General features: G+C 39.4%; 2 protein-coding genes across 2 annotated transcripts; both read left to right on the top strand.

The window, feature by feature from the left end:
• Nucleotides 1-40,720: 40,720 nt before the first annotated feature.
• LOC120522099 (transmembrane protein 26-like) lies at nucleotides 40,721-42,265 on the top strand (the record flags this gene model as incomplete). Its single annotated transcript, XM_039743266.1, has 1 exon — nucleotides 40,721-42,265. A coding segment is annotated over one exon (639 nt), but the record flags the coding sequence as incomplete, so codon positions are not given.
• A 1,988-nt stretch (nucleotides 42,266-44,253) lies between these two features.
• On the top strand, nucleotides 44,254-48,170 carry LOC120522098 (transmembrane protein 26-like). Its single transcript, XM_039743265.1, has 2 exons — nucleotides 44,254-44,424; nucleotides 46,995-48,170. The coding sequence occupies exons 1-2, from the start codon at nucleotides 44,254-44,256 to the stop codon at nucleotides 47,631-47,633; spliced, it is 810 nt and encodes a 269-aa protein (XP_039599199.1). The 3' UTR covers nucleotides 47,634-48,170.
• The last annotated feature ends 23,919 nt before the right edge of the window (nucleotides 48,171-72,089 follow it).

Here is a 72,089-nt window from a genome sequence, read left to right as displayed (position 1 = left end):
CTATATATTCCCTGTTAAATCTTTCAATATGCTATTTACAGAAGCCATTTTGGTTCTCTGTGGTCTTTATAAGACCATGTAACTAGCCTGTCATTCTTGGGCAAAACATGTAAAATGGTGAATTCACTAGTAGAGGTTTTTTCTTAATGTGCTTTACAGGTGTATAAAAGTACATTAAACTTTAATGTTTGTGTTTGTTCATAAACTCTAGTGTTGTTAAAAGCAGCTATAGAAAATGAAGAGGTAGATGTTTACTTTTTTGCTCACCTATAGGAATATTGTTTCTGAATGTATTTTCTTTGGCCTCCTGAGGAAATATACGTAGTCTTCATTGCTCTTGTAGGCAACATGTTTGCTCAGATCTGTTTCTGTTTGACTAAAAGAGTTAAAAAAGATTAAAGCCTTTAAAAAACTTGGGCAATTTCTGAAAACTAAAGGTTTAATCTTAACAGCTATTTGCCGAGCTCTTTTCATTCTTTTTTCCGTGGGAAACATCTGGCATGAACCTCATTGTATTGTCTGCAAACATTTATCTTAAAGGACACTTTGGGTGGACCATATTCTACTTGGTAAAGAGAAGGAACTGATTACTGCAGCCAGACCAGAGGCGGCATGTTATTTTCTTTTCTTTTTTTTAACTGCAAGATATCATTGTTATTTGGGGCTCCAGAGATGGCACAATAACAGCTGGATTACACATTGCTGAGAGTTACATTTTACTTTCCTTCTCACATAAACCTCATTGATCCTCAACTGTTACACTTGTCAAACAGCCTTACCGGTGAGTACATCTTGACTTCTGTCTTTATTTCTTTTGCTTGTCTTTTGTGAACATTGCACTTTTGGATTACATAGAATTGGAAGTGCTTTAGCTATAATTAACATGTAATCCAGTGGCGATAACCTGGGAGAAAACAGCAAATGGTGACTTTAGACTTGATCAGTGATAAATTCAAGCAGCCTGTCTTGGTCTTACTTGCAACTGAATTCAAAGAAGAACTGACCATAGTTTCTTTTCATCACCTGGAGAAAAACCACAGAGATCCAGCCCTGAATTTTAAATCAGGTAATGTAGTACAAAATTGTCACTTTTCCTAAATAGAGGTTGTTGTTTACCCACACTCACATTCTCTATTAAGTGCATAACTCCCATGGTCAAAACACACACTTTATGTGTGACTTTTTGGAAATTTAACATAGCTTCCATTGCAAGTTGGTCCTTCCTGAACTCAAACCTTTTGGCAACAAATCTACCCTTGCAGAAAAATAATAGCAGCTTCTGAAATCCCACCAGTTCTGGGAAACAACAGAGAGAAAAAAGAGAAATGTATAAAATTACTGAGATAATTTCTGCAAAATAAAATTTTAATCTCAAAATCACAAACTGATTATTACAAACTGGCCTGCCAGGGGTGAGTGTGTTTCATGCATTGCGGGAATATCATCCAAAACTGCTGTCTGTTTTGTACCAAGTGCTGCTAGAAAGGCACAGGTCTCTTGCAAAGAAATAAATAAATTATATGAGTTTAAAAATGGATGTTTAAATAGCTACCCAGATAGCTGTTATTGCACCGGGAAAGACACTCCTCATTGACAAGAAAGGGATATATTTAAATAGATTTAAATCTGCTGAAAAAGATCAAATGGGATTACATGAAATATCCATTCAATAATTAATTTTCACAATCTATACATGTTTGTTCAAGATTCTAGAGTTGGAATAATGTTACTGATTCATTCAATATAAATTGTTTATCTCTTAACTTTGCTACTATATTCAGAGAGTTGAGAATGAAAGTGAGAGAAAAAAATCACAAATAGAACATTTCCATATTGAGCTTGTGGCAAAATATTAAGTATAATAAACAAAGCTAAGAAAATATTACGTTTTCCACCATGAGTTTCCTTAACGGGAGATATCGGGAACAGAACACAGTGTAAAGGCATATTTATTTAAAATAATTTGTTCATCAAGAGGTGACATTCTTCTATAAAATGTACTTACAGTGTTTAATGTAATGTAATGTGTAAATATATTGCTTATTTGCTACTAACACGTGTATATCACCCATTCTCTTCAGTGTTTGCATGCCAAATGCAAGTTCTTTAAACAATAAGGCTCCTGGTTACTATTAGCCCAGTTTTTCTGTGATCACTTTGAGCGGTGGCATGGATTATTGTTTCAAGAGCTATCACTCAATTAGTATAACTTAAATTATAGTGACCTGCTAAAAGGCAGTGAACAAATACCATCTGAGCACTTCATTTTAAAGTTTCATTTGATGTAGTCTTACAAGACATTCATGTGCTTGGAAAATGTTGACAATGATAGATATTATGCATTATACTATAATATTTCAATTTGTTTTATAGCTTATTTACAATTACAAAACATATCATGTTAAGATGTAGTTTGGTTAAATTCATTTGGGAAATAGACAATACATATGATGATGAATCAAACCTGCCATGCAACATATACAGTGGTGTGAAAACTATTTGCCCCTTCCTGATTTCTTATTCTTTGCATGTTTGTCACACAAAATGTTTCTGATCATCAAACACATTTAACCATTAGTCAAATATAACACAAGTAAACACAAAATACAGTTTTTAAATGATGGTTTTTATTATTTAGGAGAAAAAAAAATCCAAACCTACATGGCCCTGTGTGAAAAGTAATTGCCCCTGAACCTAATAACTGGTTGGGCCACCTTAGCAGCAATAACTGCAATCAAGCATTTGCGTATAACTTGCAATGAGTCTTTTACAGCGCTCTGGAGGAATTTTGGCCCACTCATCTTTGCAGAATTGTTGTAATTCAGCTTTATTTGAGGGTTTTCTAGCATGAACCGCCTTTTAAGGTCATGCCATAGCATCTCAATTGGATTCAGGTCAGGACTTTGACTAGGCCACCCAAAAAGTCTTCTTTTTGTTTTTCTTCAGCCATTCAGAGGTGGATTTGCTGGTGTGTTTTGGGTCATTGTCCTGTTGCAGCACCCAAGATCGCTTCAGCTTGAGTTGACGAACAAAATGGCCGGACATTCTCCTTCAGGATTTTTTGGTAGACAGTAGAATTCATGGTTCCATCTATCACAGCAAGCCTTCCAGGTCCTGAAGCAGCAAACAACCCAGAACATCACACTACCACCACCATATTTTACTGTATGATGTTCTTTTCTGAAATGCTGTGTTCCTTTACGCCAGATGTAACGGACATTTGCCTTCCAAAAGTTCAACTTTTGTCTCATCAGTCTTAGCAATCATCGAGATGTTTCTTAGCAAAATTGAGACGAGCCTTAATGTTCTGTTTGCTTAACAGTGGTTTGCGCTCTTGAAAACTGCCATGCAGGCCGCTTTTGCCCAGTCTCTTTCTTTATGGTGGAGTCGTGAACACTGGACCTTAATTGAGGCAAGTGAGGCCTGCAGTTCTTTAGACCTGTCCTGGGGTCTTTTGTGACCTCTCGGATGAGTCGCCTCTGCGCCTGGAGTTATTTTGGTCGGCCAGCCACTCCTGGAAGGTTCACCACTGTTCCATGTTTTTCCATTTGTGGATAATGCCCCTCACTGTGGTTCACTGAGTCCCAAAGCTTTAGAAATGGCTTTATAACCTTTACCAGACTGATAGATCTCACCTTACTTCTGTTCTCATTTGTTCCTGAATTTCTTTGGATCTTGGCATGATGTCTAGCTTTTGAGGTGCTTTTGGTCTACTTCTCTGTGTCAGGCAGCTCTTATTTAAGTGATTTCTTGATTGAAAAAGGTGTGGTAGTAATCAGGCCTGGGGGTGGCTACGGAAATTGAACTCAGGTGTGATACATCACAGTTAGGTTATTTTTAACAAAGGGCAATTTTTTTCACACAGGGCCATGTAGGTTTGGATTTTTTTCTCCCAAAATAATAAAACCATCATTTAAAACTGCATTTTGTGTTTATTTGTGTTATATTGACTAATGGTTAAATGTGTTTGATGATCAGAAACATTTTGTGACAAACATGCAAAATAGAAATCAGGAAGGGCAAATAGTTTTCACACCACTGTACAGTACCTATAAGCTTGTTTTATTACTGTTTAGGTGGGTTTCAAGTATGATATTATGTTTAAAAATGTTTTAGAATGATGTACATTCAAATGTGCACTGGCATGCATTTAATATACTTGTTTGTGGTCTTATTTGAGTGCATATACTTTATAATTTTTACTTATTTTTTTTCAAAAGGTGACAGTAGCTTTATAGAAGTTTACTTAAATAGTGCTTAAGGAGTAGTTAATAATTAAATTATCAAATCTCTGGTCCTTCCAGTGGGTTTGTATGATCTCTCCATGTCTGTATTGAGTTTCTTTCCTTTGTCCAGTGACATGCAGTGTTATAATGGGCAGCACTTAATTTGGCCCTGATGTTGCTTGATGTAGGTGTGAGTGTTTGCCCTGTGTTAACTGGTGCCATGTCCAGGTTTTGTTCCACCCTCCAAACCCTTGTCTGGATTAAGGGTTGGAAATGACATGACGCTTTTGTGTGAAAATGCTGACATGCTGTGCATTGAGGCGCTTAAGGTCAAGCTAATGGTAGTTTATCCCTTGAATACAAGAGGGTGCTGTTGTTTAATATTTTGTCTTTTTCCTCCCTCTACAGACCGAAACTGACAGCCTTAAACTTGATGTCACTTCCGTGTCCAACTGCTGGACTCAGGTCTTTCCTGTCGGAATCCTTTTCAATGAGAGCTCTGTATCTGAAATAGTCTATTTTTGGCAACTCAATGGTGTTTTACTTTATTTCAACTGTTTATAAACCTTTTCTTTTGTTTATTTAATGGGGATTACTTCAGGTGCCCAATCTTCACATTGCCTGTTTATTCTTTCAGTGCTTATAGACAATGGGGCAATAAGTTAACCATCATTAGCTGTAGCAGTCAAGAAGCATTAAACAGTAGTTTAACAGTCAAAAAGTAGATTTTGATGGATATATTCAATGTTTGTTAATAAGATAACTCTTTTCATTCACATTCATCTCTAAGGAGTATTTAAAAAGTACTTTTCTCTGTTTTCGAATTGTTCTTTGTCCTTCAGCTCAGAGACCATGAATAAGGTTTAATTGGCAGTTGCCATTCTCAGCGATCTTGTTTACTGTTATGGGATTCTAACTGTCTGCTTAGTTGTTGCAGTAAAGAGAAACCCAATTTTCTGGCTCTTACTGGCTGGTGTAGCACTTGATGGTGGAGATGGTGCCACTCTTAAGTTCACTCACAAGGGAATGGAAATGTTTTTATATTGCTTTTAAAAATTTTTACACATGTATTTATAAAAGTGGTGTGTAGGTGGATACATCACAATTATAAAGCACAATGAATGGTATTAATAATGTTTAAGAAACTGAAAGCATAGGAAAACTGTTACACATTTAATAGATCTGTTGTTAATTTAGAGTTAAAAGTAAATGTAATTAATTTTCATATGCTTTAATTTGTTGCCTTTAAACAGTTAATTACAGGTTATAATTTGCTTTTCTCAATGACTCACTTTTTAGTTCTTACTTTGTATTGCATTATTACTGTTTCAACTAAACATCCTTGTTTTAGTAATAAATGTTTTTTCAACTCTACACAGGTTTTCCAATGGTATTTCTTCACTGAGCACTGTCATCCATCTATCTGGTTTCTGAAATCCATGTTGCAATCAAAAACCTGCTAATGCTTCTGATAGTAATGCCACAGGCTTGTCCAGTGGTTTACCAATCCCGAGTATTTACCATCTAACATGTCTTGTTACAGAATTACATACTATTTTTTTGTGAGTATAATTAATATTGCTGCTCAAAGTGCTCCTCTGACAACTATAAAAAATAAATGTTTGATTGGATTAAACGTGAAGAATTTTTCAGGAGCAAATAATACTTCTAAACTGTTACACAATAATCTGGGGGTCTTTGCCATCAGTTTATGATAATAGTAAACTTAATCTAAATATATACAGTATGCTTCACTTTTATACTATTCAACCTAGTATATCAGAGCAATAGGGTTAAAAACTATTGAAAATCTAATGCGATATGATATACTGGTATGATGTGGCCCATGCATTTTAATGTACTGTGCAGTATATAAAATACATGTATAATGTAAAAGAATGTTTAATGATAGAAGGTAAAAATGAGATATACTTCATGTAGGCTCATCACTTGAAAGATTGATAGGTGAAACCTGGGTGCAAGTCGAATGACAAGACTTATTTCACTCATGAGTATACAAAGACTTGCTAGTTGCCTCATTGGCAAAGTCCACCTACTTTTTGTTCCAGCCAACCTCCCTGTATTACCTGCTAGAAAAGGGAATGTGAACAAAGGGAGAGTGGTGTTAACCAAACCAGGAGATATGTGTGCATTCGAGAAAATGCATGACAGGCAAGACACACAGACGAAGCTATGAAAACTGAAGAGAAAAACTGAAGTGAAATTGAAAACACTAGTCGCTAACTAGAAAATGTGTTGTTGCCCAAACTGAAACACTAAAATAATAAACAACGTCCAGAAGTAGAATGCTATGAGCCTTGAACCAGAACACATAAACTACTAAGAGCACAAGACTAAAGTTGTCTGGGGGATGAATCTGTAATTTTGGATGTTATGTTGAATATTTAATTAGGTTATAAAGCCGATTGGATACATAGTGCTGAAATTACAAAATGGCAACTATGAAAATAATAAAATAAATAAATAAAAGATAAAATTATATTAGCTTGATATTAAATAATTAACACAAAACATCCATATATTAATATTTCCTGACACATGAAACCTCCAAGATCCCAGAATATGGTATCAAGAAAATGTAATTAAGACAGCAAAAAACTTTTAACAGACTGTCCCAATGTAACTACAGTAGAATGGACAAAATACCTTGGTAATGGAGACTGGCTTTGGGATGCAGAATCTACTGTCACTTTTCTATGCTTTATGCACCAAACAACTATTCAGAATTTTTGGAATATTTGTACACATTGATATAGTATTCAAAATAGCAGATCTAATGATTTTCAGTCCTATTGGAAGACTTTAATGCACACAAGGGATAACGGGGATACTTGAAGAGATGTGATTGGTAGGAATGATCTGCATGATCTGAATTCTGGAACTGAGTTATTATGATTTCTGTAAATTTCCTATCATCAACTCAATGTTTGAACAAAAGGTTGCTCATAAATGTACCTAGTACCAGATTCCCTTTGGGCCTAAAGTCAATAAACAAATTTGTAGTTTTAATCTGTGGCTGTATGTTCTGAACACTAGGGAAAAGAGGTGCTGAAACCCAAATGGCTACCGAGGGTATCGGGGAGAATGACTAGCAGATGGACATTTTTAGCATGAGTTAAACTCCCACTTGCAGAAGACCTTATTCTTCATCTCAGAAGATGTCAGCATGGAGTCTGAATAGACCCTGTTTAGAACCTCATTTTGGAGTCAGCTGCAAATATGACCTGCAGACCAAAAATAATTACATTGGTGCCTGTCATAGTGACACCCAAAAAAACATATTTCATTGGTAGCAGGAAAGGTTTTCCATATAAGTTTAGCAAGAAGGTCGCCAGATTTGGCTTTTGAAACATCTGCATCTAAAGTCCTTTTTGGGTAGGTTTTGTGAGGTCATAGATAAAATGTTTTAGATAACTTCAAAGTGGTAAACCATTCAAACATTCAGTAACTAAAAGCATTACATATATTGACTTGGGAAAGAAGACAGCAAATATGTGGTGCTGATATGCTAACTAACACTCCCTTTGCTGTTGCACATACTATTGTGATAGTGAAGCCTATCAAAGTAAAAACTGGTACAAAACATCTTGTAATAAGAACACAAACAACATGCACTAGTAATAGGCTCATAACATCAATATTATCACACACAGGGTACAGTGAAATTCTCACTTGTTGTGCTAAACAACATGCAACATGTTGTCATTCTACAGAGCCATGATTAATGAGTACAGTATTCATACCTTACCTGAAAACCTTTCTTTCTTCACCTCATATAAATATATATATATACAAATATCTGGACACCTGGCCATTTACTCATTTTTAAAACTGCTCAATCCAGCTATAAGGGCGGAGTGGTGGCTCAGGCTAGGATCTGTGTTGCCAATAGGAAGGTTGCCGTTACACCCAGAAGTGACTCTACTCCTTTGGGCCCTGAGCAAGGCCCTTAACCTGCAATTACTTGTTCCTTGGTATGCGCGTTAATCTACATCCTGCCCTGCAAGCAGGTCCTCCAACTTGCAAGAAAAAATTGGGGTTTGTGCAGGATTGACACTCCAGCCACAATGAATACCCCCACACTGTTCCAGTGTGGTGGCTGAGGTGTCAACGTTGCACTTGGGCCCCAATCCAGGTGGTGCGCTGATGGTGGGTGCGAAATGCACTATAAGTGTATGCCCCAACCTCAATCCAGCTATGTGTTAGTTAGAAGCCATACAGCTCTTAAAGTAACAGAGCTCACTCTTCATTCCACCACTTTATTTGCCAAAGTCCTTTATTGTACAATTCAGACAGAGGGTAGTAAAGAACACTATATAGGTATTTTTTTATTAAACTGAAGTTTTTTTAGCAAAATGAATGACAAAATAACTGCACAAATTATGCCATTAATCAAAATTGTAATAATTAATTCAACTACAGCTGGAAAATAAAATTGAATAATATGTAGAAAAACACAATTAATAAGATCATTAAGGTATTTGAACATAAATTAACATTAGATTAAATTTAAAAGCAATTTTTTCCATAGAAATCAAAAATGAATATAAGAAAAGGGTAGTGTACTATGTTAAATTAAAAAGAAAGATCACATACAATACAATACAATACAGTTTATTTTGTTATAGCCCAAAATCACACAGGAAGTGCCACAATGGGCTTTAACAGGCCCTGCCTTTGACAGCCCCCAGCCTTGACTCTTGAGAAGACAAGGAAAAACTCCCAATAAAAACCTTGTAGGAAAATGGAAGAAACCTCGGAAAGGCAGTTCAAAGAGAGACCCTTTCCAGGTAGGTTGGGCGCAGTGGTGTCAAAAGTAGGGTCAATACAATACAATACACAAAACAGAACAATTCCTTAATACAGCATAATATAAAAATTTTAGAAGTACAGTTTAACAGTAGATGATATGACATAATTGGGGTTTGGATATTTTTACAGTCCTGGAGACCTCATCCATCTAGTTGCCTCCCCATTTGGCCATGCCATGAAAGGACCCTCTTTCCCATGATTCCTGTGATCCTCCATCACGGATGACTTTACCATAGGCAGGCAAACAACTTGGCAGGTGGGCAGTGGCCCCAAATTTGGGACACATTTGGGTACTGAGAAAGAAACAGAATAGATGAGGTTAGTATTCAAATATAATTATCATGTTACTTATGTTTTAGTGCTAATGACTAACAACAGAGATGCAGTATGTACAGTTAATCAGCAGCTCTAGTCTGGATATGCTAAACTGAAGTAGTGAGTCTTCAGCAGGGATTTAAAGGCTGAGACTGAAGGGCACTCTTATGGAAGCATGAAGACCATTCCACAGTTTAGGGGCCCTGTAACTAAAGCTCGACCTCCCACTGTTATTTTATTAATCCTTGAATCCTAAGCAGACCGGCATCTTGATATCTTAAGGGCCAGGTTTGTAAGTCATGATAAGTTCAGACAAGTAAGCGGACCTTGGCCATTTAATGCTTTATATGTTAAAAGGAGGATTTTGAAATCTGCCTCTAAACTTAACTGGGAGCCAGTGTAAAGATTAAGAACTGAGTTATGTGTTCATATTTTCTTGTTCTTGTAATAATTTGCAGCCGCATTTTGGATTAACTGGAGGCTGTATAGAGAACAGTTTAAACAGCCAGTGAACCGCATTGCAGTAGTCAATCCTACTAGAGATAAATGCATGAATTAATTTCTCACAATCCTGTTTATTTAGAAAGTGCCATAATTTCCCAACATTTTTAAGATGGAAAAAAACATGTTCTGGACGACTTTGTAATATGCGCTTTTAAATGACATGCTAGAATCAAAGATAACTCCTAGATTGGGCTGATTCAGTAAAATTAATTGGGATTCCAACTGAGTTAAATGACGACAAAATATTGCTGTGATCAGGTCATTCCTCCAACAATTAACATCTCTGTTTTATCTGTATTTAAAGACAAGGATAGAAACCTGTCTTAAACTGAATGCAAATATTAGTAGTGGAGCTTCTTGGTGTTTAGTTTATTTGGAAGTTGCCAATTAAAAAGACAAAGACAAACAAATGATAAAAATATTGCTTTTATAATTACAAAAAAAAACAGCTTTAACCAAACACAAGCTATCAAGTAAGGCTAAAAGCAAAAAAATATATAACTATCAACTAATAGTGTCAGAACAATGAGAAACAGAGAGAACAAATTAGAAAATATGAGCATAGTGTAACATTCAGGTGCATTTGATGACTCAGTTAACTGATTTGAGCATTTTACTTTTATTAGTAACTTCATAGGGTCAGGTATCATGTCTTTTTATTAAATATTGTGTTAACAGTGAGTCCTATTTAAATATAACAAAAATAAGAAAACACAATAAGATATGCTAAAGATTACATTGAATATGCTTGTTTAGGTAGCTGTATACAATATCAAGTAGTTAAAATGTGGCCCAGATAGGCTTATCATTGTTTAATGGCTTTTATAAACAGCATATTTCAATTCAAATTATGTAAAAATTACATTGAGTGATGTCCTGTTGTTAGTTGTTGGTTGTAGATGGTCTAACTATAGTCCAGATTTCTTAGACATAACATTTTTCAAAGATGCACCCAAAAAAGGGAAAAAGTACTTAATTCTCAAATTAAAATTATAGACTGTTCCAGATTATGATAGAGAGGAGGTCTGCAGTTTAACCATTAAATTAGTGTCAGGGAAATACTGAATCATTATAATGTGCAATTTTTTTTAATATGTTGTACTGTAAATACTGTGCAAATAGTGGCTGTCTGACAAATAAGAGAAATATACACAAAATATTCAAGTTGAAGTGACGCCACTCCAGGAAGATTTTGAACTTAATACTAATCCAATTAAATTCACACAAAATGTTTTCTGAGAAGAGAAGAGAAAAGTTTACAAATTAATCAATGATATTACATAGATAATGAAACCCTAAAAAATCTGTACAGCATGTCCAAAGAAAATTGAACTTTCCTGAATAACCCTGGACAGACCACCAAGTCTATCACAGAGCTTACATGCATTGAAGAATAAGTGTGCCACATTTCAACAAAATAGGTCCACTGAGTTGTTTCATGCAGACAGACAGACCTGCCAATCACAGTAGTGAGTAGTGAGTGAGACAATCTCATTATATGCAAACCCACCGTAATACAAAAAAAATAAAAAAATCAGCACTACCTTTTTTTACATAATTACTTATGTATTCATTCTTAAATGCATGCATTGCACTGGGCACAAGGTGGGGAAACAACTGCGGACAGACCACCAGTCCATCACAGGCATTCAGCCATACTTACAATGTGACCAATTTAGGCTGCCAATTAACCTAAACCATATGACTTTGGGGAAGTGGGAAGACTACCAGGTACCCAGGAAATCCCACATGTAGACTCACAAGGCCATAGACCAAACTCTGAACCCATGATGCCATACCACTGACCACTCAGTACTTAATTTCATAAGATTCACCTGTTAATGAAAAAACAAAAACATGGTCAGTGCCTCACATCTCAACTAATCTAAATGGCTTAAAAGGCCCAGCAAGAATATAATTATCATGGCCAGAAGCAATTCAAAATAACAAAAGAAAAGGGACAGGGTTAAAAGGAAAGACTATAAACTGTACATTTTAGTTTAAAAATAATGTTTGCATTTAAGAGTATTATACTGGAGAAAAAATGAGAAGAAGAGAGGTTATGATTTACAGTCTCTTTCTGCTGGAGTAGGCTGTGGCTTGCACTATTATGGGCAAAGCGGGAGTAGGTTTCATTACACAAAAAAATTGGTTTTCCTGGAATAATAGGTTTTTCCTTATTTTAAATGTTGTGGTGATGCAGCATTCCTCAAAATTTCTGGCCAATCATCACAAAACTTGGAATCCCTGTGTTATATTTTTTCATTTCAATATCCTTAATTTTGCAACAACAAAGTACTTTATATTAACTGCACATCAGAGATAAAGTGGTTTCAGTTCCATTAAGTTCCATTCATCTTCCTAACCAGCTTATCCAGAGCAGGGTCACAGGGCAGATTGAACCTTTCAGTGGAAGCAATGGACACAAGCAGAGACAATCTCTGGGTACAAGCCCATTACAGAGTGAACCAACACACACAACCACACATAAGCACCAACTTAGCATCGCAAGTTGTCAACCAATTTCTTAATAAGAAGTCAGGTCATTTTCAACCTACTAAGTCCTGAACAGGGTCACAAGAGGTTCTGGAGCCAGTATAGTGCATAAGGCAGGAACAAACCCTGACAGGGCAAGTTTTTTAATTATATGGTGAGCCACAGCCTAGGCAGATTTCTGCATTTGTCAGCATCTGGGAAATTTAGACCTCAGTTAGGCATGTATAGTCCCCTAGTGCAGGCTGTAGCTTCAATTAACATCTTTAAATAATATTAAAATTAAACTTAGAGGTATTTTTCTCCATTTACTGTAATGGAATCTGCCTCAAAAGCCTTGGGGCGGAGTTTCGTGACATCATCAGGCCTCCCACGTAATCACGCAGAACTGACTGTCAACGAGTGCATAGAAACCAGGAAGACCTCTAAAAGCGCTGAAGAAAACATGCATCATATAATTGAGAAGGCAGCAAAAGAACAAGAAGCTTAGTGAGTGACATATACTACTATATTCATGAGTGTCACATTTCGAAAGAAAGTGCGGTAAACCTAAACTTTTTTAAATTAAGTTCATAGGACAGGCTACCGCTACATGCTTCTATGCCCACGGGTAATGCGGATACAAGTTTAATGAGAGGACGAGGATATAAACGTAGAGTTTTGATCACTTTGTAACTAAGTTAAATTGCAGGAGAAGGGGTGTTGAAAAATTCTGAGAGACTGTGTTTGTACTGACAGTTAGCAAGCGGTGGGGGAGTCACGTCATCATCTCCTCCCATTTACCTAATTCTTTTGTCCTGAGCTGAGCTCCGCGTGCTAACGCTGTCTTTCGAAGCAACTTCATCACACTGCCACCAACACTACAGAAAATCCACAAGTTAATGCACATGCTGTTTCTAGAGTTTCCACACTGAATCCTCCAGGCACTACTTACAAAAGGTTACATTGACAATCGTGTTACGTTATTTTTAAATCTTTCCTTTCTTAGCGCAAGTTAATAGCTGAGAAGCTTCGGATGCATGTGCTCCATAACGCTGCTAAAAATAAATGTGACGAATCACACTTTGCATTATACAAAGGGAACTTTTGTCATCGTATGATTTCCTGATACACCGATTACTTGATCAGTGCATCCTATTCATTTACCCTCGCGACCACCTTGGTTTGAGAAGAAGTATGAAAAAAATAGAGGTTACAGAAAACAGATCACCAATTCAAGTTTTATGAATAATCGATTCGCCATCAATAATTGTTTTGTGGTAAAGCTACATTTCAGTGCAATCCTCCTTCCATTTTATAATTTTTCCGCCACTAGCCAAGGATTAAATGAATGGTAAAAAAGCACGAGCGAAGAGAGGGTGACCGATGAGGCAGGGTATATATATGACAGCAACACTCATGACAATGTCAATCATGTTGCTATCATTATTAAAATGTTTCTTTCTTTTCATTACTTCTTTAACACACTACCTCCGCTGCGAGGCGCGAAATATTTTGCTATATATATATATATGAATGACCTCCAAAGAGCGCTGAGACTTTTGATATCGTGAACGTGTCTGCAAAACTGGGTCTCCACCCAGCAAAGCGAGCAGCCGCACGCGCTGGCGAAGAAGCCGGCCTTTTTGAGACGCTGACTGGGCGCTTTCTGCCTTAAGTCAAAGTGAGCACTTTAATTTTTTTTTTCATCCTCCTGAGCTATAGCCCAGACAAGTGCAAACACGGACCCCTTTTCTACACTGCGGCAAACTAATATTAAGGCGATTCGCATTTTCTTTTCACACTTATACGATGAGGTCGTCAGCTCGATTATTAAGACACGTGACAATGCCCAGTGGAGGACTGACAGTGCCATCACAGCCGATTAATGGCAGGGACGCCTCACCAGTCTACATACAAAGACCTTTCGCTGAACACTTTCCCCCAAAAGGCGCATCATCATAACGCTGGGGCTTAACACATCTCTATACTATATAAAAGAAAGGAAACTTTCCTTTCTTTATACCTTTTTTCCTTTTATCCCAAACCAAAGCCTTCTCTTAACACTGCAGAGGACACAAAACTAATTTTCTTTAATTGTTGGTAATTCCGCAAGGCACATTACCAGAGGCAAAATTTGAACGTTCACAAGAAAATGTAATTTCTATACTACAGTCATTGTAGCACCTTTCAAAAGGGATCTACTAATGAGATGATCAATATACATTTTAGCTGCTGTTAGTACTACTTACCTGTTGTGTTACACACCTTAAAATGGAAGTTTGCCCGCAACCACTCCTAGTAGTAGTGCTCAATGTGTACCTGGGTACTTCTTAAAAACGTTAATGTTTTACTGTTTAACAACTTATAGACTATATTTTATTTTCCCTTGCACTCCAGTGACCAAAGCTGTACACACACACATATAGACACATACTGTACATATATATACACATATATATACCTCTCCTCCTTGAACCGTCACCTTATCGTGGTGGAGGGGCTTGCGTGTCCCAATGATCCTAGGAGCTATGTTGTCCGGGGCTTTATGCCCCTGGTAGAACCACCAAGGCAAACTGGTCCTAGGTGAGGGATGAGACAAAGAGCGGTTCAATAAACCTCCAATGAAGAATAAAAACTTGGACAACGTTTTCCCTTGCCGGGCGCGGGTCACGGGCCCCCTCTGGAGCCAGGCCTGGAGGTGGGGCTCGATGGCGGCGCCTGGTGGCCGGGCCTGCACCCATGGCTGGCTCTGCCGGGCACAGCCGAAGAGGTAACGTGGGTCCTCCTCCCCATGGGCTCACCACCTATGGGAGGGGCCCAAGAGGTTGGGTGCAGTGTGAGTTGGGTGGTGGTGGCGGGGACCTTGGCATGGTCTGATCCTCGGCTACAGAAACTGGCTCTTGGGGCGTGGAATGTCACCTCTCTGAAGGGAAGGAGCCTGAGCTAGTCTTGCGAGGTCGAGAGGTTCGGCTAGATATAGTTGGACTCACCTCGACACACAGCTTGGACTCTGGAACCAATCTCCTTGAGAGGGGCTGGACTCTCTACCACTCTGGAGTTGCCCCCGTGGGAGGCGCGCGAGCAGGTGTGGGCATACTTATTGCCCCCACTTGGAGCCTGTGCATTGGGGTTTACCCGGTGGGCTAGAGGGTGGCCTCCCTCCCCTTCGGGTGGGGGAAGGGTCCTGACTGTTGTTTGCAGCGTATGCTAACAGCAGTTTGGAGTATCCACCCTTTTTGGAGTCTCTGGAGGGGTTGCTAGAGGGCATACCTTCTGGGGATTCCCTCGTTTTGCTGGGAGACTTCAATGCTCCGTGGGCAATGACAGTGAGACCTGGAAAGGCGTGATTGGGAGGAATGGCCTCCGATCTGAACCAGAAGCGTGTTTTGTTATTGGACTTCTGTGCTCGTCATGGATTGTCCATACGAACCCACCATGTTCAAGCATAAGGGTGTTCATATGTGCACTTGGCACCAGGACACCCTAGGCCTCAGGTCGATGATCGACTTTGTGGTGGTGTCGCCGGACTTGCGGCCATATGTCTTGGACACTTTCGGGTGAAGAGAGGGGGGAGCTGTCAACTGATCACCACCTGGTGGTGAGTTGGCTTGATGGTGGGGAAGATGCCGGTCAGACCTGGTAGGCCCAAGCGTGTTGTGAGGGTCTGCTGGGAGCGGCTGGCAGAGTCCCCTGTCAGAAGTAGCTTCAACTCCCACCTCCGGCAGAACTTCAACCACGTCCCGAGGGAGGTGGGGGACATTGAGTCCGAATGGGCCATGTTCCGTGCCTCTATTGTTGAGGCGGCTGACCGGAGCTGTGGCCGCAAGGTGGTCGGTGCCTCTCGTCGGGCGGGAATCCCTGAAACCCGTTGGTGGACACCGGCGGTGAGGGATGCCGTCAAGCTGAAGAAGGAGTCCTATAGGACTTTTTTGTCCTGTGGGTCTCTGGAGGCAGCTGATAGGTACCGGCAGGCCAAGCGGAGCAGCTGCTTCGTTGTTGCTGAGGCAAAACTTCGGGCATGGGAGGAGTTTGGAGAGGCCATGGAGAGCGACTTTGGACGGCTTCGAGGAGATTCTGGTCCACCGTCCGGCGTCTCAGGAGGGGGAAGCAGTGCAGTGTCAACACCGTATATGGTGGGGATGGTGCGCTGCTGACCTCGACTTCGGGGCGCTATGGGTCGGTGGGAGGAGTACTTGAAGACCTCCTCAATCCCACTAACATGCCTTCCAATGAGGAAGCAGAGCCTGGGGACTCTGAGGTGGGCTCTCCCATCTCTGGGACTGAAGTCACCGAGGTGGTCAAAAACTCCTTGGTGGCAGGGCCCGGGGTGGATGAGATCGCCCGAGTTCCTTAAGGCTCTGGATGTTGTAGGACTGTCTGGGTTGACACGTCTCTGCAACATCGCATGGACATCGGGGACAGTGCCTCTGGATTGGCAGACCGGGGTGGTGGTCCCCCTCTTTAAAAAGGGGGACCGGAGGGTGTGTTCCAACTATAGAGGGATCACACTCCTCAGCCTCCCTGGAAAAGTCTATTCGGGGTTCTGGAGAGGAGGGTCCGTCGGATAGTCGAACCTCGGATTCAGGAGGAACAGTGTGGTTTTCGCCCTGGTGCGGAACAGTGGACCAGCTCTTCACCCTTAGCAGAGTCCTGGAGGGTGCATGGGAGTTTGCCCGACCGGTCTACATGTGTTTTGTGGACTTGGAAAAGGCATTCGACCGTGTCCCTCGGGAATCCTGTGGGGGTGCTCGGGAGTATGGGGTACGGACCCCTGATAAGAGCTGTTAGGTCTCTGTACAACCGTGTAAGATTCGAGCCCGCTTCCAGTGAGAGTTGGACTCCGCCAGGGCTGCCCTTTGTCACCGATTCTGTTCATAACTTTTATGGACAGAATTTCTAAGCGCAACCAGGGTGCTGAAGGGGTCCGCTTTGGTGGACTCAGGATTGGGTCACTGCTTTTTGCAGATGATGTTGTCCTGTTTGCTTCATCAGGCCGTGATCTTCAGCTCTCTCTGGATCGGTTCGCAGCTGAGTGTGAAGCGGCTGGGGTGAGAATCAGCACCTCCAAATCTGAGAGCATGGTCCTTAGCCGGAAAAGGGTGGAGTGCCCTCTCAGGGTTGGGGGAGAGATCCTGCCCCAAGTGGAGGAGTTCAAGTATCTCGGGGTCTTGTTCACGAAAGTGAGGGAAGAATGGAGCGTGAGATCGACAGGCGGATCGGTGCGGCATCCGCAGTGATGCGGCTCTGCATCGGTCTGTCGTGGTGAAAAGGAGCTGAGCCGTAAGGCAAAGCTCTCAATTTACCAGTCGATCTACGTTCCTACCCTCACCTATGGTCATGAGCTATGGGTAGTGACCAAAGAAGAGAGATCAATAATACAAGCGGCTGAAATGAGTTTCCTCCGCAGGGTGTCTGGGCTTTCCCTTAAAGATAGGGTGAGAAGCTCAGTCATCCGGGAGGGGCTCAGAGTAGAGCCGCTGCTCCTCCCAGATCGAGAGGAGTCAGATGAGGTGGCTCGGGCATCTGATCAGGATGCCTCCTGGGCGCCTCCCTGGTGAGGTGTTCGACACGTCCAACCGGGAGGAGGCCCGGGGAAGACCCAGGACACGCTGGAGGGACTATGTCTCCCGGCTGGCCTGGGGACGCCTTGGGATTCTCCCGGAAGAGCTGGAAGAAGTGGCCGGGGAGAGGGAAGTCTGGGCCTCTCTGCTTAAGCTGCTGCCCCCGTGACCCGACCTCGGATAAGCGGAAGAGGATGGATTGATGGATGGATGGATGGATATATATACCTGTGTGTATGTTTGTATGTGTGTGTATATATATGATGTAGATAGGTATGTATATATATATATATGTGTGTATATGTAGATATGTACTGTATATAGATATGTATATAGCTATGAAGATATGTATGTGTATATATATGTATATATGTATGTATAACCCATTATGACAGCAGCAATCCAAGCTGTGAGAAACAGTAAAAGGAGGCGTCTCAGGCGCGTGGTAATACATTTCTGATGTGCAGCTAGAGCTAAAACAACTTTGTGGCGCTTGCCGCCAAATACACAAAACAATTACTTTGACAACCATATGTTACATTATTTTAAAATGTTTCCTTTTCTACATAACTTCTTTAATACCGACATCACTGTAAAGCGGGGTATTTTGCTATATATATATATATATCACAGCGACACTCATAACCATGACAAAACAATTACATTGACAATCATGTTACATTATTTTCAAAATGTTTCCTTTTGTTTCTCTTTCCTTCTTCAACACACTACTTCTCCGCTGCCAAGCTGTGGGTATTTGATATATATATATATATATATATATATACTGTATATATATATATATATATATATATATAGATATAGATAGATATATATATATATATATAGATATGAGAAACAACACTCATATCAATGACAAAAACAATTACATTAACAATCATGTATACGCTATTTTTAAAATTTTTCCTTTCTTTTTTCTTACTACCTTCTTTAACAATCTACTTCTCCGCTAAGGCTGGTATTCTTCTAGTGTATATATATATATATATATATATATATGTTTGTGTATGTGTTTTGAAAAACATATCCTATGCATGCACTGGGAAAGCGCCCAGTGATGTAACCTGGGTCACAGGGTGTTTTCGGTGTCTTTCAACATCTTCACCCAGGAGACCTGGCCGCGGTCAGTCAGACCCCAACTTGTGCCCCATCAGCAACTGACCAGGGATCTGCCCTCTTAATCCAGAGCCACCTGGTGGCTCCCTATGCAGCTTTAATAGACAATCTAATGGCCTTCCACTCCCACTCCCCCTAAGACACACAGCAACATCAGTGAACATCCTGCAAATCCTTTGACAATCCCACCTCAATGGGACTTGAAGCGTGTTTGCCAGCCTTCCCTATGACATTGTTCCACAAGCTCCTAGTACTTTGCACGCTTGTGACTTTGTTGGTATTGTGGTATTGTCACTTTTCAGAGGAGACATTCAGTTCAGATTATCATTATACTATGTATACCAAGTTGTATGTATACATAACAACATATTTAACTTAAAATTCAACTAAGATGTTTCCATGTGAGAGAAGTTAAACTACAGCAATGAAGTGATGAATTTCTTCAAAAACATTGTTCAAATTGCCTTACTGTTTAGATTTTCTACTGTTCATTCATGGGTCCTAATGTGTACTTGCACAAAATTCTTAATACCATTACACTGTCACCACCAGACTGTACTGTTGATTCTAAACAGGACGGTTCCCTAAAATAATGTCACTTGCACTAAATTCTTTTAATTTTTCTAGCATTGTGCAAAAAGAATCATGTTTTCTCCAAAAAAATAATAGCACTATGAGCATGTAATGCATGGGATATTGAACTGGATACTTTGTGCAAAGATGGGGCTGTACTTTTAAAATAAAAATTTCAACTGAGTGTACGGGAAAAATTTCTATAACTTAATTTGTATCCTTTAAATTATAAAATAAGTATAGATTTGTTTGCTTAAAAAGAGTATACCATAAAAGTGGAGTGGAAAATTCTGTATGGAAATTAATATTTTCTATTGGCATAATTTAATATATTTTTTATTACTGTGTTACTATATGTGTATTTTATTTAAACTATATTATAATTAAGTGCTGCATGGTAACACAGTGTTAGTGGTGCTGCCTCACAATAATGAGACCAGGGTTAATGTCCTCCCTGCTTGGAGATTGCATGTGGACATGTGCACTGGTTTCCACCCACAGACAAAAGAAATGCAGGTGAGCTAGTGTTGCTAAATTTGCCCTACAATGTTTGTTTGTGTGTGTGTTTGCCCTCAAATTGACTGATGCCCCATTACCTTGTGTCTGGTGCCTGGAATATCCTCCAATGCCTTTTGCTGCCGCTCTCCTGATAACAACACTTTTAGCAAAATTTGCCTTAATTCTACACTTTCTTAGCTTTTTAAACTACTTTTATGTAATGCGATAGTTCGTGGATACAGCCGCATTTGAATTGCATGGATTTGGCTTAATATTTACAGATTTTATGGACTCTAATTTGACTGGGAACAGCTGAGTCTGTAGATCACGGGACGAATCCTGCTACCTCCTCCTGCTATGCTTTCTGCTGCTTGTATATCGCAGCTCATCTATGCTACGCACTGCCTGTCCTACGGTTCCGCTCTGTGCTGCACTGCTTCTCCACTGCTTTTCAGATAAGTATTGTTCAGTATCATGCTAAAATACTCTCATGACAAACTCTTTCTTATCAAACAGTTTGTCCAGAGCAAATGGTCTGACTGGAACATTCTAAAAGAGCGCCGGTATTTTGCAGCACCTGAAATATGTACATCGTGGGTCAGGTCGCCGCCACCACCAGGCTGTAAATGAAAAGACAAATGGCAGCATTTGTTCAGGAATAAGCCGTCCTTCTCATGGCCCTGGAAATAGAAGTGTCAGTGTGCCAAATTTACATTATGTGGAAATAAACCCTGATCACGGCTCTGTGCAAAAAGATGCCTCATTAACTAATATTGCTCTGTTTAACTCGAGATCTCTTAATGGCAAAAGCATTGGTGCTGTCAGAAGTCATCACTGACACCAAAACATGATATACTGTGTTTAACGGAGACTTGGCAAAAACCAAATAAATTTATTTCTCTCACAGGCTTACTCCACATGGTTTCACCTTCCATACAGAACCTGCAGCTCTAGACAGGAGGTGGGCTTGCAGTAATTATCAGAACAGACTTAAGCATCAAATGAATCCCAATTGACTGTCCACTGTCTTTTGAGTGCCTGGCTCTTAAATCCAATAACGGAATCAGGTCCTGTTTCACTCATTGTTCTTTATCGTCCGCCAAAATACAATGCATCCTTCTTATCTGATCTGATTGAACTTTTAACCCACCTAAGCTCTTATTCTCAGAGAATTATCCTTCCTTCAGCGTGATTTCAAATATCCATTTTGACACTACTACATCTAAACTGAGAAATGAATTCCTATCCTTACTGGACTGTTTCGACTTGACACAACATGTTGATTTTCCCAACCACTCTGGTGGTCAGTATACTGGATCTGATCTGCACTTCTGGACTATCTGTTGCCAACATTTACAGCACTGACTTGGGACTCTCTGACCATAAAGCAGCATTTTTCACTGTCTCACTGCCTTTCCCTCCTCTTACCTGTAAACGACAAATTTCTTACAGAAACCTTAAAAATATCTGTCCATCTATCCTATCTGGATCCATTTCTGATCTTTTACTGTCTTCACCTATTGCATCAACACTAGATAGTCTTGTTGACCACTATAACTCAGCCCTTCATTCAGCATTAGATTAAACAGCTCCTTTAAAATATAAGGAGGTTTCCTTTAAACGTTCAGCTCCTTGGTATTATTCAGAATTGCGATCTATGAAAGCAGCTGGCCGATGCCTTGAGAGAATGTCACGTAAGACTGGCCTCACCGTGCACATCCAGGCTTTCTCTGACCACCAAAGAACTTACAGAGAAGCACTAACTGCTGCTAAGAACACCCACTATGGCAGAATAATAGTAAGTGGCCACGATAACCCAAGGGTTTTGTTCTCTGTAGTTAATAAACTACCGAACCCGCATCTGGCCCAACTACCTGTTCTACTGAAGTCTGTGAGAAATTCCTCCACTTTTTCCGTAAAAAAGTTAAAGATCTAAATAATTCAACTAACATAAATACATAATCTGTTTATATCTCTCCCTGTTTTCCCACTCCATCCAGCGCCTTCCCTAAGTTCTCACCAGTCACATCTGCGTTTGTTAATAACCTGCTTTGTAAGATGAGGCCGACTACTTGTGTACTGGACCCCATCCCCAGCACATTCATGCCATAATCCGACTGTTAATACAATAATAAACTCATCCCTTGACACTGGCTCTGTGTCACTCACTTTTAAAATCGTTTTAACACCCAATGTTAAAAAAGTCTGGTCTTGATGCTGACAATCTTAACAATTTCCTGCCTATTTCCCATTTACCTTTCCTGTCAAAAGTTCTTGAGTGTGTTGTAATAACTTAATGGAACCCTTTCAGTCTGGTTTCAGGGTGCAGCACAGCTGTGAAACTAGATAGATAGATAGATAGATAGATAGATAGATAGATAGATAGATAGATAGATAGATAGATAGATAGATAGATAGATAGATAGATAGATAGATAGATAGATAGATAGATACTTGATTAATCCCAAGGGAAAAATTCCCATACTCCAGCAGCAGTATACTGATACAAAGAAACAATATTAAATTAAATAGTGAAAAAAAAGAAAAATAATGTTAGCATTTACTCCCCCGGGTGGAATTGAAGAGTGCATAGTGTGGGGGAGGAACGATCTCCTCAGTCTGTCAGTGGAGCAGGACAGTGACAAAAGTCTGTCACTGAAGCTACCTCCTCTGCCTGGAGATGACACTGTTAAGTGGATGCAGTGGATTATTCATGATTGACAGGAGTTTGCTTAGTGCCCGTCGCCTCTGCCACAGATGTTAAACTGTCCAACTTTACTCCTACAATAGAGCCTGCCTTCTTAACAAGTTTGTCCAGGCTTGAGGCGTCTTTCATCTTTATGCTGCCACCCCAGCACACCACCGCGTAGAAGAGGGCACTCGCCACAACTGTCTCGTAGAACATCTGCAGCATCATACTGAAGATGTTGAAGGATGCCAACCTTCTCAGAAAGTATAGTCTGCTCTGACCTTTCTTACATAGAGCATCAGTATTGGCAGTCCAGTCCAATTTGTCATCCAGCTGCACTCCCAGATATTTATAGGTCTGCACCCTCTGCACACAGTCACCTCTGATGATCACAGGGTCCATGAGGGGCCTGGGCCTCCTAAAATCCACCACCAGCTCCTTGGTTTTGCTGGTGTTAAGGTGTAAGTGGTTTGAGTCGCACCATTTAACAAAGTCTTTGATTACTTTCCTGTACTCTCCTCCTGCCCACCCTGATGCAGCCCACAATAGCAGTGTCATCAGCTAACTTTTGCACGTGCAGGACTCGAGTCATATTGGAAGTCTGATGTATATAGATTGAACAGGACGGAGAAAGTACAGTCCTCGGCGCCCCTGTATTGCTGAACACAATGTCAGACCTGCAGTTCCCAAGACGCATATATTGAGGTCTGTCTGTAAGATAGTCCACAATCCATGCCACCAGGTGTGAGTCTACTCCCATCTCAGTCAGCTTGTCTCTAAGGAGCAGAGGTTGGATGGTGTTGAAGGCGCTAGAGAAGTCCAAAACATAATTCTTACAGCACCACTGCCTCTGTCCAGGTGGGAGAGGGATCGTAGCATATAGATGATGGCATCCTCCGCTCCCACCTTCTCCTGGTATGCGAACTGCAGAGGGTCGAGGGCGCGTGACCTGTGGCCTCAGGTGGTGAAGCAGCAGCCGCCCATGGTCTTCATCAGATGTGACGCCAGAGCAACAGGCCGGAAGTCATTCAGCTCACTAGGACGTGATACCTTTGGGACAGGGGTGATACAAGATGTTTTCCAAAGCCTTGGGACTCTCCCTGTTCCAGGCTCAGGTTGAAGATGCGCTGTAGAGGACTCCCAGTTCCAACGCACAGGCCTTCAGCAATCGTGGCGATACACCATCTGAACCCGCTGCTTTGCTGGCACGAAGTCTTTTCAGCTCTCTGCTCACATGGGCTGCTGTAATTGTGGGTGGGGATGTCTCACCTATGCTGGTATCAGCAGAAGGATGGTTGGAGGATGCAGTACCGAGGTGAGAGTGGGTTAGGGTGATCAAACCTATTAAAGAAGTTGTTCATTTGGTTTGCTCTCTCCACGCCTGTCTCGGATGGCGGCACCCCGCTCGAGCTGCAGCCAGTGATAATCTTCATCCCATCCCACACTTCCTTCATGCTGTTGTTCTGCAACTTCTGCTCCAGCTTTCTCCTGTACTGCTCTTTGCGCCCTGAGCTGGACTCGAGTTCCTTCTGCACGCACTTGAGCTCATGCTGATCACCACCTTTAAAAGCCCTTTTCTTCTGGTTCAAAAGGCCCTTGATGTCACTTGTAATCCATGGCTTGTTGTTAGCATAGCAGCATACTGTTCTTACTGGAACTACAATGTCCATACAGAAGTTGATGTAATCAGTTGTGCAGTCAACAGCCTCTTCAATGTTCTCACTATGTGACCCAGCAATATATCCCAGTCTGTAGTTCCAAAGCAGTCTCTCAGAGCCTGCTCTGCCTCAGGGACCACTTCCTGAATGAGCGTGTAGTTGTAGGTAGGCCTCACTCTTGGTTTGTATTGAGGCTGAAGCAGAACCAGGTTATGATCTGCTTTCCCAAGCGCAGGCAGGGGTGGCGCTGCGCGCCTTTAACGCTTGCATACAGTAGGTCGATAGTCCTGTTTCCCCAAGTGTTACAATCCACATACTGGGAGAAGGCAGGTAATGTTTTGTCCAGCGTTACATGGTTAAAGTCTCCAGCGATTAGCACAAGTGCCTCAGGGTGCTGCGTTTGTAACTTAGCAACTGCGGAATGGATGATGTCACGCCATCTCCGCTCGCTTGAGGGGATGTAAACAATAACAGCAATCACGTGTCCAAACTCTCTGGGCAAGTAATAGGGGTCAGACTTACAGCCAACAGTGGAGATTTTAACGCTTACATGTCCTGAGTTGCACCACTTTGTATTGACATAGAGAGCGAGTCCTCCTCCTTTCTTCTTTCCGCAGGTACTTGGCCTCTGTCCGCTCTAACTGTGCTAAACCCGGTAGCTCCACGTTAGCATCTGGGATGGTAGACGTTAGCCACGTTTCACTAAAACATAGCAAGCTGCATTCTCTGTAGGTTCTGACATTTTCACCAGCACAGCCAGTTCGTCGATCTTATTTGGTAGTGAGTTTACATTTCCCAGGATCACAGAAGGCACCGACGGTTTATAATGCCATTTTCTCTCAAGTTGTCTCGATTTAATCTTATCTTTTATCTTTGCGCTGGCTCTGCTGCCTCGATAACGTCTTCTTACCTCATCAGGCAAATAAGGAACCACAACGGCATAAGCATTTCTTCTTAGGGCTTTAAGCTGAGTACTTGAATAGGCAATTCTTGGAGTGTAAAAATCCATGTCAAATAGTAAAATAGTAAAAAGTGTCCAGGGAGCAATTCCACATAAAAGAAAGTGGTAGAAGTGATCAGTGAAATAGAGAAAAATAGAGATAAAAGGTAAAAAGATAAAGTCATATAATGGAGCTGCTGGAAAGGCTGCCACCGGATGCGCTACCGGAAATAATGCTACGGGTAATCAATGATTTGCTTATTGCAGCAGACTCTGGATAAACCAGCATATTAATTCTATTAGACCTCAATGCAGCATTTGACACTGTCAGGCATGACATTCTACTGTCCAGAATGGAGAACATGCTGGGTATCTCTGGCACTGCCCTCCAGTGTTTCAAGTCCTATCTGAGTGATAGGCAAGAGTTTGTTAATCTTGGCAACAGCAGATCCAGCTTGGCGTGAATCACACAAGGAGTTCCACCGGGCCCTGTCCTCGGCCCTCTTCTCTTCTGTATTTATATGCTTCCCCTTGGCCATATTATCTGTAGATATGGACTGGGTTATCATTTTTATGCAGATGATACTCAACTCTACTTAAATGTTAAAAGTGGAACTTCATCAGAGTTCACAACCTGCCTTAGTGAAATTAAAACCTGGATGGAGCAAAACTCTTTAAAATTAAATTGCAACAAAACTGAACTCCTGCAAATTGGGACTAAAATGCAACTTAATAAAATGAGTTCCTTCCCAGACCATCTTGGCGGTGATCTCATCAGACCTGCCTCTACTGCAAAGAATCTTGGTGTCATTTTTGATTTCTCCCTTTCTTATAACGCCACATAAATCACATTAAGAAACCTTCTTACTTTCACCTCCGTAACATATCCCATGTTCGCTCTATCCTCTTCTTTTCTAATGCTGAGAAATTTGTCCATGCTTTTATCACATCCCGCATCGATTATTGTAACTTGCTTCTGGCAGGTGCCCCTTCTAATCTTATATTACAGCTCCAGCTTATTCAAAACTCACCTGCAAGAGTCCTCACTCGAAACCAGCAGCAGTGAGCACATCACACCCATCCTGCTCTGTATTCACTGGCTCCCTGTGTCTTACAGAATCGAAAATAAAATCCTACTAATAACCTACAAAGCCTTAAATGACCGTGCACCAAACTACATTAGTGACCTTCTCCATCACTATGTGCCTGCCCGCCCACTTAGGTCCTCTGATTCTGGCAATCCTGTTGTGCCCCACACTAATCTACACTCCATGGGTGACAGGGCCTTCAGCTGTATTGCGCCCAGACTCTGGAATGACCTACCGAATTAATCAGATCAGCTGACTCCATGAATTCTTTTAAAAAACAACCCAAACTCATCTGTTCAGAAAGGCTTTTAGCTCTACTGTAATTGACTTTATTACCCTTCTCTCAGTTTACCTCTCTGTCAAGACGCTCATGTAACCTGTATGTGTGTGTACTAGTCCATCAATTACTGTATGTTGTCTGTTATGCTTTTTTTCTCTGAATTTACTATCTTACTCTTCTGTATTTATTTATTTGGTTTGTAAAATGCTATATACTGTATACCCTGCCATTCTTTCTTATATTCTGTAAGTGCATTAAGCATGGGAAAGGCGCTATATAAATAAAATGTATTATTATTATTATTATTATCCATCCATCCATTATCTAACCCGCTGAATCTAATAGGGTCACGGGGGTCTGCTGGAGCCAATCCCAGCCAACACAGGGCACAAGGCAGAAAACAATCCTGGGCAGGGTGCCAACCCACCGCAGGACACACACACAAACACACCCAGCATACACTAGGGCCAATTTAGAATTGCCAATCCACCTAGCCTGCATGTCTTTGGATTGTGGGAGGAAACCCACGCAGACACGTGGGAGAACATGCAAACTCCACGCAGGGAGGACCGGGAAGTGAACCCAGGTCTCCTTACTGCAGGCAGCAGCGCTACCACTGCCACCCTATTATTATTATTATTATTATTATTATTATTATTATTATTATTATTATTATTATTATATTATTATTATTATTATTATTATTATTATTATTATTAACTGCCTTGTGACCTTCCCCTAGATAATCATGTCAGGAAAATGGATGGATAGGTTAGAACATTAGAATAACCTAAAAGAAAACAGGTCATGCAGCTCAGCAAAGCTTACCAGTTCAATCCACTTAATTCTTCTAAAAAAAATCAAGTCTAGTTTTAAAAGTCCCTAAAGTTCTACTGTCTGCCACATTACTTTATGGCTTATTCTAAATGTCTATGATTCATGTCTAAAGAAAAACGTCATAATATTAGTGTAAAATTTACTGTTAAGTTTTCAATAGTGTCCCCGTGTTCTTCATGAACTCATTTTAAAATCACAGTTTCGATCCACTGTACTAAATCCTTCATAATTTTAAACACTTAAATCATGCCTCCTCTTAATTTGCTTATTTTAAACTGAAAAGACTCAGCTCTTTTAAATCTTTCTTTTTAATTAATTCCCTGGGCAGTCCTGGGAATTAACAAACCTAGTTGCTCTACTATAGATTTTTTCTAGTGCTGCTATGTCCTTTTTGTAGCCTGGAGACCAAAACTGTAATCAGCACTCCCGATGAGGCCTCACTGGCACGCTTATAAAACTTAAGCATAACCACTTGGACGTACTCTACACATTATGTTATTTAAACTAACATTCTATTATCCTTCTTAACGGCTTTAGCACACTGTCCGACAGTGTAAAGTCCACTACAACTCCTAAATCCTTCTTATAAGGTGTAGTTTCAATTTTCAAACCTCCCATTGTGTATTCAAACCTAACATTTTTACTTTTTTATTGTATTAAATTCCATTTGCCACAAAGCTGCTCAAGCCTTTATGCTTTCCAAGTCCTTCTATAATGATATAACAGATTCCAAATTATCTGCTAATCCACCTGCCCTGGTATCATCTGAAAACTTAACCAGGCTGTTACTTATATTCCTATCTAAATCATTTATATATTTTCAAAAAAAAGCAGAGTCCCTAGCACTGACCCCTGTGGAACACCATTCTTAACATCAGCCAATTCTGATAAGATTCTAAGGTGCACCCACCAACAAATATCACCATGAACTCTCACTTCTTTTACTTTGATGCCCAGCCTCTCATGGGGCACCTTATCAAATGCTTTCTGAAAGTCCAGATAAATAATAATGCCTCAAGGGTTTATATTTGTACTCGCTAACCTCCTTAAGAACTCAAGGGTAAATATTATCTGGTCCTGGAAATTTATTTGAATTCAGCCTATTTAACCTAAGCAGAACTGCTCCCACTGCAATTTCCAAATTACTCAGTGCCTCCTTATTAGTATGTCTTTTTTACCACTGGGTGGTTATCTGCTTCCTCACATGTGAAGACCTCAGAAAAATGGGAGTTTAGAGATAATTCACTGTCTGGATTTTTTAATTCCCCTATACCATTCCTGATACACTTCACTTCCTCCTTGACTGTTCTTTTACTACTGAAATACTGACATAATCTCATTTGGTCATCTTTCTTATCTGCTATATTGCTGTCTAACTGACATTCCATCCATCCATCCATTATCCAACCCGCTATATCCTAACCACAGGGTCACGGGTTCTGCTGGAGCCAATCCCAGCCAACACAGGGAGAAAGGTAGGAAACAAACCCTGGGCAGGGCGCCAGCATTTGGTGTTTGGCCAACATTCAGTGGGTCTGAAGGTAACGGTCGCTCCAACTGAGTGATTAAGTAGCTGGAGTGACCTGTAGAGGAGTTGACTTGGCCGTCGATAGGAGCGTGAGTCGATGAGGCTTTGGGCTGGTGTAGTACTGGCGTGAGCGCCTTGGCTGCTGGGAAAATTGTCCAAGTCTTGGTCCAGTTGGGGGCCCGACCTAGCCAAGGAGTGGAGGGCTACTGGACCTGAGTGATTGGCAGCTGTTCCTGCAGGTAGGCGACTCTCTTGTTGAGCATCCCAGATGGGTGTAGTAGGAAAGCCGCCATGGTAGCTGAAGACACCGGCTTTTAGTGCTTGAAAAGACTGCTTCCTGGTGAACGCTTTTAACCTCATTTTAAAGGATTGTTTTCGTATATTTTTAACCCTCCACATTTCTTTTATGGATTATTTATTTGATGAAGACTTTGAAAACCACTGCACTTTATTTAAACATTTTGTTTTTGTTTTGATATCTATACTAATAAAAAGCAAAGCCCTCACTGACTCACTAACTCACTCACTGACTGACTGACTGACTAATTCATCACTAATTCTCCAACTTCCCGTGTAGGTAGAAGGCTGAAATTTGGCAGGCTCATTCCTTACAGCTTACTTACAAAAGTTGGACAGGTTTCATTTCGAAATTCTACATGTAATGGTCATAACTGGAACCTATTTTTCTCAATATACTGTAATGGACGTTAGCTCGATGGTGGGGGCGGAGCTGCGCAGACATCATCACGCCTTCCACGTGAATCACATGAACTGACTGTGACCGCAGTACATAGAAAAGAAGGAAGAGCTTCGCGATGAGAACTAATAAGTCTCAGGAACTGACCCTACAAAAGGTTGCCATTAATTTCAGGCAAGATTGCTTTTCTCCTGGACAACTATACGTTGCCTTCTCAAGAGTGAGCTTGAGCAGCTTGGCATATTACAACCAGAGTGCTGAACTGACAACGTGATATATAAAGAGAACTATAATAATTGTAATAAATGAACAATAAAACAGCGGAGAACCCGTGGATTAAATAAAAAGGCAGCATCCTTGGTAAAGCAAGGAAAAAGGTTGGCTTTATATGTTGTTCGCTTATAAAACATCGGAGAAGCTGTGTAAAGGCTGCTTACAAAAAACAGCCGGAGCAGGCACTCAGCTAAAGAAAGGAATCGATAAATATTTATAATCGTGATAAACGAACAAAAATAGCGCAAGCCACGGATTAAATAAAGGAGATGGGTACCTGAACAGTAAAGTAAGTCTCGAATAGCTACACAATAACTATAAAAATCGTAATAAACGAACAATAATACAGTACTGAACTGCGAAGCCTTATATGGCGTTCATTTATAAAGCAGCGGAGAAGCTATGTGAAGGCAGCTACACAAAAAACCAGCAGAGCGCCACACTCTGAATGTATTCCTCGCATCACTGTTATACCCTCTGATCTCCCATTTCAATTCAAATGCCTCAAATTTCCAGTAAGGCTCTGCTTTGTGATGACAATTTTCTGGGACCCCCAGCAACAGCTGCTTGCATCCCAAGGAGATATATATATAGATAGATATGGATCAATATAAAGTAGATAGATAGATATATAGATAGATAGATATATATATATATATAGATATAGATAGATAGATAGATATATAGATATATATATATATATATATATATATATATATACTAGCAAAATACTCCAAGGCCAGCGGAGAAGTAGTGTGTTAAAGAAGCAATGAAAAGAAAAGGAAACATTTTGAAAATAACGTAACATGATTGTCAATGTAATTGTTTTGTCACTGTTGTGAGTGATGAGTGTTGTTGTCATATATATATATATATTACACACACACACATAAACATATACATATATATACATATCTATACATATACACATATATACATACATATATATCTACATATATACACATACATATATACACACATACATACATACACACACATATATACACACAAATATATATATATATATATATATACATACACACACACATATATAAACATATATATACATATACATATACATACATATCTACATATATACACACACAGCTATTTCTATCAGTGCAATACGCTGCTTGTTAAAACGGATAACTCCCGCCTTACGTGCAAGTCTGCATGGATATTATGAACTATCAGATTTGTTCAAGTTCTATTTAAATTTTAAATAGAAGGAATTTTTATTTAGTCGACAGAAATATCTTTGGTAGGAATGGTAAAACAGACAGGAATATTATTCCTGAATAAATCAACTCAAACCTTAAACAACTTATAATATTTTGCTCTCCATAAAAATATATCCTGTCTAAATTATACAAGTTAGAAATAAAGTAAACATTAAAAGAACAAACATTCAAATTTCTTTACTCTTATGTAATTTTATATAAAAATAAACTTAGATTTTAAATATCCCAAAAGATTTTGCTCTCCATAAAAATATATCCTGTCAAAATTATACAAATTCAAATATGAACATGCTGCATAACAAAACCTGGAAATATAAATAAAATGTGTTCCTTTCAGCAATAACAAATCAAATCATTCAGTTGTCTTTGCTCATATGTCATTTTAGAGCTGGACGCCTGGCATCTTTTTTTGGCAACAAATTCGTTTCTGTTTGGTGTGAGGTTCTGTGTTGTGGAGATTCTCAGGATGGATTGCAGGTGCTCATCAGTGAGGCGACTCCTGTGTGCTGTTTTGTTAGTCTTTATCACTGAGAAGAGCTTTCACACAGATATGTGCTACCAAACATGCACAAGGTTCGAGCCGCATGTAGACGGACTTTTTGTTCTTCAAAGTCACCAAAGCGTGCAAACTCAGTGCGCTCAGTTTATCAGCAAAGTGCGTATTTGGGAACACCGTAGTGACGACTTGGTTTAACATTACTTGGCAACAGGGAAAGTGGGGCAAATTGCACTGGTGCATTTGTGTCTCCCATAAAAGCAGCTTCACTTGAAATCACTTTGTGATTGTGCACGGGTAAAAACGTCCGCTGAAGTGTCAGATTCTTATTTAATTATTCTGCTTTCTGTATCTTCTGCATTGCATTCAGGTTACCCTGATGTTTTGTCTCATAGTGCCGTCTTAGATTAAATTCTGTAATTACAGCCACATTAGCTCCACAAATGAGACACACGGGTTCAGTAAACATATACTCAGCCTCCCATCGTTTTTAAAGGCTCTATTTTCAGAATGAACTTTTCTCTCCAGCATCGTGTGAGCTAGCTTCGCAATAACTTGCAGCATCATAAGCTAGACTTGATTAACGCGGTAAGTGTTCGGCAAGGCAGCTGAAGCGCTGCATTATGGGATCTGTAGTTTATTGTGTTACCAGCGCTTCATATACCCGGGCCATTAATAACAATAATACAGTATATAAAATGATCTCGGGCGGATATAATTACGCCGGGCGGATGTGGCCCGTGGCCCTTGAGTTTGACAAATATGGACTAAATAGAACTTGAAAAGATATATTTTTGAAATGTGATCGCAATTCAGATAGAGTTGACGCGACTACAGCCTGCATCCTCCCTCGCTCTTACTTTTTACCGCTCATCTAATGAATACACTGAGTATGGCTTTACCAAAACAATCATTGATGGCGAATAAAGTATCCATTATTCGAGTATGTAGATCGGGATATATATATACATATATATATATACCGCGTATCGCAGCGGAGAAGTAGTGTGTTAAAAAAGCTAGAAAAAGAAAAGGGAACATTTTAAAAATAACGTAACATGACTGTCAATATACAGTATTTGTTTTGTGAGTGTTACTGAGTGTTGCTGTCATCAAGGATTTGATTATCATTATTTCTTTCAATCAGGCTCGTATTTGTAGGATGTGTTGTGTTCAAGTTACATTCCGTGTTTGTCAATCGTTGTAAAGATGACAGGTTTCTTTCATCGATTCGTTTCTTACTTCTTCTTTATCTGAGACCTGACACACTGCATGCACGGGTTTTTTTACACTGTCTTCCTTTAGCGGGACATTGACTTTTTCCACCGTGTGCTTTGTTTCCGCAGTAGCTGGATTTATGAATATGCTTTATGAGGCTTCATATTTTTGCTGCCTTTTCAATTGTGTAATTCGGTTTTGTTCAGCGCGAACTGTTGCTTTTATCTGTGCACCGCGCCAGTTCACGTGAGCCGCTCGGTGTACATGCATCGAAGGTTCCCAGCTGTGCTGGTGCCATCTCGTGCTATGTCCGTGGCTGTATTTAATGTTACCTTAGTCCTGGCACTTAAAACTTTCTCTCGCAGTTTCGCTGAGTTTGTGTCAAACACCACCCTGACCATCTCATCTTCCTCTCCATAAACACAGTCCTTCACCCGTGAATATTTAGTGGGAGTTTGCTATTGGATTGCCGCTGACGGACGGCCTTATATGGGCAGGCACTAAATTACAAACGCCAGCGGAAGCCTGTCTATGAACTTAATTTAAAGTGTAGGTTTACATCGTGCTTTGTTTCAAGTAGCAGAACTCATGAATATGGTTGTATATGTCACTCGCCGCTTCTTATTGTTTCGCTGCCTTCTCAATTATATAATGCATGTTTTCTTCAGCGCTTTTTGGAGGTCTTCCTGGTTTTCTATGTACTGCGTGATTACGTGGGAGGCGTGATGATGTCACACGAAACTCCTCCCCACGGCGTTCAAGCTCATCTCCATTACAGTAAATGGAGAAAACAGCTTCCAGTTATGACCATTACGCCGTAGAATTTCGATATAAAACCTGCCCAACTTTTGTAAGGAAGCTGTAAGGAATGAACCTGCCAAATTTCAGCCTTCCACCCACACGGAAGTTGGAGAATTAGTGATGAGTGAGTGAGTGAGTGAGTGAGTGAGTGAGGGCTTTGCCTTTTATTAGTATAGATATATATATATATAGATATAGATATAGATATAGATAGATAGATATAGATAGATATCTAGATATATATATATATATAGATATAGATATAGATATAGGTCAGTGGTGGCGAACCTATGGCACGCTGCAAAGGGGCACTCAGAGCTCCTCTCAGTGGGCACGCCGCACGCGCGCCCGAAAGCACAGAGTTCGCTACTATAAAGCCAGAGGAATGCGGGGCCGGCTGCTCCCCTTACCGCCTCCCCACTTCACGCGCCGAGGACTTTTCTCACATCACCCGCCCCTCTGCCCAGCAGCCCAATGGGAGCGCTTCCTTCCTCTCCTGTCTGGGGTAAGGCGGACGGCACACATGCTGCTTGAGGGTGCGGCACGGACTGCAGCCTTTTGAGTCTGTGATTCCCGTGGTGGGGTTGGAGGGGATGTGGTATAGTGGGTCCACAGCTCAAAATTGAAAAGGCCAGTTTTAACAGATAATTGCCGCACTAGCGGCTTAAAGGGGGTTATGGTAGAGTGGCCGGAGCGGTTTCCGGGAGCTTTGTGATGCTGGCAGTCCTCGCTAACGCACAGGTGAGGAGTCGTCCGCATCTGTAATTATTGCCGGGAGTTGCTAATCGCCAAACCTGATCCACGACCCCGTAATATATGATGGAAGCTTTGGGGGCTGAGCTTAATAGGGAAGACCTGCGTGAAACACTTGAGAGGATCGAAGGGATGACAAAGGACAGCACAGTTACTTATGAAAATGAAATCCTTAAAGTGTGGAATTCTCTGCCAAATAATCTTTAGTCAATGAAGGCACTTGAAATTGCTTTCCTTACTTTGTTTGGAACATCTTATGCTTGTAGCAAGCAGCTGTTTTCAGCTTTAAATTAAATCAAATCTGACACCAGAAACAGACTAACAGATGACCTGAGTGCTGCATGTGTTGCTCTCAAGCTTACAAAAGTGTGAGCCAAGGTTAGACAAATTATCAGCATGCATACAACAGCAAAAAGCACATTAATTGTTCAAAAGCATACCTAATGCAAACTTTTACCTTTCAACAAAACGTTGTTTGTATCATTGAAAGCTCTGTTATTATGTTTTTCTTTTAAGACAAAAGATGTTAATGTATGAGTGGTTTTTCTAAACTAAAAGCTCAGTAGATAGACAGACAGAGCATCAGTATTGGCAGTTCAGTCCAATTTATCATCCAGCTGCAATCCCAGGTATTTATAGGTCTGTACCCTCTGCACACACTCACCCCTGATGATCACGGGGTCCATGAGGGGCCTGGGCCTCCTAAAATCCACCACCAGCTCCTTGGTTATGCTGGTGTTCAGTTTTAGGTGGTATTCAGGTTAAATTGCCATGTTGCGATAAATAAGTGGGTTTTGGATTGCAGTTTGGGCACTTGGTTTCTAAATGGTTTGCCATCACTGATATAGGTTCTTTGTCGCTGTGAAGCGCGGGGATTTTGCTATATACAGTATATATATATATATATGTAGATATATATACTCAGAAAAAAAAGAAACGTCCCTTTTTCAGGACTGTGTATTTCAACAATAATGTTTTAAAAATCCAAATAACTTTACAGATCTTCATTGTAAAGGGTTTAAATAATGTTTTCCATGCATGTTCAATTAACCATAATCAATTAATTAACATGCACCTGTGGAATGGTCGTTAAGACCTTAACAGCTTACAGAAAGTAGGCATTTAAGTTCACAGTTCTAAAAACGCAGGACACTAAAGGGACTTGTCTACCGACTGTGAAAAACACCCAAAGAAAGATGCCCAGGGTCCCTGCTCATCTGCGTGAACGTGCATTAGGCATGCTGCAGGGAGGCATGAGGACTGCTGATGTGGCTAGGGCAATAAATTGCCATGTCCGCACTGTGAGACGCCTAAGACAGCGCTACAGGGAGACAGGAAGGACAGCTGATCATCCTCGCAGGGAAGACCACGTGTAACAACACCTGCACAGGATTGGTACATCCAATATCACACCTGGCGTGACAGGTACAGGATGACAACAACAACTGCCCGAGTCACACCAGGAACACACAATCCCTCCATCAATGCTCAGACTGTCCGCAATAGGCTGAGAGAGGCTGGACTGAGGGCTTGTAGGCCTGTTGTAAGGCAGGTCCTTACCAGACATCACCAGCAACAACGTCGCCTATGGGCACAAACCCACCTTTGTTGGACCAGACAGGAGTGGCAAAAAGTGCTCTTCACTGATGAGTCTTGTCTCACCAGGGGTGATGGACGGATTTGTGTTTATCGTCGAAGGAATGAGCGTTACACCGAGGCCTGTACCCTGGAGCGGGATCGATTTGGATAGATGGCTAGGGCCATTCCCCCCAGAAATGTCCAGAAACTTGCAGGTGCCTTGGTGGAAGAGTGGGGTAACATCTCACAGCAAGAACTGACAAATCTGGTCCAGTCCATGAGGAGGAGATGCACTGCAGTACTTCAAGCAGCTGGTGGCCACACCAGATACTGACTGGTACTTTTGATTTTGAGCCTCCCTTCATTCAGGGACACATTGTGAAACATTTTAGTTTATGTCTTATGGTGTTGACTCTTTTAGTGTTCATACAAATATTTACACATTAAGTTTAACATTAAAAACAGTTGAAAGTCAGAGGACGTTTCTTTTTGCTGAGTATATATGTATGTATGTATGTATATATATATATATATATATATGTAGATATGTATATATGTGTATATATATATATGGATATGTATATATATGTGTGTATATATGTAGATATGTATATATATGTAGATCTGTATATATATGTGTCTGTGTGTATATACAGTACAGGTCAAAAGTTTGGACACACCTCCTCATTCAATGTGTTTTCTTTATTTTTCATGACCATTTACATTGGTAGATTCTCACTGAAGGCATCAAAACTTATGAATGAACACATGTGGAGTTATGTACTTAACAAAAAAAGGTGAAATAAAAAAATAAAACCATTTCAGGTGACTACCTGTTGAAGCTCATCGAGAGAATGCCAAGAGTGTGCAAAGCAGTAATCAGAGCAAAGGGTGGCTATTTTGAAGAAACTAGAATATAAAACATGTTTTCAGTTATTTCACCTTTTTTTGTTAAGTACATAACTCCACATGTGTTCCTTTATAGTTTTGATGCCTTCAGTGAGAATCTACCAATGTAAATGGTCAGGAAAATAAAGAAAACACATTGAATGAGGAGGTGTGTCCAAATTTTTGGCCTGTACTGTATATGTATATTTATCTGTATGTATGTATGTATATATGTATATGTGTGTGTATATATGTATATATATGTAGATGTGTATATGTATATATATATATATATATATAGATATGTGTATGTGTACATATGTGTATATGTTGATATGTTTATATGTATATGTATATATGTTTATATGTGTGTGTGTCTGTGTGTATGTGTGTGTGTATATATATATATATATATATATATATATATATATATATATATATACATGACAGCAACACTCATAACAATTACATTGACAATCATGTTACGTTATTTTTAAAATGTTACCTTTTCTTTTTTTCATAACTTCTTTAACACACTACTTCTACGCTGCGAAGCGTGGGTATTTTGCTAGTTTTTTAATAAAAACGCTTTTGCACATTTTACATTATCCCCTTGCTGTGTTGTTGCCTCACTGTCTAGCTCTAGCTTTTAATTATTATTAACAAGATGTGCATTGAAATGACTATATGCTTTGAGTGGTCTATAACACACTCCTTGAATAAGACCTCTTTCCCTAATACTTTCCTTACAAAGCCACATGTCCTCACTAAGATGGGGCTAATTGTCCAACTGAAGAGGACTTGTGTTTAAATTCCATTTGACATAGACAGCAACCCCCTGTTCTGTCTATTCATCCTAAAAATCACGTATCCCTCTATGTTATACTCACCCTCATCTTTGTTATTTAGCCAGGTTTTTGTTATTTCTATAATTTCATAATTCTGCTCTGCTGAATACAACTCCAGTTCACTCATTTTATTTTTGATACTTCTAACATTAAGGCTATCTATTTTTAATGTGTAAGAATTTACATTATTTTGCATTTTTATTTTTATGCTACTATTTGTTCCTTCATGTACAGTTCTAAACCTGGTCTGGTCTAAACTTCCTGCCACCCCCATTCCCTAGTTTAAACAATCCTTGACTAACCTACTCATATGCCTTCCCAACACATTGGTGCTCCTCCAGTTCAAATATAACCTGTCAGAGTAGAACAGATCCCATCTATTCCAAAAGGATTCCTTTAAACCTATTCTCTTCGCTAAGATTTCAGTCACACATTAAGCCTACTATTCTCCTCGATCTTACCTTGACTGGCGCATGACACAGGCAGAACTACGTAGAAGGCTATTTTGTCAGTTCTGCTCCTCAGCCTGGCATCTAACCCTTTAAATATGAATCACAGAACTAACAAATTACCCTTATGTATGTCATTTGTTCCAATATGGACCCCTGCTCTGGTCAAGAGCCTTGGAAGACAACACATTATGAAAGTCTCTCTGTCTCTGGAGCAAACCACTGCTTCAATCCTCCTTACGATTGAGACCCCAAATATCACTACCTCTCTCTTTCTGGGAACTGTTTTTGATGTGGCTTGTTGTAGCTCCTCATGGCTGCCTACTGCCTCAGAATCTTCAGAGCTCAGCAAAGACCTAAAAATTGTTGACACTTCCAATTATGCGGTTGATGCGCCTGAACAGTGTGCACCCTTTACCTTGTGACTTAGGCCCACCTATCTCTATCTTAGGAGTGTACACTAGCTCCCTAAAGGACACCTGGGCAAGGTTTGCCATTTTTTTACTATAACGTAGTCCCACCAACTCCTGATTACATTGATAGCTTGCTCAGTAAAGACTTCCATTATTGTGTAAACAGGCAATTAACAGTTACAGTATCTGTGCTGGGGACCTAGTGTTGCTTAACTTTCATAAACCAATGCTTGAATTGTGGAGGTTATGTAAATAATTGAGTGCAGTGATGTAACAGTTTGCACATGGTGCTTCATTGATGAAGATCAATACTACTGGAAAAAAAAAAAAAATTCTATATTACAAACAATTAGTAGTGGTTAACACTAGAAAGGTGAAATTAAGCATTACGAGTCAGTATAACCAGCGTGCTAATGTAAAACATGATGTCAATGAAGTTGCTGGATGGTGTAATTTTGACCCTTTCATTTGGAGCAGTTACATTATCAAAGAGGAATTTGGTTCCAGCAGTCAGTGTGCTTAAAAAAGGTGGATTTTTAAGTGTAAATGTGTAAAATAAAATGTTTTAAAAAGGTTATTTAACTTGACAGACCTTTCATTGAGTTGAAATGTTCAGTCCATTTATTTGAATATAACAATGTAGGGAGACAGGACCTGTCGCAGCATTGGCACAAGACAGGATACAACCCTTGATGGCGTGCCAAGTCAATGGCAGAGCAAATTAACACACACAGCAATATTTAATGAAATAGGGAGAAATTACAAATTGCAAGTCAGTCTAACCAGTTATGTAAAATGGGCAATCAAAAGTACAAGTCTATAGCCAGTATACAGATGCTTCTGAACCGAATCGAAAAGAATTTAGATGTTATAATGAGAAGACGTTTGATTGTTTTGGTTTAACAGTGTATGCACATTTACTACACACAACAATAAAATGCAACAATCATATTCCACTTCCAAATACTAAATGAGCATTCCACCCATGATGACTTCTTAGCTTGCTGCAAAAACAGGCACCTCCTGCACATTTAAAAAAAAATCTTTTACGTGTACAATAATTCTTTATCTTGCTTGACAATTTTCAATTTAATGATGTTTGCTGAGGTAGACCATAGAATTAATTACTGAGTGCAACACTGTTAGCAAATTGGTGTGAAAAAGCCACATTTATAGTAAGTTCTGAGTCATGGAGCAAACTATGCACATTCCTGTTTGGAGGTGGGCAAGAGGTGTACCTCAAGATTGGCTGGTTAGCACTGACTATTCTTAGATTAACTCAATGAAAAAAGTCTGGCCCTTGTCTCACTGCTTTCACTCTCATATAATTTTGGCAATGATTCCATGTAAAAATAGTGCCAAAAATCACATGACCAAAAACTTGAATGAGGTTTATTGGGCAGTTGTAATCTCTCAGGTGTTATTAGAAAATAATGTACAAAGTAAAACCAATGGTAAAGTGGATGATCTTCCTTCACAAAAATATTTTTAATTTTATGTGAATAATTTAATCAATTTAAAGTTAAAAAATCGTAATTTGCCCAACTACAAAGCTTCAGAAAAAATGGTCAGAGATAAGAATTCCAGCTTGGGCATTTCTTCCATCTTTCTCAGGTGTTTATACAGAGCTGACCATTCCTTTTTCTGACCAATCAAATTGTGCCCAGATTTTTACAGTGTATTCATATGACTGGGGAGTGACACACAGGGAAGTGTCACTCACTTCATGGAATAGTGAATATGCAAATTTGTTTGTAGTGTATCCAAGTTCATCCACACATAATAAAAATAAGCAAAGAGAAATTGCCTAATTGATAACTCAATGTTTGCACACAGTTTTCTTAGGAAACAAATTTTAATAACTCTGTTCTAAAATCTAGGCTGTACATTACAATACCTAATTTATTTTTTTTTTTATTGCAGGACCTGATTCACCTGAATCCAGACAGCTGGACTGCAGGCTTAGAGCAGACAATGCTTATTATTCTAGTTGTGGGGCGCTGGCTAATGCCAAAAGGAGATATGTCCAGAGACCAGCTCTCCCAACTACTATTGGTCTATGTTGGACTTGGTGCTGACATTCTGGACATCTTTGACACCTTCAAAGAGCCTGCAGTTGAGACAAACTACAACATTGTAATCATCGGGCTTACCTTATTCACCTGGGCCATCATTCAGTTTACTTTGGTCCTGACACAAACAACACCTTTTCATACAGATATTAAGACAAAGTCTGATGAAAGTGTAGTAGCTCATACACGTAAAGTAGCAGGGAGCTGCTGTTTATCATGCTGTTCCAGTGAAATCTGGAGCTTGTTGGTGACTGTAGGGATGCAAGATGGGCCCTTTCTCATCTATAGACTATACCTGATGATCCATGAAAATGTCCTTAATCAGCTGATGATCTTCTTTACATGTAAGAATATTCTCACTGTAATGATTGAGATTTACAGGATTGTTGCGATTCACAGTGAAGCAAATAAGAAAGAACCTGACACACTTACAACCAGTGTGACACCAGAAACAGGTGAGCATGCAAAATACTCTAAGGAAACAGAATAGAAAGGAAGCCTTTATGGAAACCAATATCATCTAATTTAATTACCTCATCATAAACTTACTAAACAATAATCTGAAAATTACACTGCTGACCAGGGGCCTTGGAAGTAAATCACCCCATCTTGACCTTATGCAAAAATATTTACACAAAAATTAATACATTTTTTACTTAATCTAATTATAGGTTTCTGACAAATATATAATGTAAAAATGATAGAAATGCAATCAAGTGGACTTTACTGGAATAAATGTTTATTTTAAAGCTGTTTTATACAATCATCTCTTCAGTGGATTTTATGGTAACTTTGAATGAGAAATCTTAATGATGACTAATTTCAGTGTTTTATTACAGCACTTAACAACATAATTTAAAAATCTTACCATATATGATTTCCTAAAAGTCATTCTATTTGAATTTCCAACTGACACTATACAATTCAAAAGCACCATTTTACTTGACAGTCCAGAAATGAGGAACACCTAGGCTTTTTTATCCTACAACCTACTGTAAGTGATACAAAAGAGTGGAAAGGTCATCAATGTCTGTAGCACTATAAAATTTAGAATATTTTGACATTATAAGCATATAGCAAAAAAAATGAACAAAACATAAGAAAGCTGGTTTAAATCGATCATATTTTGGACCTTTGAGTGGAACTTTACACCTTACATGTAAGATAGATAGATAGATAGATAGATAACCAGTAGGGGGCACCACTGAGCCCCAAACCCAAGACCCAATAATGTCCAACAAAGTCATAGGTTCAAATAATGGAATTTTTAATACAACAAGCACAAAAAATGAAACACAGCCCCAAAACAATTGAAACAATAAAGTTTTTCCTTTCCTTTGTGTATGCTGAAGTCAAAAACAGCGGAATTTCTTTTATTCTTGGTGAGAGGAGGTTACAGGACCTGTCACGTTCTAGTGTGCTGCAGACTGTCAGCCTGTCACAGACTAGCCTGCTAGCAGGAAGCAGAGACTTCTTTTAATACTCAAGTTCGTTGACAAGAAAGAAAAGAGGAAACGAGCAGTCTTGAGGTCATTACATGGATTGCTAGAGCCCCTGTTCACATTCTAAATTTGTACGTGTTTTTTACAGATAAAGAGTTGTCAGCATTTTCACAGTTTTAGAAAATACACTTCTGCTAGCTATGTACATAAGTCCAGTTACAGCAAGTTTTTTCCTAATGGTTATAGGGTGTATGCAACTCAGCGGTTTTAGACAATGCTCATTTCCTTATACTTTTTTACACGCATATTGCTTATAAAATATCAATGGTTACATTTGTTCAGTTAGCTTAGCACATTCTTATTTAATACATAAGTGTCATGTTTCTTATAGTTCTATTAGCACCATACTTTATTATTTGGAAAGACTGAAGCACCTTAATTCTAAATATTTCTTCCTCACCTTCTGCCTCCACTTGAGTGTTTCCCACTGCCTTCTAACTTCAGCATGGGAAAGGCGCTATATAAATAAAATGTAGTATTATTATTATTAACTGTGACTTTCCAAGGTGAGACAGCAAGCTAATTTTATACTGGACCTGGAATAGCTCCTGGTAACCAGGCATGACTTGTGGGGAGTACTTCTAGGTTGTTTGAGAACCAAGGTAGTCGTCCCCCAACAGTACCCTCTTGCATCACCCTGAGAGCCCAACAAGGTTGCACTCCAGTTTCTATGAATCCCTGTGGGTGTTGAAGATGAGACACTGCCACCTAATGTATGGGGGATGGAACTGCTCCTGTCTTACAACTTCTTCTTGTCCATCCCCTGGACCCTTCCATTTTATCCCAAAATCATGCCCATCTGTCCTCTGCAGCACTCACATAACACCCCCCTCAGCTGAGCCATACAGGGGTCAGTGGCTGATCCAGCGAGGGGGTAAGTCCAAACAGCATGGTCGGGTGTGCAGATTTACCTATATGTGCGATCCCTGTCAGGAGACAAAGAACAGAAGTTAGCAAGTGTGACCAGCTTGCAAAGACATCTTCAGTGTATGTGGTTGTGGCACTTTTTGTTCTGTTCCTAGACCCTGTGTTCTGGCAGGCTGCCTCAATGGACATTGCTCTGCCCTTGGCACTCAAAATAATGCCCTCATATATTTCAGTGGGACTTTTTTATTTTAAAGCAGAGGTGGAAACTTGGATCATCACCCTCCATCAGTCTTTTTAAGATCTTCCTTTAGACGTTTGCCCCTTTCTCTGGCTGCCTCTGCACCAACATCATTACGACAGGTAACGTACTTAACCATGTGGGCTTGATGGGGCATCAGGAGTAGATGCCTTTTTCTTGTCTGTATCTTTAGATACACTCACCCTTTTCTTTTGTGGTCTGAAGATGGTTTGGGACCTTTAATCACCAGTGGTGATCACCAGACCACTGGACATCTATAGGTTTCCCTTCTGCTAGGCATTTTAACTGATTTATGGCTCATTTTTCAGCTTGTAAACTGTTGCCATGTGTTTCGGATTTTTTTTAAAGGCAGGGGTCTGAGAAGACTAAATTCTGCCGACCACACCAATTGTAATTACTAGGGGGCCCCAGTGAGCCTCAAACTCCAGATCCAGTAATGTCTGCCACAGTCATGGGTTCAAATGATGGATTTTTTAATCCAACAAGAACAAAAAAATGAAACACAGCCCAAAAACCATACTACAATAAAGCTTTTCCTCTCCTTCTACCTCCAGTTGAGTGTTGTCCACTGCCTCCCGACCCTGACTCTCTGAGCTAAGGCAGCAGGCTCCTTTTATACTGGACCTGGAGCAGCTTCTGGTGAGCTCACATGACTTGTTGGGAGTACTTCCAGGTTGTTTGAGAACCAGAGTAGTCTTTACCCCCTTGTGACAACCAGGGACCAGGACAGGGTTGCACTTCTGGGCACTAGTTCCCATGAACCACTGCAGTTGTCCAAGCTGGGACACCTTCAGAGGACCACTGCCACCAAATGTATGGGAGAATGGAACTGCTTCTGGCCTCAGCTTCTGCTTGTCCATCCCTGGAATCTTTCATTTTTATCCCAAAGCCATGCCATCAGCCAGCAGGGATGCCAGTCTATCCTCTGTAGGCACACACAACACATTGCATGACATTAGTGTACCTTATTTCTTCTTCTGTATTATTGCATTTTATTTTGTGTTTTATTTCACCTTGATTCTATTTGTAAATGTGCATGGTACCAAGGGATTTTAAATGGAAGTGTGGTAAATAGAATAAATTGAAAAGAATGTTGCCAAAGATGTTACAATATATTATCAACTATATAATAAAACAATAATGTCTGTCTGTCCAGTCCCTCTGACCAATCTGATTATCTAGTTTGGCTTTGGTTTTTCAATGAAAGAGGAAGTGTGAGTCTGAGACAAACAAGGTGAATTGAAGGCATAAGAAGCATGCTGAGAGAGGCACCTGAAAAGATGAAAGAATAAAACTGAACAGGAGGGAAGAAAGGGTCTCGATGACAGAGTTTGAGAAGTACGATTTATAAGAATGCGCTAGAAAATTGATTTATTTGTATGGAATGTTGTGTGGTTTTAATAAAATCAATAAAATAATAAAAAAAAGAATGCGTTAACACACCCGAATACAGAAAGACACTGAAGCATGCACAGGGCAAGAGATAGCAAATATTTTTTAATTATTCTATTAGCATCAACAGGTACTGTGGCTAATTATATATAAAATATCCCTTTCTAAACATAACTTAGAAATTACAAATGGCATCCAAAATTTATTGAAAGCTCATTTCAGGATGGCAACATGGAAATATTTAAGCTTAGTGGATAATAAAGTGGATAAGAGTATAGTCCAGTGTGAGAGATGGAAGTCTACGACATTAGAAAATTAGAACAATCTAATTGAAAACAGGCCATTCAGCTCAAAAAAGTGCCAGTCATATCCAATTAATTCTTCTAAAAAAATAAAATATAATTTTTAAAGTCCCTAAAGTCCTACTCTCTACCCCACTACTTGGTAGCTTAATGCAAGTGTCTATGGTTCTCTTTGTAAAGATAAACTTCCTAATGTTTGTGTGAAATTTACCTTTAACAAGTCTCCAATTGTGTCCCCATGAACTCGTTTTAAAATAACAGTCTCAATCTACTGTAATAATTCCCTTAATAATTTTAAACACTTCAATCATGTCTCATCTTATTCTTCTTTTGCTTAAACTGAAAAGGCTCATCTGTTTTAATTTTTCTTCATAATTCATCTCTTATAGCCCTGGAATCATCCTAGTTGCTCTTCTCTGGGCATTTTTCAGTGTTGCTATGTCCTTTTTTGTAGCCTGTAGAGTAAAACTGTACACAGTACTCCAGGCACAGGCTTCAATATTATGCTATAAAGCTTGAGAAAGAACCTCCTGTGACTTGTACTCCACATATTGTGCTGTATAACTTAACATTCTGTTAGCTTCTTAATGGCTTCTGAACACTGCCCAGAAGCTGATAGTGTATAGAGTCCATTATGACTCCTACAGCCATCTCATAAGGTATACTTTCGATTTTCCGACTTCCCATTGTGTATTCAAACCAAACATCCTATATGCAATACTTTATGTTTATTAATATTAAATTTCATTTTACCCCAAATGTGCCCAAGCCTGTATTCTTTCCATGTTCCTCTGTAATGGAAGGATTCCAAATTATCTGCCAATCCACCTACAGTATATTGATATCATCTGCAAACTTAACCAGCTTGTTACTCATATTCCTATCCATATCATTTATATATACTAAAAAATAGCAGTGTCCGTAGCACTGACCCCATGCAACACCCCTCTTAACATCTGTCAGTTCTGGCAGGTTTCTTTGACACCACAACTCTCTGCTCCATATGTCTGAGTCAATTTTGCACCCATCTACAAACATCACCCTGAAAAAAAAAAAGGTTTAAAAAAACCCCTTTTCAAAAGTTTTTGGGGGCCTTTTTAAGGGCCACTGACTTTTTCCCCTTTAGAACGGCCCAAAAACTTAAATTTGGGAAAAAGTTCGGGCCCTTTTTTTTTCCAAAAACTCCCCTTTCCATTTTTCATTCCAATTTTTGGCAATGATTCCATGTAAAAATAGTGCCAAAAATCACATGACCAAAAACTTGAATGAGGTTTATTGGGCAGTTGTAATCTCTCAGGTGTTATTAGAAAATAATGTACAAAGTAAAACCAATGGTAAAGTGGATGATCTTCCTTCACAAAAATATTTTTAATTTTATGTGAATAATTTAATCAATTTAAAGTTAAAAAATCGTAATTTGCCCAACTACAAAGCTTCAGAAAAAATGGTCAGAGATAAGAATTCCAGCTTGGGCATTTCTTCCATCTTTCTCAGGTGTTTATACAGAGCTGACCATTCCTTTTTCTGACCAATCAAATTGTGCCCAGATTTTTACAGTGTATTCATATGACTGGGGAGTGACACACAGGGAAGTGTCACTCACTTCATGGAATAGTGAATATGCAAATTTGTTTGTAGTGTATCCAAGTTCATCCACACATAATAAAAATAAGCAAAGAGAAATTGCCTAATTGATAACTCAATGTTTGCACACAGTTTTCTTAGGAAACAAATTTTAATAACTCTGTTCTAAAATCTAGGCTGTACATTACAATACCTAATTTATTTTTTTTTTTATTGCAGGACCTGATTCACCTGAATCCAGACAGCTGGACTGCAGGCTTAGAGCAGACAATGCTTATTATTCTAGTTGTGGGGCGCTGGCTAATGCCAAAAGGAGATATGTCCAGAGACCAGCTCTCCCAACTACTATTGGTCTATGTTGGACTTGGTGCTGACATTCTGGACATCTTTGACACCTTCAAAGAGCCTGCAGTTGAGACAAACTACAACATTGTAATCATCGGGCTTACCTTATTCACCTGGGCCATCATTCAGTTTACTTTGGTCCTGACACAAACAACACCTTTTCATACAGATATTAAGACAAAGTCTGATGAAAGTGTAGTAGCTCATACACGTAAAGTAGCAGGGAGCTGCTGTTTATCATGCTGTTCCAGTGAAATCTGGAGCTTGTTGGTGACTGTAGGGATGCAAGATGGGCCCTTTCTCATCTATAGACTATACCTGATGATCCATGAAAATGTCCTTAATCAGCTGATGATCTTCTTTACATGTAAGAATATTCTCACTGTAATGATTGAGATTTACAGGATTGTTGCGATTCACAGTGAAGCAAATAAGAAAGAACCTGACACACTTACAACCAGTGTGACACCAGAAACAGGTGAGCATGCAAAATACTCTAAGGAAACAGAATAGAAAGGAAGCCTTTATGGAAACCAATATCATCTAATTTAATTACCTCATCATAAACTTACTAAACAATAATCTGAAAATTACACTGCTGACCAGGGGCCTTGGAAGTAAATCACCCCATCTTGACCTTATGCAAAAATATTTACACAAAAATTAATACATTTTTTACTTAATCTAATTATAGGTTTCTGACAAATATATAATGTAAAAATGATAGAAATGCAATCAAGTGGACTTTACTGGAATAAATGTTTATTTTAAAGCTGTTTTATACAATCATCTCTTCAGTGGATTTTATGGTAACTTTGAATGAGAAATCTTAATGATGACTAATTTCAGTGTTTTATTACAGCACTTAACAACATAATTTAAAAATCTTACCATATATGATTTCCTAAAAGTCATTCTATTTGAATTTCCAACTGACACTATACAATTCAAAAGCACCATTTTACTTGACAGTCCAGAAATGAGGAACACCTAGGCTTTTTTATCCTACAACCTACTGTAAGTGATACAAAAGAGTGGAAAGGTCATCAATGTCTGTAGCACTATAAAATTTAGAATATTTTGACATTATAAGCATATAGCAAAAAATGAACAAAACATAAGAAAGCTGGTTTAAATCGATCATATTTTGGACCTTTGAGTGGAACTTTACACCTTACATGTAAGATAGATAGATAGATAGATAGATAACCAGTAGGGGGCACCACTGAGCCCCAAACCCAAGACCCAATAATGTCCAACAAAGTCATAGGTTCAAATAATGGAATTTTTAATACAACAAGCACAAAAAATGAAACACAGCCCCAAAACAATTGAAACAATAAAGTTTTTCCTTTCCTTTGTGTATGCTGAAGTCAAAACAGCGAATTTCTTTTATTCTTGGTGAGAGGAGGTTACAGGACCTGTCACGTTCTAGTGTGCTGCAGACTGTCAGCCTGTCACAGACTAGCCTGCTAGCAGGAAGCAGAGACTTCTTTTAATACTCAAGTTCGTTGACAAGAAAGAAAAAGAGGAAACGTAGCAGTCTTGAGGTCATTACATGGATTGCTAGAGCCCCTGTTCACATTCTAAATTTGTACGTGTTTTTTACAGATAAAGAGTTGTCAGCATTTTCACAGTTTTAGAAAATACACTTCTGCTAGCTATGTACATAAGTCCAGTTACAGCAAGTTTTTTCCTAATGGTTATAGGGTGTATGCAACTCAGCGGTTTTAGACAATGCTCATTTCCTTATACTTTTTTACACGCATATTGCTTATAAAATATCAATGGTTACATTTGTTCAGTTAGCTTAGCACATTCTTATTTAATACATAAGTGTCATGTTTCTTATAGTTCTATTAGCACCATACTTTATTATTTGGAAAGACTGAAGCACCTTAATTCTAAATATTTCTTCCTCACCTTCTGCCTCCACTTGAGTGTTTCCCACTGCCTTCTAACTTCAGCATGGGAAAGGCGCTATATAAATAAAATGTAGTATTATTATTATTAACTGTGACTTTCCAAGGTGAGACAGCAAGCTAATTTTATACTGGACCTGGAATAGCTCCTGGTAACCAGGCATGACTTGTGGGGAGTACTTCTAGGTTGTTTGAGAACCAAGGTAGTCGTCCCCCAACAGTACCCTCTTGCATCACCCTGAGAGCCCAACAAGGTTGCACTCCAGTTTCTATGAATCCCTGTGGGTGTTGAAGATGAGACACTGCCACCTAATGTATGGGGGATGGAACTGCTCCTGTCTTACAACTTCTTCTTGTCCATCCCCTGGACCCTTCCATTTTATCCCAAAATCATGCCCATCTGTCCTCTGCAGCACTCACATAACACCCCCCTCAGCTGAGCCATACAGGGGTCAGTGGCTGATCCAGCGAGGGGGTAAGTCCAAACAGCATGGTCGGTGTGCAGATTTACCTATATGTCGATCCCTGTCAGGAGACAAAGAACAGAAGTTAGCAAGTGTGACCAGCTTGCAAAGACATCTTCAGTGTATGTGGTTGTGGCACTTTTTGTTCTGTTCCTAGACCCTGTGTTCTGGCAGGCTGCCTCAATGGACATTGCTCTGCCCTTGGCACTCAAAATAATGCCCTCATATATTTCAGTGGGACTTTTTTATTTTAAAGCAGAGGTGGAAACTTGGATCATCACCCTCCATCAGTCTTTTTAAGATCTTCCTTTAGACGTTTGCCCTTTCTCTGGCTGCCTCTGCACCAACATCATTACGACAGGTAGCGTACTTAACCATGTGGGCTTGATGGGGCATCAGGAGTAGATGCCTTTTTCTTGTCTGTATCTTTAGATACACTCACCCTTTTCTTTTGTGGTCTGAAGATGGTTTGGGACCTTTAATCACCAGTGGTGATCACCAGACCACTGGACATCTATAGGTTTCCCTTCTGCTAGGCATTTTAACTGATTTATGGCTCATTTTTCAGCTTGTAAACTGTTGCCATGTGTTTCGGATTTTTTTTAAAGGCAGGGGTCTGAGAAGACTAAATTCTGCCGACCACACCAATTGTAATTACTAGGGGGCCCCAGTGAGCCTCAAACTCCAGATCCAGTAATGTCTGCCACAGTCATGGGTTCCAATGATGGATTTTTTAATCCAACAAGAACAAAAATGAAACACAGCCCAAAAACCATACTACAATAAAGCTTTTCCTCTCCTTCTACCTCCAGTTGAGTGTTGTCCACTGCCTCCCGACCCTGACTCTCTGAGCTAAGGCAGCAGGCTCCTTTTATACTGGACCTGGAGCAGCTTCTGGTGAGCTCACATGACTTGTTGGGAGTACTTCCAGGTTGTTTGAGAACCAGAGTAGTCTTTACCCCCTTGTGACAACCAGGGACCAGGACAGGGTTGCACTTCTGGGCACTAGTTCCCATGAACCACTGCAGTTGTCCAAGCTGGGACACCTTCAGAGGACCACTGCCACCAAATGTATGGGAGAATGGAACTGCTTCTGGCCTCAGCTTCTGCTTGTCCATCCCTGGAATCTTTCATTTTTATCCCAAAGCCATGCCATCAGCCAGCAGGGATGCCAGTCTATCCTCTGTGGCACACACAACACATTGCATGACATTAGTGTACCTTATTTCTTCTTCTGTATTATTGCATTTTATTTTGTGTTTTATTTCACCTTGATTCTATTTGTAAATGTGCATGGTACCAAGGGATTTTAAATGGAAGTGTGGTAAATAGAATAAATTGAAAAGAATGTTGCCAAAGATGTTACAATATATTATCAACTATATAATAAAACAATAATGTCTGTCTGTCCAGTCCCTCTGACCAATCTGATTATCTAGTTTGGCTTTGGTTTTTCAATGAAAGAGGAAGTGTGAGTCTGAGACAAACAAGGTGAATTGAAGGCATAAGAAGCATGCTGAGAGAGGCACCTGAAAAGATGAAAGAATAAAACTGAACAGGAGGGAAGAAAAGGGTCTCGATGACAGAGTTTGAGAAGTACGATTTATAAGAATGCGCTAGAAAATTGATTTATTTGTATGGAATGTTGTGTGGTTTTAATAAAATCAATAAAATAATAAAAAAAAGAATCGTTAACACACCCGAATACAGAAAGACACTGAAGCATGCACAGGGCAAGAGATAGCAAATATTTTTTAATTATTCTATTAGCATCAACAGGTACTGTGGCTAATTATATATAAAATATCCCTTTCTAAACATAACTTAGAAATTACAAATGGCATCCAAAATTTATTGAAAGCTCATTTCAGGATGGCAACATGGAAATATTTAAGCTTAGTGGATAATAAAGTGGATAAGAGTATAGTCCAGTGTGAGAGATGGAAGTCTACGACATTAGAAAATTAGAACAATCTAATTGAAAACAGGCCATTCAGCTCAAAAAAGTGCCAGTCATATCCAATTAATTCTTCTAAAAAAATAAAATATAATTTTTAAAGTCCCTAAAGTCCTACTCTCTACCCCACTACTTGGTAGCTTAATGCAAGTGTCTATGGTTCTCTTTGTAAAGATAAACTTCCTAATGTTTGTGTGAAATTTACCTTTAACAAGTCTCCAATTGTGTCCCCATGAACTCGTTTTAAAATAACAGTCTCAATCTACTGTAATAATTCCCTTAATAATTTTAAACACTTCAATCATGTCTCATCTTATTCTTCTTTTGCTTAAACTGAAAAGGCTCATCTGTTTTAATTTTTCTTCATAATTCATCTCTTATAGCCCTGGAATCATCCTAGTTGCTCTTCTCTGGGCATTTTTCAGTGTTGCTATGTCCTTTTTTGTAGCCTGTAGAGTAAAACTGTACACAGTACTCCAGACGAGGCTTCAATATTGCGTTATAAAGCTTGAGAAGAACCTCCTGTGACTTGTACTCCACATATTGTGCTGTATAACTTAACATTCTGTTAGCCTTCTTAATGGCTTCTGAACACTGCCCAGAAGCTGATAGTGTATAGAGTCCATTATGACTCCTACAGCCATCTCATAAGGTATACTTTCGATTTTCCGACTTCCCATTGTGTATTCAAACCAAACATCCTATATGCAATACTTTATGTTTATTAATATTAAATTTCATTTGCCCCAAATGTGCCCAAGCCTGTATTCTTTCCATGTTCCTCTGTAATGGAAGGATTCCAAATTATCTGCCAATCCACCTACAGTATATTGATATCATCTGCAAACTTAACCAGCTTGTTACTCATATTCCTATCCATATCATTTATATATACTAAAAAATAGCAGTGTCCGTAGCACTGACCCCATGCAACACCCCTCTTAACATCTGTCAGTTCTGGCAGGTTTCTTTGACACCACAACTCTCTGCTCCATATGTCTGAGTCAATTTTGCACCCATCTACAAACATCACCCTGAACTGCTTTCTGAAAGTTAAGATAAATAATATCACATGCTCCACTTGCATCATACTCTTTTGTGGGTTTCTTATAGAATTTCTGAACCCATGCTGAATGTTCTGTAAAACTCCTGTTCTTACCATGTGTTGCTCAATGTTATCCTTAATAATTCCATTCATTAATTTTCCTGTTATGCACGTTAAGTTTATTGGCTTACAGTTGCTTGGATCTGCCTGATCACTATTTTTATATAATGTTTAACATTTTGTAGTCCTTCAGAATTTCCCCAGTGTTCAATGACTTCCTTAAAATATTTGTCAAGGGTTTATATATGTATTCGCTAACTTCCTTAAGAACTTGAGGGTAATATTACCTGGTCCTGGAGAGTTGTTTGATTTCGGCCTACTTAATCCAAGTAGTATTTCTACCCCTCTACAATTTCAAAATCACTCAGTAACTCCTTAGTAGTCCCTTTTACCTCTGGGAGGTTATCTGCTTCCTCACATGTGAAGAACTCAGAAAAATGTGAGTTTAGAGCATCTGTTATTTCATTTTTTTGTATTTTGTAATTCCCCTTTACTATTCCTGATGCATTTCACACCATCTTGCTGCTCTTTTATTACTAAAACACTGAAAAAATCCCTTTGGGTCATATTTCGATTCATCTGCTATATTCCCCTCTGCCTTTTAGCCTCCCTAATATCCTTCTTAATGATTGCCCTCATGTTCTCATATGCCCCACAATTCACAAAGGTGTTATTAGTCTTATGCACCTTACACAGCAGGTTTTGTTTTCTTTGCAGCTTCTTTTTCATCTCTTTACTAACCCACTGTAGAGTTTTTTTACATGTCCTACTAATTCCAAATTCAGGTGCGTACCTGTTCTGCATTACATGTAAACCATTTTAAACCTGTTCCACTGCTCCTTAACTGTCTGACTTCAATATCCTCATATAAACTTGCCATTTTAATATTACAAAAAAGATCTGCATTGAAATTACAGATTACACATATGTATCTCATTTGCTCCAACATGGACAATGACAACTGAATCCACCTCTGCTCTGGCCAAGAGCCTATCCACGCTTCCAGGGAGGTTCCCACCTGTGCACCCGAAAGGCAACACATCATTCAAGACACTCTGTCTCTGGAGCAAAGCTGTGCTTCAATCCCCATAAAGATTGAGACCGCAACTCTCACTACCTCTCTCTTTCTGGGAACTGTTTTTGAGGTGGCCTTTTGGGGCTCCTCATGTCTGCCTACCACCTCAGAATCGTCATAGATAATGTCCAGCTCTGCAAGGACCTGGAAATGGTTTGGCACTGCCAAATCTAGGGTTGATGCCCCCCGATAGTGTGCACCCTTTACCTTGCGCTTTGTGACTATGACCCACCCATCTCTACCTGTCTGGTCTGGAGTCGCCTCCTTCGCTACCTTAGGGGTCCACACTATCTCTCTAAAGGACACCTGGGCCAGGACTGCCAATTCTCTATTACACCGCAAGCCAGGCAATTCCTCCTCCAGTTCAAGAACTGGAGCCCTAGGTGCTGGATGAGATGGCATCTACTGCACATGTAGCCCTTATAGAAAATTGGCTCCTTAAGGCTATCCTCTAAAAAGTCCAGCATCCAACAGGACTTGCATTGCACTAGCCTCATTTTTAAAATTTGAATTTGGGTTACTAAAACTACAAAGCTCCTGTAATATCCCCCCCTTCGACTACCTGCTGTTTTTCCTTCTATTATGGTTTACTGCACCACTTGGAGTATTTATATCACTGTATGTGAGTGGGGAATCCCATCTCCACAGCAGCTGACTGGAAAGAGAATTATTGGTATACACCATCAAGCACAAGCTGCCTCAGGCATGTTGTCTATTGAACTGCTTTCACATAGAAAACGCTTCAAAGCCTTTCTTGTACGGACCTCGTGGTTCAGAAAGAGTTTCATCCCAAGAACTATAAACGCACTCAATCAAGTGCTCCTTGCAGAACTGTTTGTACTTATAAATAGAATTACCTCACTGTAAACTTGCACTACAGTTATAATATTGCACAGCCTGAGCCACTTTATAAAGCGCGTATTTACAAATGGTGACGATATCATTTTTAAGATGAAATGCAGCAAAATATGTTTATTATATTATACAGAAAAAACTTTAACTTCATTTAAATGATCTATATTGTTAATAATTAAACATGTGAGGACACAGTGCTGCAGCACTAGCTAGGAGCTTGCACTCCATTCATGGATTGTTCCTGCCTCGTGCTGTATTCTTACTGGGACTGGCGCGACACTGGAAAGATAGATGGATAGAATAATTAAACACGTACTACGAACATATTTCAATGTTCCTTAAAAGTTGTGAAGAATCTGCGTTCTGAGCTTACAGATGGCTTACGTCTATTACAGAGCTGAATGTGTGGCGATCGGATATTTGGAGAAAGAAAAGTAAGGACAGGAATTGGAGGTTAGTACATTTGAAAGAGACAGTACTGCTGCAATAAATCATTTCATCAAAGGTCACGCACGGCGCAGTAAGCATCTTGCGTGAGACATGATCAATTACTGTGCAACTGTGTTACCATGTTTAATAACATGCTTTAACTCCTATTATCATGAAAATGATATCAAGTATACATCTCAGTATTTTAATTATTCAGAGAGCTGTAATATCATGAATGTAATGGATCCTGTGTCCTGTCAGAGGAAGAGAAAGCCAGTTTAAGAAGTACGTAGTGATTCAAACACATAGAGCACATAGAAAATCAAATACAAAACAAAGCATTTAACATGCTACTTTAGTTACGAAGGGATTTGAGAAACTAATAAATTAAACAATTTTAACATAAAGTTTATGATGTTCTACTTGAATGACAAATAAACTACATGATTAAAGTGGAAATTTCAAGATTAAAATTGACATTTCATTCTTTTTTCCCCACTGTGTGCCTATTTTTTTTTTTTGGCTGTACCCTAATATGCTTTCATATGACACTCAGACAGTAGGCTATGACTCACCGTTTCACAGCGAATTTGATATCTGACAACTTCTTTTTATTTCAGGCACTGTGTGACTTTGTGAACTTGAGCTTTTGAGTTTCTCCGACATTATGTCAGTAGTATAGGAGCGGCACTATTATACATCATCAGATTTTGACAGGTGTATGTCCCGCCCCCTTGGCATTTCCGGTACCCACCTGCTGCCACCTGGTTAATGGGCATTTCCCCCCGCGCTCTGATCTCTGCCTGTTGTCGGGTGCTCTGTTTGACCGGCATCGGACCTTTTGTCAGTCGTGCGCAAGGAAAATGGTCGGCCGATCTTAGCCTTGATGCTAAAACTGGGGGCTGATCATCTTTGTGATCCGAGACGGACCTTTGGGAGCCTGTAAGGTGTCATAAAAGGTAAGTCATCAATGGGGCAGACAGACATCCTGCTCCTATCTCTATGCAGCGCCCGGGGTGTGTACAGAGAGTACAGAGAGCGTGATTGACAGACACCGGCGAGAGGATGTACATGAAAATTTAGAGAGAATCTATGACACACCCAAGGAACCTGGCAGTACAGCCCAAAACACCCAGGGGCATCCCATTACCTTACAACCTTGTAAAACCATGCCCTTTATAAAGCAAGGCATATGCCCAAGTGTTTAAAACAATAACTTTCAGAGTGGATGTACAAGGAAAGGTTTAAGAGAGAATCTAGGACACATCCAGGGAAAGAAAACCTGGCAGTGCATCCCAAACACACCCATGGGTATAGCGTTACTTTGCCCACCATGTAAAAAACCATGCCCTTTATAAAGCAAGGCATATGCCCAAGTGTTTAAAACAATAACTTTCAGAGTGGATGTACAAGAAAAAAGGTTTTAGAGAGAATCTATTACACACCCAAGGAACCAGCCCAAAACACCCCTTGAGCATCCCGTTACCTTGCCCACCTTGTAAAACCATGCCCTTTATAAAGCAAGGCATATTTCAGATACCAAAAGTGATTTAAAACAACAAGTTTTATTCAATGATTCAAAAAAGATGCCAAAGTGTCTTAAAAACAACAAATTTTATTGAAGCAAAATTCCAAACATAGCAAAATAAGATCTGGTCTTCACTTTGAGTTACAAATTGTTTGCTATACATTAAAATTGTTTAAACTATGAATAAAAGCAGGAGAAACAGCCGTAAAATAATCACACAAGCTTAATTGTATACATTTGCAATTCACTTGAAAAGAAAAAAACACAAGAAAATGTATACATATAGGGTGCATAAATGAAAATTCAAAACCAGGTCCAAACATCAGTGAGTCGGTAATACACCTAAAATAAAAATGTTTAAGCCAGCAAATACTTTATATATTTATATTTCACTAAATTATGCAAACCTATTTTCTGTTTGGAACAGAGCCGACCACATAAAGCTGGTCTTCACAGGCTGAATCAGTTTTGCATATCCATCAATGGGTATCTCTCCTGCTCAAATTCAGCTATAATATCATCCACATCAATCTTGATAGCTTTACGAAAACAAGGAGATTGTACATTTTAACAAAGCACGCACACAGGACACAAGTCTATCTCTTCTAGCCCTTTTGAGCATAAATAAGCTATGTCTATATGCAATAATTGGTTATATTACAAAATGTGTCCATCTGGTATGTATTGTTTCTCTTGACATTCCATACATTTTTCCACTAAATGTTCAACAGAGCTAAACACATAAGCCCAAATGACTGAGCACCAATATGGTCATAATGAATCTTTATTAGATATAATAAAAGGAGAAAACCTTCTATAGGTTGCATTACGTGTCACGCTGGGCAGGGACCTGGTTTTCCTTGTTCTAGCTGCCGAGTCTTGTTCCTCTGACAACAGAAACAAAACACAAACAGTTAGCCGACAGAAAATATAACTCAAACAGATCTTGTTTAGCATGGATAATGCAATTTGCTTAGGTTTCTGTAAATTAATGTTGGTTTTAAAAAAATAACAGTAATGGTGATTAGAGACAAGTTCAAAAGCTGCTGTCCGAATCTTGGACTTTGTTGCATGGTCTTTTGTATAAGCCGAAAGTGTTTACTTCAGCAACAAACTGCTTCAGACAGTTTAGTATGAATTTTACTCTGTTTCACAATTCTTAATCCACACAAGGCTTTAACCAAATAAAACACCGTGTGTATTAATCTTTAAATACTGATCTGTCGACAGATGCTGGAAACACAAGGGTGTATTTCCTCAGGATCACATTCTAGTAAAAGACAAGTGTGCCCATCCTGAGATTCGAACCCAAACGGCATGCTAAACAAGACCCAGTTAATACATCTTACACAGGTGCAGAACCACGTAAGCTACAACAGACTTTACATAATGCTTCATTAAAATCAATCCGGCTCTGTGACTGCGATGGCTGACAAGTGTTTGAGAAAATACACAGGTCTTGAGACTTCCGCCTTGAAGTTGAACAATCTTTCACACTGTGCTTAAATACGTCACCGGCCATCGTCACTCTATGGGGAAAAAAAGAAAAGAAATGTCAAGCAAAAAAACGTGTTGGAATGGATGAGTGAACAATACACTTACAGTATGCACAAACAAGCACAGCTGAGGTTCAAGAGAAACAGAACAATTGTTTCAACGATCAATTACCAGTAGCAAGTAGATTTAGCAGAGATGTCTTATTACTCAAAATTCAATGATGGATATAAAATGTATCCTCACTTGTATCAATGTGCTCTCAAAATATGCTTGGGCTGTGTAAATAAAAGGCCAAGACAGTTTCTCTGGGTTTTAGTTTGATCTTTAGACAGGGTCGAGTTCCTAAAAAGCTACACACAGGCCAAGGCAAAAAAATTTATAACACATTGGTACAAAACTTCTAAGACAGAACAATATTGTACATTTGTCACGAACAGCGATGTAAAGGCCAGCATAGTAAAATGGTTCAAAAGCACCTTAAAATCCAAAATGTGGAAATATTTTACATATGCCAATACTTTTCGGTATATAGATGTCCGTCAGACGTTCTGCAGAGTTATAACCACAGTTTACACACCACGATTAAAACAAGACCTGTAGATGTGACTCCTGAAAATGCTCCGAGTGTTTGGAAAACAGTCTATGGTAGGGCCGGGCAAAGAAAATCTACTCTGTGCACTTTGAAAATAGGTGATCATGTCCGAGTTTCAAAATTAAAAAGTGTATTCGAAAAGGCTATGAGCAGTGGTTTACAGATGAGATATTTATTATCGTTGACTCTTTTAAAATGAATCAAACCTGTCTATAAACTAAGGTTACCCAGGTGATGAAATTAAAGAGATTTTATGCAGAAGAGTTACAAAAAATAAAGCCCCGATGCTAACAAGGTGTACCGCATCCAGAAAATTCTAACCACTCACGGGCATGGTAGAAACAAGCATGTGTTGGTAAAATGGCTTGGTTGGGACAAGACTTCAGAAGTGAAAGACAAGGAGTTGAGAAACCAAGAAAAATGTCTAAAGTCAGAAGTGGATTTTATATAACACTGCTGAGTAATTCATCGGCCAGAACTTTTCCCAACACAACAGCATCATTAACCATTCAGGTAGCCAAGACAATAAAACTGCCCAGAGACTGGGAAGTGGCACTGGTGGAACTGACTTACCCAAAAATGTTCAATTCCATCACCCAGGAAGCACAATTTACACTAATGAATGAGGAAACAAGAGAGCATGAAGTGACAGACCCAGAGACAGGATGTACAAGAAGGTTTTAGAGAGAGATCTATTACACACCCAAGGAAACTGGCAGTGCAGCCCAAACACACCATGGGCATCCCATTACCTCAGCCACCTTCCAAACCATACCCTTTATAAAGCAAATCATAAAGTAAACACCAAGGTGTCTTGAAAACAATAACTTTATTGTATATTTCAAGGACACACAGTTTGCATCCTTTACCTCATGATCTAACCCAACCCATCTGTTATAACAGGATACATAAAGGGAGAGAAAAAAAAGATATCAAGGTGTCTTAAAACAACAAGTTTATTGAAGCAAAATTCCAAACATAGCAATTAACACGTAGTCTTTGCTTTCAGAGTTACACACTGTGTGCTATACAGTATATATATTTTTTAAATGTATGAATAAAGCAGGAGAAACAGCAGGAAAATATTCACTGATACATACAGTATATGATGTGGGCATCATAAATGTTTATGTTGGTGTAATGCACTCCTAGACAATAATGTTTTGTACTGTATGTTGCAAACTTCATTGAAAAGATTCCTTGAGCATTCTGTTCATAAATTTGTCAAAAGAGACTTTGGGTAAATTACAGTATGAAACTGCTTAGGAAAATTATACAAACAAGCTTGTGTGAATGAGATCAGTAACCCATTTGAAAAGAAACAAAAACACAATTGTATACAAGTATGAGAACACAATCGAATTGCAAACCAGGTCCAAACCTATCAGTGAACCAGTAATACCCCTAAATAAAAGTGTTTAAGTCAGCACATGTTTAATATATTTGTATTTCACCAAATTATGCAAGCCTATTTTCTCTGTTTGGAACAGAGCCGACCACTAAAAGCTGGTCCTCACAGGCTGAATCAGTTGTGCATAAGCATCAACGGGTATCTCTCCCTGCTCAAACACCGACATAACATCATCCACCTTTCTCTTGACAGATTTAAGAAAACAGGGGAGATTATACATTTTTAGCACAGCACAGACACAGGACACAAGTCTAGCCTTTCTAGCCCTTTGGAGCATAAATAAGCTAGGTCTATAAGCCCAAGAACGTTTTTAGACAGGCATAGATCCAAATTACCTGTTTAGATTTCTCTGGTTCATGTTCTACCGACTGGTTATCTTCTATAATGATGACACCGGTCTCTGCTTTAGCGGTATGTTTTGTTGTTGCAGAATCCATGTTTTGCTTCTTTCTAGTAAAAGAAAACAGATAATGGTGTGTCTCGGGGATGGACCAGGAAGCTCCAATGCCGCGACGGACCAGCGAGGGCACTCGACTGTCCAAGCGACACAGGGACTATGGTTAGCGTAGCCAGTTAAAACCTTGCAAAAGTGGTGGACTCAGCCAACCAACTTCAGCTCGGTGAAAAGAAATGTTAGCTGTAAAACAAGCGTTGGTGTCTCCTTTCTGACTTGGACAGCGGTGGACTCAGCCGACCTGCTAGGTCCCTGTCATAAGGAGATGGCTACCGGTGCTTGGTTTTACCCAAAGGAGAGACAGAAAATAAAAGGAGAGGAAAAAAAGAAAGAAAGAAAGAATAAAAATAAACAGCACAACTTACCCAATTGTTATTATTGAGGAGCCCGGGCCTTTGGGTCCAAATATCTGTACTTAAATATGCTTTTGGGCGAGGCTTTTACAACGCTGGGGCCAATCAAAACGTTTTAAGAAAAGATTTTTTAAGATAACCCGCCAACATATTTTTAACCAATCAACAAACACATGCCGCATGTTAAGCTAGCCAATGGAATTACACCATGCTGGTTCGGGCGTGTGCTGAGTGCATCCAGCGCTTCCCAAATTCAGAACCGCCAATCAGGATACACACCAGGCAGCTGGGATGTGAAGAGTCTCATATGGCTAAAAGGCAATATGGCGCGACTGAAAAAAATGTGTGAACTGGTCTGTCAATGAAAACGGTGTTACCATATGAATTTAACAGTAACAGACAAAATCTTTATAATACTGTACATGCAATGGTGGCGCACTCATAGGGCAGCCGCTCTCTAAACCAGGAGATCTGCTTTTGCGATTGGGGACGAGAGCAAAAATAAGACAGGTCTTTTTAAGTGTCTATCTATCTATCTATCTATCTATCTATCTATCTATCTATCTATATTATCATGATTAAAATATTAATGTATGTTATTCTAACATAGCCCCATAAACAATTAGTAAAAAATATATATATATATGGAATGCTCTTCTTGTCATTCTTAATAAACACAATTTAATTTATAATACGCCTAGAAGTTGGTAAGACACGCTAGGGCTAATGGTTTTGTAAATAAATAAAAATCCGGTAACGCGTTAATATTTATATATAAGTCATGAATGTGTGTACACGTTTAATTAGTCTTTTTATTCCTGGCATGATTAACTTGTACCTTTAAAAAGAAGAAAATGCATTATTTTGGTGCATAGCACCCATTTATTAAGTAACTAGGATATGTTAAGGAAAAAGAAGCAGCTTTGCTACTCTGTGTATTGGCCCGTGGCGCATGCATAGAGTTATCGCTTTCTAAATCAGCAGATCGGGGTTCGCACCTGGGCAGTAAAATGTGACATTGACTCTTAAAATGTGTATGTTATTATGACCTTGCATTACGGTGTGTCATTCTTTTATAGACACATAAATGAAAAGGTAAAATGGAATTCTCTTGTTGTTATTCTTAATACGCGCAATTTAATTTATGATAGGCCTAGAAGTTGGTAAGTCACGCTGGGGCAGACGGTCTTGTAAATAAATAAATAAATAAAAACCCGGTAACGCGTTAATATTTATGTATATATAGGTCATGATGGTGTGCACGTGTAATTTGACTTTTTATCCCTGGCATGATTAACTTGTGCCTTAAAATAAGAATAAGAAGAAAAAATGAACCAGAGCCACGGATGCCTGTGTTGTCCGGTGGCGCACCCGTAGAGCTGTCACTTTCTTAAGCTAGGGGAAATGGGTTCGCGTCCGGGCAGACAACAAAAGTAAAACATTGACTTTTCAAATGTGTATATGATTATGCATTACTGTATGTTATTCTATTATAGCCAAGTAAACTAAGTGGTCAAATGGAATTCTAGCAGGAGTTTGAAATGAATAATAGATTTTTACTCGCGAAGGCAGATAGGAAGAGCATGCCAAATTTTAGGGGCCATCACACTGAAAGTTCTGCCACCCATAGTTACTAACCTGTATTTAGCTACGGTGAGTAAATTAGCGTCACGATGATCTTTAATCCTCACCCAGGGTAATCCGAAACACGTTTCTAACGGTTCAAAATCCTTATAAATAATTTTTCTTTACAAAAAGTAACACTCGTCAGGGGGACACTGGAATCTGTTGCTGCACTTTGAGATGAGGCGAGTGTAGAGGGCCTTGTTGGAACATTCTAGATGTACCCTATTACATAAAATGAAATGATAAAATTCATTGGAATATACGTTTCATCGTCTGTCTATAAGTGATAACGGTGGAACATTCAGAGGTATTACATATAATAAATGATGCAATTTAATTGTAGCACCTGTTTTACAGTTATGTTTCACCATGTGTCCATAAACGATAACAGCTGATTACGTCATGTTAGGTGGTTATTGGTCTATTATACTCTATATAACATGGACGGAATTACACATTAAATATTTTATGCATTTTGCATTATGGAGCATTATGGCTCGCTTCTTAGATTCGGATGAAACTGATGATCACCTTTCCGATTGCCACAGAATTAAGATTTGTATATTATATATTCATGCATAATTAGTGAAAAAAAAAACTTACTTTGTCCCGGTCTGGAGATTGCTCCCGAAGGGGATATAATGCTATTTGTATGTACAAAGTCAATTTTAAAATACCGCCACAATATTTCTTACCAGGATTTTCAGCACGTGAGAAATTGCTTGAATCTCTATTGATGACTGTCTCGCCGAAAAAAGAGCACCATAAAGCAACCAGACATGTCTTAACGACATTATTAGTATGACAACATCTTGGCAGATCCCAGGTACGAAAACAAAACAAAAACTAAATAAATAAATAAACATTGGTTGTTTAACGAATCCTTTCATTATTAAAACCGATCTGGATGCTGTAAGTATTTGTTCAACCAACAAGCAGTGGGGCCTGTGTTCAGTCCAGGGCCACTGTTCATTGCTTGGAGCTCAATGCACCGCAGCGATAAGACCCTTGCTAGCCAAGGGCCTCACAAATGGGCACACGGTAGAAAAAGTTGATATCTTTTGGTTTTCTTCACTTAAGGATATAAACTCGTGAAATCGTAGTAATATATTTTTTCTCCAGCGCACACCTTTAAAAGTGCTGCAAACACAATCTTATTCGCTATTATACAATACTGACACTTACATCCGTTCACTCAGCTCGCCGATCCCCGAAGGGCCCCAATAATCACACACGCCCATCCTCTTTTTCTACCGTGTGCCCATTTGTGAGGCCCTTGGCTAGCAAGGGTCTTATCGCTGCGGTGCATTGAGCTCCAAGCAATGAACAGTGGCCCTGGACTGAGCACAGGCCCCACTGCTTGTTGGTTGAACAAATACTTACAGCATCAGATCGGTTTTAATAATGAAAGGATTCGTTAAACAACCAATGTTTATTTATTTATTTAGTTTTTGTTTTGTTTTCGTACCTGGGATCTGCCAAGATGTTGTCATACTAATAATGTCGTTAAGACATGTCTGGGTTGCTTTATGGTGCTCTTTTTTCGGCGAGACAGTCATCAATAGAGATTCAAGCAATTTCTCACGTGCTGAAAATCCTGGTAAGAAATATTGTGGCGGTATTTTAAAATTGACTTTGTACATACAAATAGCATTATATCCCCTTCGGGAGCAATCTCCAGACCGGACAAAGTAAGTTTTTTTCACTAATTATGCATGAATATATAATATACAATCTTAATTCTGTGGCAATCGGAAGGTGATCATCAGTTTCATCCGAATCTAAGAAGCGAGCCATAATGCTCCATAATGCAAAATGCATAAAATATTTAATGTGTAATTCCGTCCATGTTATATACAGTATAATAGACCAATAACCACCTAACATGACGTAATCAGCTGTTATCGTTTATGGACACATGGTGAAACATAACTGTAAAACAGATGCTACAATTAAATTGCATCATTTATTATATGTAATACCTCTGGAATGTTCCACCGTTATCACTTATAGACAGACGATGAAACGTATATTCCAATGAATTTTATCATTTCATTTTATGTAATAGGGTACATCTAGAATGTTCCAACAAGGCCCTCTACACTCGCCTCATCTCAAAGTGCAGCAACAGATTCCAGTGTCCCCCTGACGAGTGTTACTTTTTGTAAAGAAAAATTATTTATAAGGATTTTGAACCGTTAGAAACGTGTTTCGGATTACCCTGGGTGAGGATTTAAGATCATCGTGACGCTAATTTACTCACCGTAGCTAAATACAGGTTAGTAACTATGGGTGGCAGAACTTTCAGTGTGATGGCCCTAAAATTTGGCATGCTCTTCCTATCTGCCTTCGCGAGTAAAAATCTATTATTCATTTCAAACTCCTGCTAGAATTCCATTTGACCACTTAGTTTACTTGGCTATAATAGAATAACATACAGTAATGCATAATCATATACACATTTGAAAAGTCAATGTTTTACTTTTGTTGTCTGCCCGAACGCGAACCCATTTCCCCTAGCTTAAGAAAGTGACAGCTCTACGGGTGCGCCACCGGACAACACACGCATCCGTGGCTCTGGTTCATTTTTTTTCTTCTTATTCTTATTTTAAGGCACAAGTTAATCATGCCAGGGATAAAAAGTCAAATTACACGTGCACACCATCATGACCTATATATACATAAATATTAACGCGTTACCGGGTTTTATTTATTTATTTATTTACAAGACCGTCTGCCCCAGCGTGACTTACCAACTTCTAGGCCTATCATACATTAAATTGCGCGTATTAAGAATAACAACAAGAGAATTCCATTTTACCTTTTCATTTATGTGTCTATAAAAGAATGACACACCGTAATGCAAGGTCATAATAACATACACATTTTAAGAGTCAATGTCACATTTTACTGCCCAGGTGCGAACCCCGATCTGCTGATTTAGAAAGCGATAACTCTATGCATGCGCCACGGGCCAATACACAGAGTAGCAAAGCTGCTTCTTTTTCCTTAACATATCCTAGTTACTTAATAAATGGGTGCTATGCACCAAAATAATGCATTTTCTTCTTTTTAAAGGTACAAGTTAATCATGCCAGGAATAAAAAGACTAATTAAACGTGTACACACATTCATGACTTATATATAAATATTAACGCGTTACGGATTTTTATTTATTTACAAAACCATTAGCCCTAGCGTGTCTTACCAACTTCTAGGCGTATTATAAATTAAATTGTGTTTATTAAGAATGACAAGAAGAGCATTCCATATATATATATATTTTTTTACTAATTGTTTATGGGGCTATGTTAGAATAACATACATTAATATTTTAATCATGATAATATAGATAGATAGATAGATAGATAGATAGATAGATAGATAGATAGATAGATAGATACACACTTAAAAAGACCTGTCTTATTTTTGCTCTCGTCCCCAATCGCAAAAGCAGATCTCCTGGTTTAGAGAGCGGCTGCCCTATGAGTGCGCCACCATTGCATGTACAGTATTATAAAGATTTTGTCTGTTACTGTTAAATTCATATGGTAACACCGTTTTCATTGACAGACCAGTTCACACATTTTTTTCAGTCGCGCCATATTGCCTTTTAGCCATATGAGACTCTTCACATCCCAGCTGCCTGGTGTGTATCCTGATTGGCGGTTCTGAATTTGGGAAGCGCTGGATGCACTCAGCACACGCCGAACCAGCATGGTGTAATTCCATTGGCTAGCTTAACATGCGGCATGTGTTTGTTGATTGGTTAAAAATATGTTGGCGGGTTATCTTAAAAAATCTTTTCTTAAAACGTTTTGATTGGCCCCAGCGTTGTAAAAGCCTCGCCCAAAAGCATATTTAAGTACAGATATTTGGACCCAAAGGCCGGGCTCCTCAATAATAACAATTGGGTAAGTTGTGCTGTTTATTTTTTCTTTCTTTCTTTCTTTTTTCCTCTCCTTTTATTTTCTGTCTCTCCTTTGGGTAAAACCAAGCACCGGTAGCCATCTCCTTATGACAGGGACCTAGCAGGTCGGCTGAGTCCACCGCTGTCCAAGTCAGAAAGGAGACACCAACGCTTGTTTTACAGCTAACATTTCTTTTCACCGAGCTGAAGTTGGTTGGCTGAGTCCACCACTTTTGCAAGGTTTTAACTGGCTACGCTAACCATAGTCCCTGTGTCGCTTGGACAGTCGAGTGTCCTCGCTGGTCCGTCGCGTCATTGGAGCTTGCTGGTCCATCCCGAGACACACCATTATCTGTTTTCTTTTACTAGAAAGAAGCAAAACATGGATTCTGCAACAACAAAACATACCGCTAAAGCAGAGACCGGTGTCATCATTATAGAAGATAACCAGTCGGTAGAACATGAACCAGAGAAATCTAAACAGGTAATTTGGATCTATGCCTGTCTAAAAACGTTCTTGGGCTTATAGACCTAGCTTATTTATGCTCCAAAGGGCTAGAAAGGCTAGACTTGTGTCCTGTGTCTGTGCTATGCTAAAATGTATAATCTCCCTGTTTTCTTAAATCTGTCAAGAGAAAGGTGGATGATGTTATGTCGGTGTTTGAGCAGGGAGAGATACCCGTTGATGCTTATGCACAACTGATTCAGCCTGTGAGGACCAGCTTTTAGTGGTCGGCTCTGTTCCAAACAGAGAAAATAGGCTTGCATAATTTGGTGAAATACAAATATATTAAACATGTGCTGACTTAAACACTTTTATTTAGGGGTATTACTGGTTCACTGATAGGTTTGGACCTGGTTTGCAATTCGATTGTGTTCTCATACTTGTATACAATTGTGTTTTTGTTTCTTTTCAAATGGGTTACTGATCTCATTCACACAAGCTTGTTTGTATAATTTTCCTAAGCAGTTTCATACTGTAATTTACCCAAAGTCTCTTTTGACAAATTTATGAACAGAATGCTCAAGGAATCTTTTCAATGAAGTTTGCAACATACAGTACAAAACATTATTGTCTAGGAGTGCATTACACCAACATAAACATTTATGATGCCCACATCATATACTGTATGTATCAGTGAATATTTTCCTGCTGTTTCTCCTGCTTTATTCATACATTTAAAAAAATATATATACTGTATAGCACACAGTGTGTAACTCTGAAAGCAAAGACTACGTGTTAATTGCTATGTTTGGAATTTTGCTTCAATAAACTTGTTGTTTTAAGATACTTTGATATCCTTTTTTTTCTCTCCCTTTATGTATCCTGTTATAACAGATGGGTTGGGTTAGATCATGAGGTAAAGGATGCAAACTGTGTGTCCTTGAAATATACAATAAAGTTATTGTTTTAAGACACCTTGGTGTTTACTTTATGATTTGCTTTATAAAGGGTATGGTTTGGAAGGTGGCTGAGGTAATGGGATGCCCATGGTGTGTTTGGGCTGCACTGCCAGTTTCCTTGGGTGTGTAATAGATTCTCTCTCTAAAACCTTCTTGTACATCCTGTCTCTGGGTCTGTCACTTCATGCTCTCTTGTTTCCTCATTCATTAGTGTAAATTGTGCTTCCTGGGTGATGGAATTGAACATTTTTGGGTAAGTCAGTTCCACCAGTGCCACTTCCCAGTCTCTGGGCAGTTTTATTGTCTTGGCTACCTGAATGGTTAATGATGCTGTGTGTTGGGAAAAGTTCTGGCCGATGAATTACTCAGCAGTGTTATATAAAATCCACTTCTGACTTTAGACATTTTTCTTGGTTTCTCAACTCCTTGTCTTTCACTTCTGAAGTCTTGTCCCAACCAAGCCATTTTACCAACACATGCTTGTTTCTACCATGCCCGTGAGTGGTTAGAATTTTCTGGATGCGGTATACACCTGGTTAGCATCGGGGCTTTATTTTTTTGTAACTCTTCTGCATAAAATCTCTCTTTAATTTCATCACCTGGGTAACCTTAGTTTATAGACAGGTTTGATTCATTTTAAAAGAGTCACGATAATAAATATCTCATCTGTAAACCACTGCTCATAGCCTTTTCGAATACACTTTTTAATTTTGAAACTCGGACATGATCACCTATTTTCAAAGTGCACGGAGTAGATTTTCTTTGCCCGGCCCTACCATAGACTGTTTTCCAAACACTCGGGGCATTTTCAGGAGTCACATCTACAGGTCTTGTTTTAATCGTGGTGTGTAAACTGTGGTTATAACTCTGCAGAACGTCTGACGGGACATCTATATACCGAAAAGTATTGGCATATGTAAAATATTTCCACATTTTGGATTTTAAGGTGCTTTTGAACCGTTTTACTATGCTGGCCTTTACATCGCTGTTCGTGACAAATGTACAATATTGTTCTGTCTTAGAAGTTTTGTACCAATGTGTTATAAATTTTTTTGCCTTGGCCTGTATGTAGCTTTTTAGGAACTCGACCCTGTCTAAAGATCAAACTAAAACCCAGAGAAACTGTCTTGGCCTTTTATTTACACAGCCCAAGCATATTTTGAGAGCACATTGATACAAGTGAGGATAAATTTTATATCCATCATTGAATTTTGAGTAATAAGACATCTCTGCTAAATCTACTTGCTACTGGTAATTGATCGTTGAAACAATTGTTCTGTTTCTCTTGAACCTCAGCTGTGCTTGTTTGTGCATACTGTAAGTGTATTGTTCACTCATCCATTCCAACACGTTTTTTTGCTTGACTTTTCTTTTCTTCCCCATAGAGTGACGATGGCGGTGACGTATTTAAGCACAGTGTGAAAGATTGTTCAACTTCAAGGCGGAAGTCTCAAGACCTGTGTATTTTCTCAAACACTTGTCAGCCATCGCAGTCACAGAGCGGATTGATTTTAATGAAGCATTATGTAAAGTCTGTTGTAGCTTACGTGGTCTGCACCTGTGTAAGATGTATTAACTGGGTCTTGTTTAGCATGCCGTTTGTGTTCCGAATCTCAGGATGGGCACACTTGTCTTTTACTAGAATGTGATCCTGAGGAAATACACCCTTGTGTTTCCAGCATCTGTCGACAGATCAGTATTTAAAGATTAATACACACGGTGTTTTATTTGGTTAAAGCCTTGTGTGGATTAAGAATTGTGAAACAGAGTAAAATTCATACTAAACTGTCTGAAGCAGTTTGTTGCTGAAGTAAACACTTTCGCTTATACAAAAGACCATGCAACAAAGTCCAAGATTCGGACAGCAGCTTTTGAACTTGTCTCTAATCACCATTACTGTTATTTTTTTAAAACCAACATTAATTTACAGAAACCTAAGCAAATTGCATTATCCATGCTAAACAAGATCTGTTTGAGTTATATTTTCTGTCGGCTAACTGTTTGTGTTTTGTTTCTGTTGTCAGAGGAACCAAGACTCGGCAGCTAGAACAAGGAAAACCAGGTCCCTGCCCAGCGTGACACGTAATGCAACCTATAGAAGGTTTTCTCCTTTTATTATATCTAATAAAGATTCATTATGACCATATTGGTCGCTCAGTCATTTGGGCTTATGTGTTTAGCTCTGTTGAACATTTAGTGGAAAAATGTATGGAATGTCAAGAGAAACAATACATACCAGATGGACACATTTTGTAATATAACCAATTATTGCATATAGACATAGCTTATTTATGCTCAAAAGGGCTAGAAGAGATAGACTTGTGTCCTGTGTGCGTGCTTTGTTAAAAATGTACAATCTCCCTTGTTTTCGTAAAGCTATCAAGATTGATGTGGATGATATTATAGCTGAATTTGAGCAGGGAGAGATACCCATTGATGGATACGCAAAACTGATTCAGCCTGTGAAGACCAGCTTTATGTGGTCGGCTCTGTTCCAAACAGAAAATAGGCTTACATAATTTAGTGAAATATAAATATATAAAGTATTTGCTGTCTTAAACATTTTTGTTTTAGGTGTATTACCGACTCACTGATGGGTTTGGACCTGGTTTTGAATTTTCATTTGCGTACCCCTATATGTATACATTTTCTTGTGTTTTTGTTTCTTTTCAAGTGAATTGCAAATGTATACAATTAAGCTTGTGTGATTATTTTACGGCTGTTTCTCCTGCTTTTATTCATACTTTAAACAATTTTAATGTATAGCAAACAATTTGTAACTCAAAGTGAAGACCAGATCTTATTTTGCTATGTTTGGAATTTTGCTTCAATAAAATTTGTTGTTTTTAAGACACTTTGACATCTTTTTTTGAATCATTGAATAAAACTTGTTGTTTTAAAACACTTTTGGTATCTGAAATATGCCTTGCTTTATAAAGGGCATGGTTTTACAAGGTGGGCAAGGTAACGGGATGCTCAAGGGGTGTTTTGGGCTGGTTCCTTGGGTGTGTAATAGATTCTCTCTAAAACCTTTTTTCTTGTACATCCACTCTGAAAGTTATTGTTTTAAACACTTGGGCATATGCCTTGCTTTATAAAGGGCATGGTTTTTTACATGGTGGGCAAAGTAACGCTATACCCATGGGTGTGTTTGGGATGCACTGCCAGGTTTTCTTTCCCTGGATGTGTCCTAGATTCTCTCTTAAACCTTTCCTTGTACATCCACTCTGAAAGTTATTGTTTTAAACACTTGGGCATATGCCTTGCTTTATAAAGGGCATGGGGTTTTTACATGGTTAGCAAGGTAATGGGATGCCCCTGGGTGTTTTGGGTTGTACTGCCAGGTTCCTTGGGTGTGTCATAGATTCTCTCTAAATTTTCATGTACATCCTCTCGCCGGTGTCTGTCAATCACGCTCTCTGTACTCTCTGTACACACCCCGGGCACTGCATAGAGATAGGAGCAGGATGTCTGCTCCGCCCCATTGATGACTTACCTTTTATGACACCTTACAGGCTCCCAAAGGTCCGTCTCGGATCACAAAGATGATCAGCCCCCAGTTTTTAGCATCAAGGCTAAGATCGGCCGACCATTTTCCTTGCGCACGACTGACAAAAGGTCTGATGCCGGTCAAACAGAGCACCCGACAACAGGCAGAGATCAGAGCGCGGGGGGAAATGCCCATGAACCAGGTGGCAGCAGGTGGGTACCGGAAATGCCAAGGGGGCGGGACATACACCTGTCAAAATCTGATGATGTATAATAGTGCCGCTCCTATACTACTTATGTCACTCGACAAACTTCCATTTTGTTGTTTATGTCACTATTTAAACCAACAAATAGTATGTTTTTCCTTTGCCTCCACTTGGTATTCGCTGAAAGTCTTATATTTTCCCCCATGCTTTTCCCATTGTCTTTTCACAGAATGCTGAGCTAAAGGGCTATTTATATTGGTTTACATATTCAAAGAGGCGTAATTCTGGGAGGAGTTGGGGCAGGACAGCAGGCGCATGCACAAGCATTACTTTTCACGCTGACCATGATTTATGTAGCGGAAGAACATGGAAGTTGGCGAATGCACAGATTTATGCATCTGGATTTTTCTGTGCATAAGCACATTTCGGCTTTTGTGCTTACGTCATGTTATAGTGCGAATTCTACACACGACGTTATGCATGAGGCCCCTGGAGAGGACGCCACCTCAATCACACAAACCCCTCAGCAAAATCAGTGAGTACGATCAATCCCTACAGCGCCGATCCCTCGCTCCATTGCGAAATTCCTGACCGTGCTGCCTTCTCTCTCCCTCTAGCCGGCTGGCTCGACCTCTTTCTCTTCCCCAATGCCACACTCTTGTTCTGCAAGCCTTTCTCTCTCTTTCATTTTT

Source organism: Polypterus senegalus, unplaced genomic scaffold, assembly GCF_016835505.1.
Source record: "Polypterus senegalus isolate Bchr_013 unplaced genomic scaffold, ASM1683550v1 scaffold_1101, whole genome shotgun sequence".
Classification (NCBI taxonomy): Eukaryota; Metazoa; Chordata; class Cladistia; order Polypteriformes; family Polypteridae; genus Polypterus; species Polypterus senegalus.
The sequence above is the reverse complement of the archived record's forward strand: the minus strand, read 5'-3'. Positions and strand labels throughout refer to the sequence as shown.

What these genes read in the sequence shown, in the direction of transcription:
- LOC120522098 (XM_039743265.1), top strand. Translation starts at nt 44,254, where the DNA reads ATGAACCACTGCAGTTGTCCAAGCTGGGACACCTTCAGAGGACCACTG. An exon ending in GGGATGCCAGTCTATCCTCT is followed by an intron (nt 44,425 to 46,994) that starts GTAGGCACACAC and finishes TTTTTATTGCAG; the next exon opens with GACCTGATTCACCTGAATCC.